Source organism: Hibiscus syriacus, unplaced genomic scaffold, assembly GCF_006381635.1.
Source record: "Hibiscus syriacus cultivar Baekdansim isolate YM2019G1 unplaced genomic scaffold, ASM638163v2 tig00110678_pilon, whole genome shotgun sequence".
NCBI lineage: Eukaryota > Viridiplantae > Streptophyta > Magnoliopsida > Malvales > Malvaceae > Hibiscus > Hibiscus syriacus.
In genome coordinates, this window is record NW_024062822.1 from 1,084,272 (window position 1) to 1,156,152 (window position 71,881).

General features: G+C 33.4%; 3 protein-coding genes, 2 non-coding genes and 1 pseudogene across 5 annotated transcripts; 2 read left to right on the forward strand and 4 right to left on the reverse strand.

Moving 5' to 3' along the window:
• Positions 1 to 5,005: 5,005 nt before the first annotated feature.
• LOC120138118 (UPF0496 protein At4g34320-like) lies at positions 5,006 to 6,961 on the forward strand. Its single transcript, XM_039153708.1, has 2 exons — positions 5,006 to 5,591; positions 5,630 to 6,961. The coding sequence occupies exon 2, from the start codon at positions 5,652 to 5,654 to the stop codon at positions 6,816 to 6,818; it is 1,167 nt and encodes a 388-aa protein (XP_039009639.1). The 5' UTR covers positions 5,006 to 5,591; positions 5,630 to 5,651; the 3' UTR covers positions 6,819 to 6,961.
• A 12,168-nt stretch (positions 6,962 to 19,129) lies between these two features.
• LOC120138117 (BEL1-like homeodomain protein 4) lies at positions 19,130 to 42,802 on the forward strand. The gene is made up of 6 exons (XM_039153707.1): positions 19,130 to 19,253; positions 19,506 to 20,850; positions 21,401 to 21,786; positions 22,536 to 22,596; positions 23,269 to 23,887; positions 42,781 to 42,802. Exons 2-5 carry the CDS (start codon positions 19,600 to 19,602, stop codon positions 23,851 to 23,853), a joined length of 2,283 nt encoding a protein of 760 aa, XP_039009638.1. The 5' UTR covers positions 19,130 to 19,253; positions 19,506 to 19,599; the 3' UTR covers positions 23,854 to 23,887; positions 42,781 to 42,802.
• On the reverse strand, positions 35,170 to 35,568 carry LOC120138192. Its single transcript, XM_039153758.1, has one exon. The coding sequence runs from the start codon at positions 35,566 to 35,568 to the stop codon at positions 35,170 to 35,172; it is 399 nt and encodes a 132-aa protein (XP_039009689.1).
• Positions 42,803 to 63,209: 20,407 nt separating the features above from the next.
• On the reverse strand, positions 63,210 to 63,281 carry LOC120138252. Its single transcript, XR_005517506.1, has one exon. It is a non-coding gene; the product is annotated as a small nucleolar RNA Z105 (small nucleolar RNA).
• Positions 63,282 to 63,369: 88 nt separating this feature from the next.
• LOC120138254 lies at positions 63,370 to 63,457 on the reverse strand. The gene has a single exon (XR_005517508.1). It is a non-coding gene; the product is annotated as a small nucleolar RNA SNOR75 (small nucleolar RNA).
• Positions 63,458 to 66,576: 3,119 nt separating this feature from the next.
• LOC120138193 lies at positions 66,577 to 69,541 on the reverse strand (annotated as a pseudogene).
• Positions 69,542 to 71,881: the final 2,340 nt, after the last annotated feature.

The window sequence follows — 71,881 nt, forward strand, 5'->3', positions numbered from 1 at the left end:
TATGTGTCTCAAAAGACCTCACACATGTTCCAAAGAATACATATATGTCCCAAAGGACCGTGTAAACCCTCAACTCTTGGCATGCCAACTATACCTCTAGCCCTCATTACACATAACATGGGCAGTAATATTTATATTTCTTATCAGCTTTTAATGCCACTGCAATTGTATTTGTGCCTAAATCTCCTAATGCTTGTAGGGCTAAAGATTTTATATCTATTTCTTATTGTTTAGTATTTTAGAAGAAAAATACTAGGATTTTTTGAATAGATTGCCTAGGTATTTCCTAAGGATGATTTCTTTAAGCCAGTTTGCCTTCTTTAAGGGAAAGAATATTGTGGATAACACTTTGTTAGCTCAAGAGTTAGTGAAAGAGTATTCTAGGAGGAATATGTCTCCTAGATGTTCCATAAATGTGGATTTGCAAAAGGTATTTGACCCAGTTAGCTGAGAATTTTTAAGATTATTTTAACTACTTTGGGGTTCCCTGGGGTTTTTTAGAAAGATGATAGAGGCTTGTGTTACTACATCTAAATTTTCAATGGTTTTTAATAGCAGTTTGGTGGGGGTATTTTAGTGGAAAGAGAGGTGTGAGGAAGGGTGACACTTTTTCACCTTACTTGTTTGTAATGGTGATGAATATTTTGTCTTGCTTGTTAGATATTGCAACTAAGGAGGGATATTTCAGTTTTATCCTAAGTGTAAGAGGGTTTATTTGACTCACTTATTATTTACTAATGATATTCCTCATATTTTGTAAAGGCTCTGTGGATTCTGTTGTAGGAGTGAAGAGTATTCTGGAGGTGTTTTATAAAATTTCTAGATTAAAGTTGAATGTTGATAAAACTGAGATTTTTGTGTGTGGTGTGGATGAAAATGTTCTGGGTAGCATTAAAGGTGCAATAGGTTTTATTTAGGGTAGACTTCTTGTTAAGTTCCTTGGGGTGCCTTTAGTGACTAGGAAGCTTACTGAAAAAGATTATATATCATTGTTAGAGAAAATTCAGGGTAAACTTACAATTTGGTCACATAGAAAGTTGAGTTATGAAGGTAGGTTGTAGCTTATCAATGTTGTATTGTTCAGTATTTCTAATTTTTGGTGTAGGCAGCTAGTTCTTCCTTAAGTGGTGATTAGAAGGATTGAGCAATTATGCATGAGATTCTTTTGGAAAGGGAGTTATGATTTGATTAAGGGAGCGAGAGTGCGTTGGTAAAAAAATTACAGATTAAAATTTGAGGGGGTATAGGTTTAAAGGATTTGTCATGTTGCAATAGGTCTTATAGCCTGTTGCTTATTAAAAACATTATTGTTGATGAGGACTCTTTGTGTGTGGTTTGGATCACGACTTATGCTCTGAATGGTCAGGATTACTGGTCGATAGAGTATAAACTATTTAATATATGGGTTTTGAATAAGTTGATTAAGTTGAGATGAGAGTCTGAGGTCCTATTTGCTAGAGGAATGGACTGGAGAAAGGTAAATTGTAGGTGGATTTGGGAGAATATTATAGATAAAAGGGTGAAAGTAAATTGGCAGAAACTAATTTGGTTTCCTTGGCATGTCCCTAAATTTTCTATTTTGGCATGGATGATCATTCTTGATAGGCTCCCAACTAAAGATAGGCTTGCTCGTATGGGCATTGAGATGGATAGAGGATGTGTATTGTGTGGCTTGGATGAGGAGTCTATGAATTATATTTTTTATGGTTGTCAGTATGCTTGCAGCGTGTGGGATGTTGTGTTGCAGGCTTGCATGCATCTTTGTAGGATGCGGAGGTGGGAGTAGAACCTTGGTTGGTTGGTTTGTAACTTGAAAGATAGTTATCTAATTGTTTGTATCTTGAAGATTACTTGGACTAGCTCCTTGTATTGTATTTGGGAATGAACACAATTTCAAGATCTTTAGGGGCGTTAAGAGATATTCAGAGGTGGTATTTGGAAGGATTAAGGATATTATTTTCTCAAGACTGTTTGGTTGCTGTTTTAAGCATGATGAGATGAATTTGCTGCTTTGTGGAAATTGGAGTTAGTGTAGGGATCTTGGGAGGTGCTCTCTATTTATTTGTTGTTGTTAGTTGGTTAGTTGTTGATTGGTTGGTTGTTTTTCATTTGTTTTTTGTTGTTGTCCTTGGTTATATTGTTTTATCATTTGCTATTGTATATGTTGTTGTTGACTGGTTTGATGTTGCAGCTGTTGTTGCATTTTTTTAGATTTAGAATGAAATTTAATTATCAAAAAAAAAACAGACGATAACCATACTTGCCATTCAAGAAACAAAAAACAAATGATTAGAGAGAGAGATTATACAAAACAAGCAAAGATACTAATCTAACAAAAAAAATTAAAATAACTAGTAAAAAATTGCACATAGAGACAAAATTTTGGTGTATAATGAACTATAGGACAAATTTTGTATTTGGCCATTCAATTACTTTTTTTAAGATTATATCACATTACATTTTAATTATGTTTTAGTCATATGTCATCATAAAATAAAAGAAATTACTGACGTGATATTTCTTTATTTTTTTAATGATGATATAGTATAACCTTATGATGTAATGTTAATATTATCATTAATTTTTTAATGATAAGTGATTACAATAAAATTAGAACATAATTTTAAATATAGTTTTTTAAAATAGTAATTATATAATAAAATAAAATAAAAATAAAAATTGAATGATTAAATACATAATTTACTCTCAACTATATACTTTGAAACTCCTTTATTTTGGGTTAAAAATTTCATAAATGATATTAAAAAGTTATCATGTAACTTATTATGAAAGATATCTTAAAATTTGAAAAGTATTATATCAAATAATAATAATTGCTCGTGTATTTATTAAACAATAGCGGCATCAATGGAGAGATGGACAGGCACGTGTGGTTCCAGCTAAGCCTACAAGGGAAGAGGGGTTAGCTGGCAAAGCCAATAAATAATCGGGACTTCGACCCACGTGCGGGAGAGAGGCGTGCCTTTTGGGGTCATCCAATCGCCGGGACCACCTACTTTTCTTTAATTATTATTTTCAGTTGCAACGAGGCCTTTCGTTGGTCTACATTGGCAAGTTGAAGGCAATATCTTTCAAATTACGCCCTCCAAATCCACACTGCCAATCACCATTTGATCAATGCTCTTCGTTGACGACAAGAAGGTTATTCTATCGGTTATTGAAATGACAACTTTTCTTTATTGATTTAGATGGAAGATTATAACCGGTGAGAGAATGATTATCTATTACTATTTGAATTAATAAGAGAATAAATCATCATAAAAAAGGAAAAGATTTAATAGGGTTGATCATAATAGTGGGCAATTTATCTCTTAATGTAACTTTGATTGAGGATATTTATATTGATTATTAGTGTATGCTATATGTAGGGTTATGATCACTATTTATAAGTTAATCAGACTATAAATATCTCATAGTTAGATCTTAGATTTCGTACTAGAGAGTTACGTAATATGTCAGGAGTCTTGTTTATGTATTGTAATTGACTTAATGATCTATGTTTAAAAGAAACAAATTTTTAGGGATTTCGATATATATAAAGGTTTATATGAAGATCAACTAACAATACAATACTGACATATTCGATGTGATAGAGAGTAAAAAATTCTAGGACAAGGGAAACTTTCAGATGTATAACACACTTCAACATTATCAATCAATTTATAGGATGATCGAACAATAAATTGAGGCTTTTCCTCCTAGATCCATACAGGGAAATCTTCAACGATCATTTGGAGAGGGAGTTTTAATTGCAACAATTCTCATTTTAACAGCATTCAGAACCAAATCTTTTAACTTAGGCCAGTCCCAGCCTTCAAAAGAGTTGGTCATAGAACTAACAAGAGTATAACCGTTAGGTATGGCCGACGGATTCACACAAACATCAACTAGCGGCCCCATTCCAAATTCTCGATCCAAAACTAGCATTCAAGGACCACAACAAATATAACCCAAAACTTATCAGTCGTAGCAACAAGGTTAAAGCCCAACTTCATCAAAGAAGTTGTATTATAGGGCTCAACTCCTTGGTGCCCAAGCCTCAATTCTAACTAACTTACATGCATGTTGAAGACTAGGATGGCAAACGGGCGGGTCGGGTGTGGATACCCCCTCCCCCATCCCCATACCCACATAATATTTTTCAATCCACCACCCGCCCACCACTTATGATGGGTACAAATTTTCAAATCCACACTCGCCCACGCGGGTACATTCTCAAATACATCCCCCCACCCACTACCCACTAGTAACGTACCCGTCTAGACCCGCCTGAAAGCAAACTTAAGTTATATATATAAGCAACAAACATAAAAAAACATGTCCACTAAGAAACATAATAAAATAATCCAAGGATTATCTGAGTTAAGTGTTAATATAGATCTTAAAGTACATAAAACATCATAATAAAAAACCTAATTAAAGTTTATAAACATAAATGACAAACACATAATGTTTTTGTTCCTTGGCATAACATTCTAAAATTTCAGGGAATACTTGTGACATTTGATACTCCAGTATTACAATCATCAATTTCTATTTCCTCCAATTAATAGCGCTCTAATTTAAATTCACTACTACCTACATATATAATAGAAAGTGGGCGAGCGGGCAGATATTTAACTGGGTGGGAGGATGTGGGGCGGGCGGATGCGGGGTGGGTAATATCTCAAACCCATTACCCGCCCACTACCTGTGACGGGTATCACTTTCTAAATCCACACCCGCCCACTACCCGCTAAAATTATACCCATCCCCGCCCCAATTAGAGCGGGTGCGATACGAAATCCACGAAACTGTATCCGAAGACACCCAATGCATAATGACACGAACCAATCACTGGCTTCAATATGTTAACAAGAACTTTTGTAACAATTTTTATACAGGACCATGCAAATACTTATTGGCCTAAACTAAGACATGACCATGTATATTTAATCTTTGAAATGAGAACCAATAAAGCACTATTAGCCAACCATATACCTGTTCACTACCCCGAGCAAACTCACAGACGTTTCTGCCCACAACAACAAATCAACGAGGCTTAATTTTTGTTGTGGCAATTACCACAAGCGAAGTACCGGGGAAGGTTCCGCCTCGGCTCTGGGCACTCGGCTTTGGTCCTAATGCTTACCAATTCAATTTCATTTCTTTGACTTTTCTCATCATCAGACAGGAGACGAATCAAATTCTAGCCCTTTCTTTCTCCTCTCCCATTGTGTCAAGATTCATCCTTGAGTTCACTAGATCGTAGCTTGTTTGTGTTCAGCTTCAGTTTTCGAGCTTTATTATCGGCAAAGGATTTCAGGTGAGGAGAAATCAGGAATCTGGAAACCCTCGTTTTTTTCGTTCTTTCAGCTGAATTTCAGGTACTTTAAGTTAATCCATTTATTGGATTATGTTTCAAGGATTTAATCTTTCATCACTTGGGGATAATCATTTTGCTATCACCTAGATCTAATCGGTGTGCACTCTTGAGAGTTAGCTCTGGGTTTTTAAGATCTTACCCAAACTTGAAAACTATCTTTGGGTTTTTAATTTGAGAAAGGCACAGGAGTTCACTTGATTACTGGGTTTTACTTAAACTTGAAAAACTATCATTTCCATCAAGATTTGAATCTGAATAAGCTAAGATGGGGAGCAAATCTAGTAAAACAGTGAGTGGTCCAGAAGTTTCTCCCCAAAGCAGGGCCGATTCTCAGTTCGAATCAGACTTGATCTCCTACGAGGCTGCTTGTAGAAATGATTCAACTTTGCAGCAATTTGATGCGACTCTCCATCAACGCACCAACGATGTTATCGGCACACTTGCTTCTGGTTTGGGTGTTCAATCTTTATCTTTCGACTCGCTCAAACAGGTCACCGGATGTCTTCTTGAAACAAATCAGGAAGTGGTGAAAATCATTTTAGAATGTCATAGAGATATATGGAAAAATCCGGAGCTGTTTTCTTTGGTTGAGGAATACTTTGAGAACAGTAAGAAGACTTTAGAATTTTGCACTGCTCTTGAGAATTGCCTCAAACGAGCTCGAAACAACCAGTTAATTATTCAGTTGGCCGTAACGTACTTCGACGAGGAGGTGGGTTTACAAGATGGGGATGGTGAGAGGAAATTTGTGAAGACTTTGGGAGAACTAAGGAAATTTAAAGCAGCCGAGGAGCCATTCACTAAAGAGTTCTTTATATTGTTTGATTCGGTCCGTAGGCAGCAGGAATTGATGCTGCGGAAATTGCAAGCTCAGAAGAGAAAGCTCGATAAGAAGTTGAAATCCTTGAAAACATGGAGGAGGGTGTTGAATGTGTTGTTTGTAACCACTTTTGTTTCGGTGTTGATCTTTTCTGTGGTGGCAGCGGCCATAGCTGCACCGCCTGTCGTAACAGCTTTGGCAGCTGCATTGGCGGTTCCTATTGGTTCGGTCGGTAAATGGTGCAACTGGCTCTGGAAACGCTATGAGATAGAGCTGAAAGGGCAGAAGGAGTTAATAATCGGAATGGAAATCGGTTCTTGGATTGCGATCAATGACTTGGAAAACATAAGAGCACTTATCAGTCGGTTCGAAATCGAGATAGAATCAATATTGCATAATGCTGATTTCGCACTTAGAGAAGCAGACGCACTGAAGCTTGCAATCGACGAGATAAAGAGAAAGTTGGAAGCATTTATGATAATCATCGAGGAATTGGGTCGACAGGCCGATACTTGTAGCCGTAATATTAGGATGGCAAGGACAGTGGTTTTGCAGAAGATGATGAAACGTTCTGGTAGTTCATCAACCGGTGACAGCCCTTGGGAACTCTAGCAATGGCATATATTTCAGTGTTTATGTTGTATTAATCTCATGCTCTATTCGAGGTAATGAAGTTCCACCTCTACAAGTGAGTATAGCACATGTGGACTTGATCATATATTTATATATATATAGCAATTACATTGTTCAGTCAATCTAATTTTGGTTGGATTTTTCGTCTTCGCTGATTGTGTCAAGTGTTTGGACCTGGTTCTAAGAATGGAGGACACGACTTACCTAATGCTGGAACAAATATACAGAATTTACATCTTATCTAATACTGAAACAAGAATATAAATTCTACATTAGAACACAAGATTTGAATTCTAAGAATGCTGCTGCCACTTGAAACCTACGCTATCCAAGTAGTTTGTTAACGGCGAACTCTAGGCATGTAAACATGTTCGTTCGTTTAACTTTAATCGAACAAACATGAATAACTAAATGAACATAAACAAACAGGCGAACATAAACGAACACAAACGGGTGAATATAGACCAACGTAAACGAACGAACATAAAATTAATTGAGCTTATATTTGAGAAGAATTTTTATCTTTCCAAATAATTTTAAGATTTATATTTTCTTTAATTAATTTGAGTATCTTTTATTTGGGTTTAAAATTAATTGAGTTTTAAAATATTAATAAGTTTAAGGTTAAAATTTATTAGGTCTTAATATTTTAAACGAGTATAGAGATTAAATGAATATAAACAAACATAAATGAATGGGTTAACGAACAAAAAATCTTGTTTATGTTCGTTCGTTTAATAAAAAAAGAACATAAACGAACTTTCCGCCTAACGATTCACAAACGATTCACTGAACTTCGTTTCGTTTACCGGCCTAATTAACTCTCTTTTACCTTATTATTTATATGTATAATTTCCTACTTCTGCAAGTTGATAAAGGATAGGGGTGTTCAAACTTCGGTAAAAACCGATTTAATCGATTGAATAAATTTTTTTTTGGGTTAATCGATCGGTTGATTTTAAGTTCGATCGGTTAACGATTAATATTTATTTAAACTTTGATTATCGGTTAATTCAGTTCAAAATCGATTAATCGAGATTTTATAAATTTCGGTTAATTCAATTAATATATAATATATATTATTTATAAATTTTGGTTAATTCAGTTAATCGATAGATTAATCGAACTTTGTTCGATTCGGTTAATTGTCTTCGAAAAATTTCGATTCGAATAACGATTAAAGTGAAAAAAACACTGATTAATGAATTTTTGGAAATTCGATTCGGTCGGTTAACCGAACCGACCGATTGAACACACCTGATAAAGGACGTAAAAAATAATACTATCAAAGTTGTTGAAAAAATTCGAATTACAAATTTATATTAAATATTGCCTTTCAAAAGACTGGGTGCACGCCTTTGCCAAAAGAATACCATTTTAATAAAAAAAAATTGCTTGATGTCATTGTGATTAATTTTTTGGGTATTATTCCTATAATATTACCATATTAAATTGAATATACATGATTTTTTTTATTAACAATATACAGATTTTAAGATCTTTTTATTTTTATAAAACGAATATTCAATTCCTTCTCTAGATTGGCTTAGGCTTGGATTAAACAACACGGAAAATTTCGAGTACCCTGGAACATTCCCGAAATTACCTATCACCCATTTAAGAAATTTGTACCTTCACTCTATCAATCAATTGTTTTGATCTCTTTTACCCAATTATTAGATCTGTTACCTTTTCTTTTTCAATCTATAGTCTTTTAGATTATACTTTGTGATGGATGCGAATGCGGTCGTGTGTCTAGATTCTTTTGGATTTTGAAATTTGATTAATATTCTGATTTTAGATGAGGGATTCCATTTTTTTTGCCAAATGACTTGTCTATTTGAGCTTGGTTAATGATCAAAATCGTTTATGGGGGTAATTTGATGATGATCTCGAATGATTTGATCTTTAGAGCTTTTTGTGGGTTTGTGGTTTTTGGCATCTCAAATCTTTCTTCTTTTAAAAAATGGGAAACTGGGCTTTGAAGTGATTGATTGGAAGTGGTGGTTTTTTTTCTTCTTTTTATTCCATAACTTGAATTTCTGGAAATTTAAATGCTTGCCTCTTCAATTCGTGCATTTTCCTTGTGATATTTTGATTTATTGGTTTAGCTATATAAGCAATTGCAAGTGGTTTTGGGGAATCAACAAGCATTCCTCCCTCAAGTCAATCTTGCTCGAGTAGTGATAATGCTAATGATGCTGGTGATTTCGAATGCAATGTTTGCTTCGAATTGGATCAAGATTCAATTGTCACACTTTGCGGTCATCTCTTCCGCTGGCCATGTCTATACAGAGGGTTGCACCATCACTCGCATTGTCAAGAATGCCCGGTTTGCAAGGCCCTCATACGAGAGGAAAAGCTTGTTCCCCTTTATGGCAGGGGCAAAAACCAGACCGATCCGCGTACAAAATCGTATCAGGACATGGAAATTCCTAATCGCCCAGCCGAGCAAAGACCACCAACCGTTCCTCCCCACCACCAGAAACAAACCAGTTTGCCAATTACGGGTTTGGACTGTAACCGCCGTTAAATTAAACCGTTAAGTGAAATGTGTCAAGCATATAAAATTTTAAAAAAAATTATTAAAAAAACACTTAAATCATTATTTTCTTTTTAAAAACCCAATTTTTTGAAATTATAAAAAATCCCAAAACCCCAAAAAATCCTAATTTCAATTCTCTCAGCACCATTGACTGTCACAACCGACGCCAATCGACCAAAAAATTTGAAGGTGCGCAACCACTCGAACACCAAAAGACCAAACCCCCATGCTTCAAGCGATGATTGCATCAACTTATTGATTTCGACTAATGACGATGATTCCATCGATTCAAGTAATTTAAATCCCCTCAGCACCACCGATTGTCACAACCGTCGCCAATTAGCCAAAAATTAGAAGGTGCGCAACAACTCCAACACATAAAGATCGAACCCCCATACTTAAAACGACGATTGGAACAATTTATTGATTCTGACTAACGACGATGATTCCATCGATTCAAGCAACGACTCCTCTCGTTGTGCGTTGAAATTTGATTAGACGAAGTGACCGACGACAAAGGGTGACAACCAAGGCAACATCGATGGCGGTCGGAGTGCATCATGAAGTTTGGAATTAGGGTTTTTAGAGTTTTTTTGTTTTTAGATTTAAGAAAATTTTGGGTGTTTTTAAATAAATTATAATTTTTATTTTAAAATAATATTTTTAATTTTTTATAAGATTGAGACATGCCACTTAAATATTAAATTTAACGACAGACACCTAAAAATATAACCTCATAAATATTAAACACCTACTTTTAATAAAAATTTCTAACTTATATTTAGACACTTAGTCTTACATTAAACTTATATCAAATAAAAAATCCCACCTTTGCATATTTTCAGTGTTTGGCCTTGAAATTTATAAGAGTACTAATAATCAACAAAAATGTGTCACCACTCTTTATCTGACACGTTTTATTTTCAAACACTTTGATGTGCGCATGGACCAACGCTCCCACTTGGCCTCGGCCATGCCAACTTATGAGGGGAATCGGACCACGTCAGAGACATGATACAGTTTTCTAGCAAGTTATTTATAAGAAGTGTTATGCTTTCAATAATTTGGGGTCGTTTTCATTTACGGGGGCATCCCCAATAAGCCAATGCCATCCCATATTCCAATTTCCAAACATTCATCACCTCTGTTTTTAAGATGCTTTTCCTTTTTTCCTCATTTTATCACAATTTTATCTATCCATATTTCTTTTTATTTCTTTTTATATTTATTTTATCAGTTATATTTAAAGTTTAAGACTTTTTCTTAAAAAAATAATTATATCGATTATTTACTTTTTTTTTAAATTCAACAAAAGATAAGATTTTTATGTTAATAGTAGTGTCCAATGATTTGATAGCGGGCGGTTAGGAAGGTAGATTATTTTCTTAATAGTATATGATGATTATAAGATATTAATATTTATTTAAGATTTTTTTTAGTCATTAAAAACATCTAAACCTTACAAATGCATCTGTTCGAACCAAAATCTTTATAGGGAAGATAATATTCTCTTAAACCACTAATATTTAACACAAATATGTATGACTTATAAATACAATGAAGATGTATCAACTATTATAGTTAGAGGTGGCAAATGGGTCAATCAGATCGAATTTGGGTCGGGTAATTTTGGGTCTAGTTTAAATTCGATTTAATTTTGTTCGAATCGGATCGGATCTAGTTCGGGCGTACGATGATCGGATCGGGTCAATTTTCAGGTCGGGTTATTATTGGATTTGTTGTTTTCCGATTCAGATCAATATCATATATGTTGATTTTTGGATGGGTCAATACCAGATCAGTTGATTTTTGGGTTAGATTAATACCGAATTAGTTAGATTTCGGGTCAGGTAAATATCAGATAGGTTGATTTTCAATTTAGGTCAACCTTTAGATCAAGTCAATTCGGGTTGAATTGATTATGAGTCTAATCAAAATCAAGTATATATAGAATAATTGATATATTCTTGTAAAAATATGTCTTCTTATTTGTTAATTTTATAATTTAGGTTTAATTTCAAATCTCAATTGTTTAATATTTTGAATTAAACCATCTTTTAGAGATGATAAATCGATAATTTTTCACAAATACGATCCTAAAATACGTGTTAAAATTTGTTATCAAAATTTTAGATGGATCTCGTATGAAAAGTTTATAATGAGAACTATTTGATAAATAAATACATTTTTATTAAAAAAAATTATTTCCAATTATAAATTTAATATTTTTATTAAATTTTAAAAAATAATACATAACTTTATTTGTTAAGTTTAGTCCTAACATAAGTAAACTTTATATTATTTTTATTATAAATCTAATATTTTTTTGTTTAGTTGTTTCTATTATTTTATTATAAATAATATTTTTATAACAAGTAAGATAAGTAAACTTTATTTATATTTTCAATCTACAATTAGATTCTTCTTTTATATTCTCTTAAACTTTCTATTATTTTATTATAAATTTAATATTTTTAATAAATTATCAATTTTATTTAAATTAATTTATTATTGATAATAAATTATATCAATTTCAATATGTTAGAGATGTTTTCGGGTTGGGTTAAACTCGGTTCGGGTTGTTTTTGGATCGGATAAAAATTCGGTTTGAGTTACTTTCGGTTTCGGTTTGGGTTAATTTCGATTTCGGTTCTGGTTGATTTTGGTTTTGCTAAATTTTGGATCAAATATGGTTTGGGTCGAGTATCAAATCAAATTTGGTTATCATGTTTGGGTTAATATTGGGTATTGGGTTGGATAAATCGATTTGGATAATCGGGTTAGGGTCAAATTTTGCTAGATCTAATTCCAGTGAAATGCTTTTTGCATACCCCACAAGGGAGTCATTTGAATTAGTTGTCCAAGTTGAGATAATAAAAAGAAAAAGAATTTATAAATATTAAATTTTATTACATCTACTATGTAATGTGTGATTTGAATCGGGTTTGGGTTGGGTCATTTCGGATCACATAGCTCAAGTAACCTTTCATGCATATTCATTTAAAACATGTCACATAATGCATATGGTATGAATTCATATCATATAACGTAATATGGAATGAATCATGTATTAAGGTATTGAATTTAGACTTATCACAAGTAAAGTGTAATATTTATCACAAGTCTAAAGTTGTAATATACTATTCTAGTCATGCTATGCATATGCACTCACCTAGATCTCTTTGCCTTTCTCTCGATCGTTTTTACTTCCCAAATGTTCCGGAACTATTTTAGGCTCAATATATACATAAATATAAATTTTAAGGCAATTATCAGATACCTACACCTTGTATTTTGATACTAATAACTTAAACGAATTTAATGAACTAATATTCACTTTTTCCTTTAGGGGGCATCGATACACTATGAGTGTATCGGTATCCAAAATAGCTTCGAAATTTCCATGTATCGATGCCTGTCTGTGTGTATCGATACACAGGTATCGATACACCCCTGAATGTATCGATACACTATGAAGCCGTTCTTCAAAATTTGGTCTTAGTGTATCGGTACCTACTCATAGTGTACCGATACACCCTACCCAGAACAGACAGTTTTCACCCGAAAATTACCAACACTTCACTTAATTCCATCTTATATAACTCCTTTCATACCCTTAAACTTAACAGCAACCATTTAAACTAACTTCTATCATTCTAACAACTTATAATCTCTCATATCTCATCTAAATTATTAAAGCTAAAAATCTTACCAAATTTTTCATGTTATCCAAACTTAATTCTAACTCTTATAACTTCTTATTCTCATAGATGAAAAGTCAAATTCAACCTCCAAATTCATTTAAACCCTCTTATTCAAATTTACACTTAGACACTCCATATCTAAAATCACCCATAACTCAAAACTCTTTGAGTTTCTAAGTCCCTTTCTATTTCTATCATCTTTCCTAAAGCTTCATTAACCAAAACCATGCTTGACTCTTAAGAATTAACCGAAAGAAAACCAACTCACCTTTGCTTAAGGCTTCACGGTGGAAACGAAGAGAATGAAGAAGAGAAGTCTGGAAACTTTGTTTCCCACACATATGCTCTACGTGGTATTAAAATATCCTCACATAATATTTAATTATCTTCCTTATTAAAAGACTCATTTTCCCTCTTAACTTCTCATTCTTTGCTAATCCATCCTACATGAAATATTTCCACTAAGTCATTCAACTTTTCATTTTATCTACTTTGGTCACTAAATTTTAAAATCTCATAATTTAGTCACTAACCCGATATAGAGATGTTACATAATGCTTAATTATAAATTTAATATTTTTATTAAATTTTAAAAAAATAATACATAATTTTATTTGCTACGTTTTAGTTGTAAGTTGTAATATAGTAAACTTTCTATTATTTTCATTATAAATCTAATTAATATATATTATTTTTTTGTTCGAATGGGATCGGATCGGATTAAATTCGGTTCGGATTGCTTTTAGTTCGGATTAAATCAGGTTCGGATTGCTTTCGATTAGAGTTGTTTTTGGTTCGGGTTATTTTCGGTTCGGATCAAATTGGATATGGGTCCATATTGGGTCAGCTAAATTTTGGATTGAGTATGGTTTGGGTCGGGTATGTTTCCGTTTCAGATCAAATTTGATCATCATGTTGGGGTTAATATCGGGTATTAGGTCGAGTAAATCAGTTCAGGTAATCGAGTTCGGGTCAAGTTTGCTAGGTCCAGTGACAAGTATAGATTTTATTGTTGATTAATGTATTAGATGCATGTATTACTAGTAGCAGGTATAATCGTAGAGGCCTTGTGACAAGTAGCAGAAACATTAAACTTGATTAATTAACCGAAAAGAACATACAACATGTGTGCCTTATAATGTACTGGATCTTCAATTTAACCATCAACTTCTCAAGACACTTGACACAAGTGTTTTCTCTCAGAAATTTATCATCAACAAGAATGTAAACATGTGAGTGCAGAAATCATCATGTGTTTTCCTTTGACTGTGTTGCATCTGTCTGTTTCTTGCAGGGGCATCGTGGTCGATGACCATGATGCGTCTATCGGCACGTTGTGGAATTTCAACATCGAAAACGAATGACCTAATCATGAATATTCAAGTTAGCTAGTTTTAATATAGGCAGCTGTTTCTGGATTTGTGAGATTTATTTACAAATTTACTCCTCTTATTTTCTCGCTGGAAAAATGTTAAACTAGGGTCTTTTCAGCATGGAAAATAGTGATTTTTTGTATCACGTATTGGCTAATCAAGATAGCATGTGTTTTTGGTCCATTTTTCGCAGCAGTTTGCATGAAAATGAATGCAGTCTCCCTGAATTCATGTCCAGCTTAAAGACAGAAACTCTACCTGGCTAGCACTATTGCATGTACCTAACTCTAGTTAATGAATTCAACCAAGTAAAAGCACATTCATAAGTTCGATATTGGTTTGAATATGTGATCATGGACGGAAATATAGTTTTATGTTAAGAGATATTAATTTATAAAATTATATTAAAACTTTAAGGGTACTGAATTATTAAATTATAGAGAGTGAAATTAGATATTTAATATAAAATATAAATAATATTCCTATAATATAAGAGAATTTAATTTCAATTTAAAAGATATGACCATATTTCTATCCTTATAAATGATTGTCTTGATAGAGTATGAAACCCTCTCATGTTATATTTTCCGTGACATAAAAAGGTAAAGGATAATATGCCATAAATTAGCTTCATCATGGAACATGCAAAAGGTTAGGAATCTGGAAACATATTTATTTTTAGGGGTAAGAAAAAACTCGATTCGAAAAAATTTCAAGTTCAAATCGAGTTGTGAAATGCAACTCGAATAAATTTTTAGTAATTAGTGGATTTATTTTCAAGTTTGAGTCGAGTCCTTCGACTTTGTATGATATATGTATATCAAAGATTAAAAAAAATGAAGAAACATATTTGTATTGTATATATGGTTATAGAAATTCACTTAAATTGGAATCAAATCATATTATAATATTATAAATATTCACAATTAAATTTAAATAGAAACTCAAAAAATCGACTCGACTCGAAAAAAGTTCAATTCAACTTCGAGTTGTAAAATAAGACTCGTCAACTCAAAATTTTTTGACTCTACTCGATCGAACATTCATTCCTATCTATTTCAATGGATGGCTACTCTAACATGTATAAAATAAATGATCCAAATTTCAAAAGTTTCCTTTTATTTTAGTATTAAAATTTCACTGTTTATTTCGATTTTGTTTGTTTACAGGTTTTTTTTTCAGATCGTATAAATTACATTCTGAATCCCAATATTTAAACATCCAATTTATTTAACCATAATGCGATCTATTGATAAAATATTTTTAATTTTCATCTTAATCGTTAACCAACATTTGATCAATTGTATTCAATTGACAACTCAATACTAATTTATCCTTTCGATGAACTTGATGGGAGCTAATAAGGTGACCCACATTTTTCTACTGTATTCTAATTTCTCTCGTTTGTGATGTCTCATTCGTACTTTTTCTTTTCATTTTATGTTGATTGGTGATGACTCTAATCTTGATGTTGGTTGCCGATAATAGGTGTGTTTTATTGTTCTTTTATTTTTTTATATTACATCTTTATTTTTCTCTTGTTTTTAATTTTCAATAATTCTGTTTTATGACACGTTTTCATCTATCTTTATGATAAAATATTTAATTTTTAATAAAATTAGTAACTTTTACAAGAAGGAATTGTTTAAACTAAAAAAATAAGAGAATATCTATTTAATTTTAAATTGATAAGAAATTGAAAAGTAAATTTATGAGAAAAGTTAATTTGCATAGTTTTAAATTATGTGATATTATGGGAACAAGATTGCAGATAAGATGGCAAAGCTTGCCTCATGGAACCACTTCTGTTTGATTCGTTTTGACTCCCCCCAGACGAACTTATTGACCTTCTTGGGTTAGAAACAGCCGTTGCACAGCAAGATGATGCCACTAGCCATGCTTAGACTACTGTCATAGGCTTTCTTTTAATTCAAAAAAAAAATTATGTGATATTATGATTAAACATTTCGTCGCTCCTATTTTTGAAGCATGGAGGAAGATATTTTCTACTGCTTAGTTTTATATGATGAGATCGACATGGACCTGTGTCTACGATTACTCCATCTCGTGTATTTCACTGTGGATGTGTTCAACGTAAAATCGAAGAGTTAAATAATTATTTTAATATTGTTATCACATCACTAATATCCTTTTTCTAAAATACATATGTAATAGGATGTACAATATTATTGTTTTTAAACTCTAAAATTTCTCATTTCATTCTTGATAGGAGACTAATACACATATGTTAATAATGTCCTTATATGTTTTTAATTTAATCAAGGTATTCAATTACCTTCAATTTGAGTATTTAAGATTTGTTTATTACATTTGTAAAAGAAAAAAATTGCATATTACATAAAATTTTCAACACATAAATACGTATAATAATTAGACTAAGTTTGTTGTGTAATTTAAACTTAGCATTGAGAATATTATATATTGATCTCATTTATTTTAAAAGAAGTTATTTGATACATTGTATAACTTTTAGTTTATGCAATTCTATTTATTTTAATGTTATATGTTTTATTTAAGGCATGTCATGTAAATGAACCGAACGAATACGAATAAGAGTATGTTTATGTTCATTTGTTTAACTTTAACCGAACAAAAGAACGAACACGAACAACTAAATGAACGAAATTTCTTGTTCGTGTTCGTTCATTAAGAAATTTAGCTTATTTGTGTCCGTTCATATTCGTTCGTTAAAACAATAAACGAACACAAATGAACGAACATAAACGAATACAAACGAACGAACATAAATGAACGTAAACAAGCATAAACGAACGAACATAAAATTTATTGGGTTTATATTTGAGAAGAGTTTTTTTTTCTTTCCAAAGAATTTTGAGATTTAGATTTTCTTTAATTGATTTGAGTATTTTTATTTGGGTTTAAAATTAATTGAGTTTTAAAATATTAATGGGTTTAAGGTTAAAATTTATTAGGCCTTAATATTTCAAACGGGTCTAGAGATTGAACTGAATATAAATGAACATAAATGAACATAAATGAACAAACATAAACGAATGTTCACGAACATATAAATGAATGAACTAGCCCTTTGTTCATGTTCATTCATTAAATTAAACGAACATAAAATCTTGTTCATGTTCATTCGTTTAATAAATAAATGAACATAAACGAACTTCCCGTTGAACGGTTCACTGAACGCTACCTAAGTTTAAGAGTTTATTTTTAAATTTTATAGTTTAAAGTTTAAGATTTTAGGATAAAATTTAAATTTTATGATTTAAAAATTAAAATAAATGAATTATATATTTTTTATACAATCCGTATCAAATAATAATCTTTTATTTATTTATGTAAAAGATAAAGGAAATAAAAATATTTATTGAAAAATAATAAAAAAATAATTTTATAATTACTTATAACTTAAAAAGGCCTAAATTAGTAGCATAAATCATTTGTATTTATATTTATTTAAAAAGACGAAAAGGAATAAAAGAGTAATGAAAAGAAAAAGAATAAAGTGTAAAAGAAAAACAGAAGCAAAAAGGCATAATTGTATTATATCTAAGATATATAATAGAAAAGAATTTGATTAAAATGATATTGATAATTTAAAATTTTAATAACATATCTTAAAATTTAAAGGCTAATTTAAAACTTACCTATAATTTGAAGACTTCTAGTTAAAGCAAATTTTTTCTTTCATCTCATCATAAACAGATTCTGTACGAAATTTTATGCGCCAACAGCATAAATTAAACGCTGTCACCTCATCAAGACCTCTTTAAAATAAAGGCTTAGGCTTAATATCAAAATAATCATCCATACTATATCTAAATTGTCGAATAGGTACCAAAACTATTTTTTTACCAATCTAGGTGTCTAACGTTACAAACGTTACCTATTTAGGTGTTTGGGCCGTCAACAACGTTAATTTCTCCCTCTAAGTGACACATGTCACAATCTGATATAATTTTTTAAAAAATATTATTATATTTATCAAAAACTTAATTTCTCTTAAATTATAAAAGCCTCAAAATACCTAAAATCTCCAAATCCTATCCTTAACCCGCTACCGCCCCCTTTTTCGGCCACGACCACCGCCGCCAACGTAGTCCTTGCAATTCTTCTAGTCATATGTCATCGTAGTTGCCATCGAAATCGCATGAGATCGTGATTTTCGGCTAGGGTCCGTGGGGTATAAAACGTCGATTCTCACAATTTCATGGGATTTTGGTCTTCAGGGGGAGACGAGGTCGGGTGGAGCTTCGTCGACGGCAAAGGATGATGACTGGCGTGAGTTTAGGGGTTGAAATGAATATTTTTAAAGTTTTTGGATTATTTCAAAACATTTGTATTTTTCTTTAAAAATATATATTATTTTGATTTTTTTAATTTTAAATAAAAATTTTAAAATATTATATTATGACATGTGTCACGTAACAAAAAAAATTAACATCGTTGATGGTCCGACCACCTAAATGGATAATAATTGTAACAAAGGCTATTTCCATTTTCCACCCTTTATTCTCTCTCCATCTCCAAGGAAAAAGCTAAGGTTTACATGTTTTATTGAGAAAGAAATATCTGTTTCCCTTGACCTCATTTCATCTCCTCTTTTCAACAAAGGAAGACAGAATAAAAAGGAGAAAAGAAAAAATAAAAACAGTCACCACTGCAAAGAGCAACAAAGAGGAAAGAAGAAAGAAAGAGAAAGAAGAAAGGAGGAGGGAATTGAAGAAGCTTTCATCAGTACCACAGCAAGAGAAAACGATGTCCAAGAGCTTTACATATACTCTGCAACTCTAACAAGGTCTGCTTACATATTTTAATTATATACACTTCATTTATTTATAAACATCAAAGCTGAAATGGAAAAGATATCTATAATCTACAGAAAAACCCCAGTCCATATCTTTCACTTAATAGCTACAATTTTATCCTTCTTGACCCTTTCTTACCTTTCTTTTTGTTTGATGATTTGGTATTCTTAATGATGAATAACACTAATTTCAAGATGGGTATTTATTGGTTTTTGTTTATGGGTTACGATCCATAATTGAAGAGAAAAGAGGTGAAGGGAAGAAGAGTTTGAGGGTTAATAGAAGGAGAGCAAAAAAGCTAAGGGTTTATAGGATCATGAAGAAGAAGATATCGATATGGGGATAGCTACATCACCAGTCGTCCCATCAATCATTTCTCAGAACTCCAAGAGTAACCATTCTACAAATTCTATGTCCCAAGATTACCACCAAGCAGCTGGAATCTTCAGCTTCTCGAATGGCATGGAGAGATCAGCCATGAGCCACCACCAACACCAACAGCAGCAGCAGATCCGGAGAGATAAACTAAGAATTCAAGGCTTTGAGCCACCAGCTCTACCATTTGTAGGGATCGAAGAGGAAGCGTCAAATGCTCTTCCTGTTTATGAAGCCGATGGTATGCTATCAGAAATGTTCAACTTTCCTTCAGGTGTGACCGCCTCGGCCGACCTATTAGACCAACATATACAGCCTAATTATCGAGCAAACAGGTCACCGGTTAATACCAACGAGTGGTTTAACAATAGGCAAGGTGTTTTGGGGGGTTTGGGACTGGTTGGTGAATCAAAGAGTCATGATAACCGTGACACTTTAGCAGCTCAACAGCAACATCAGCCGTTGCTAAGCATTAATGCCGACTCAGCAGCCGCCATGAATCTTTTCTTGATGAATCCACAGCCAAGATCGCCATCTCCTCCTTCAACTTCTTCTAATACTCTCCATATGTTACTCCCAAATCCATCTACTCCTCTTCAAGGGTTCAGTGTTTCGGGTCCCGGAGGGGTGGCTTTCGGTTCAAGCACTGTTTGGGTTCCTAATGGTGCTCATCAAGGAGATAACGCTGGTTCCCAACTCAACAACCCAAGTCAAATCGGAGGTGGCCTTTCACTTTCTTTATCATCTTCTTTGCAACACTTGGAGGTTGCCAAAGCTGAAGAACTGGGGATGAGAAATGGTGGGTTACTGTTCTATAATCAAGAAGGGGGCTCTTCCGCTGCTGCTCAACTTCAGTACAAGAATTTGGTCAGCCATCATCATCAGCCACTGCATTTGCAAGTTGGAGCGGGGGAAAACCATCAAGTTCATGTCGGGTTCGGATCCCCGTTAATGGTCAATGCGTTGAGGAATTCAAAGTACGTTAAAGCTGCTCAAGAGTTGCTAGAAGAATTCTGTAGTGTTGGAAGAGGCCAGTTCAAGAAGAACAAATTTGTTAGGAACAACACAAACCCTAATTCCCATCCAGGTGGTAATGGCGGCGGAGGTGGTGGTGGTTCTTCTTCATCAACAAAAGATCCCCTCCCTATATCAGCAGCTGATAGAAATGAACATCAAAGAAGGAAGGTCAAACTTTTATCCATGCTTGACGAGGCATGTAATCTATTTTCTCTCATCTTCTCTTTCTCTTTCAAAGAGTCAAAGACCCAATCTTTTCATTAGGCTTTCAAGCACAAATAAAAAAACTCCTGGCCGCCATTTTTAAATAGAAGAAAACCCAGATACACAACAAAGCCGGCTGGTGCAATAGGACTATGAGGTCTATTTGGTAGAGTTTGATCTTATTGGTGGGTGTTAAGGTACTTAGTCGACTAAGGTTTGGTGGTAAGAATTTAAAAATCAGTTAACTTGTTTGCAATCCCTAATAAATGTGTCATAATAATAATATTGCAGGAAGAATGCATCAATTTTATAACTTGGTTGACTATTGGGAAAGCAGTTGTTCTTTCCTTTTCCTTTCATTTTCTTATACTGCTTGTCTCTTGTTTACTCACACAAGCCCATCAGTTGGCTGAAGGATATTCTTTTTTCTCCCCCCCCCCTTTCCATTTAACAATCATTTCACTGTATTGACTTCATGCATTGATTTCTTTTTTGGGGGTTCCTTAACCTAGTCATGTCAAATCACGTCATTGAATTGCAGGTGGACCGGAGATACAACCATTACTGTGAACTAATGCAAACGGTAGTGAACTCATTTGATCTGGTGATGGGTTTCGGGGCAGCAATGCCTTATACGGCACTTGCTAAGAAGGCGATGTCGAGGCATTTCAAGGGTTTGAAAGATGCAATATTGGCACAGTTGCAGCATAGCTGCGAGGTACTTGGTGAGAAAAATGCATCTGGAAACTCCGGCATAACAAAAGGAGAGACACCGAGGTTAAAGGCGTTAGATCAAAGCTTAAGACAACAGAGATTGTCACAGCAAATGGGGATTATGGAACAAGAAGTTTGGAGACCCCAAAGGGGCTTGCCTGAACGTTCTGTCAACATTTTGAGAGCTTGGCTTTTCGAGCATTTTCTTCACCCGTACGTGTTTGCCTTTGCTTTTACCTATATTATTATTATTTTATTCTACTATAACACTAGCAATCTGCATGACTGCACCTCAATTTTTGAAAAGCTTAACACTAGCAATCTGCATCTTCTTAACTTCTGAAAAGCTAAAAAAGCTGGAACTTTAAATAAAATCTATCATAGATTAGTATACATGTGACATAAATGACACTTTATTAGTTCACAAAATCCAAGTTCTTTTTCTCCTTTGTCAGAATTTCTGATTAGTGTATACAGAAAAACAATAATGCAGACTCTCTCTGGATTTTGCCAAAAAGCGGACTAAAGACCTTACTAATTTCCCTCAGCTTTTTTCCTTCTGATAACATTATATGTATATATAGCTTTACCTTGGCACTAGCAGACCCATAAATTAGTTATTATTAAAAAGCACCTTTATCCAAGCATAATTTCACAAGATGACAGTCCTTATTGACATAACAGATCCCTTTTTTCTCCTTGATCTTCTGTTTCACTGCATCATATTGTCATAGTTAATGAACATAATCAAACAAACAAACAAAAAAACTTTTCTTTTTTCTTTTGTTGTTATTCTGAAAGTAGCTGAAGGAAAAACGAAGAAGTGCTGTTGCTGATGATGTTTCCTTCTCTTAGATTCTCACGCCCATGCAAGGAAGGAAAGAAAGCGGGAAGGGCTTCAATCACATATTATAAGTTTTTTGGGCAATGACTCTGATGTCATTTTCTGGTCTCTTTCTCAGGTACCCAAGCGATGCTGATAAGCTTCTGTTGGCTCGACAGACTGGTTTATCGAAAAATCAGGTTGGTTCACGTAAATTCATTAATAGCATATTACATATATGTGTTACATTGACATAAACATGATAGCTTGCATTAATACAAAAAGAAAAACCCAACACACACTAGTAAGAACTACTCAGACAAGAGAAGGAAAACCATAGGAAGGGAACCATCGGTAGGTTCAGTAGAACTTGCATGGATTTTGGTTTGATTTCTCCGATTTTATTACTTAACTGTTTTGATGTAATTATATATATAAAACGACATAGATTCTGATTTCTGAAATATATGGAACCTAACAAGTTAATATATTTAAAGGGCGTGCAGAGACAAAGTACAGAAACAGATTAGACATGAAAAAGTTTGCAGCTTTAATTACTGGGGTAAACTGTTATATATACTTTGCATGAAAGCCAAAATGGAAATATATAGGGCTGACATCGCCTGCAAAGTATAGATATGGTAGGGAAGACAAACACCTAATTCCGGTCCTATGTTTTCTGTAATTTATTACTCTGTAATAAATGGAGTGTTCCCCTACCTCAATAACCGTGTCTGGTCTTAGACAGTACGCAAGATTTCTTGGAACTTCCTGCAAGAAGCAGACATTATCAAGGCAAAACATAGATAACAACGAAGCTAACCCTGGGGTTTTAATGAAATGATAAAATCAATGTTTTGCGTAATTTGCAGGTTTCAAATTGGTTCATAAATGCCAGGGTTCGGTTGTGGAAACCCATGGTGGAAGATATGTACCAGCAAGAGATTAAAGAAGAGGATGAAGATAATAACGAGAGCCACAACAGCAACAATGCACAGAAATCGACGCCTTCGGCTTCAACAACTGCAGCAGGCGCAGCAGCATCAACGCCGTCAGCTCCACCACTAGCAGCAGGAGGCAAAAGATCTGAAATCAATGCCATGGAAAACGACCCTTCACTCGTCGCAATCAATAGGCATCGCTTCTCGGAAAACCAAGTAACACAGTGCACCCACCACAACACCACTACTATTACTCCTTCTGGTGGTCCTCCTCCTCCCACCACCTTCAAGGCCACAGCCACTGAGGTGGCGCCACTCATTCCCCACGCTGGCAGCATCGTTTCAGCCGGTTACGGGACCACCACCACCACTGGTAATAACACTGACATTGGTTCGACACTCATAAGGTTGGGGACCACGACAGGTGATGTCTCACTCACATTAGGGCTAAGACATGCTGGAAACATGCCCGAGAAGAGTTCTTCTTTCTCAGCTAGAGACTTTGAGAGCTGTTAATTTCAAATACATATTCCATAGTAATAGTAATATTCTCCTAAAAGTCAACAATCCAATCTTTTTGTTCAATTTCATTAAGAAGCAAAGAATGCATAACGATAAACGTAGCATTATGAATATATAGCGAGATTGTCTCACTTCTATATATACTTTAGGGTTTTTTGTATACCTTCATATTTTCTAGAAGAACATGAAATATGAGCTCCATGCAATCTTTTATAAGAAATAGCATTTCTAATAATATATTATTAATAAGCTAAAGCTGCAAAAATACAAAAAAAAACCCCTTATTAGTCGCAAAACTTTTCACTGTCAGCAACAGATAAGCATAGCAATCAATGTCACTTTCAGCCGCGTTTTCCATTTTCTTTTGTTTAGAGAGTGAAAGAGAGAGAGATTTTCTAAGAAATCAAAGACTTGTTTGATTTCTTTTAACCCTTTTTGAAGCAAAACCCGTGAACATTTGATTGTTCAATATTTTTTGTTGTTATTTTTGAACCTTTACATCCAATGTCGAATATACGTTACTGTGCAGGTGGATGGAGAGGGAGGGTGGTCCTGAAACCTGTGAGTCCGTAGGACCATTTTTCTGAGGACTATTTCAGAATGACTTCACCTGGGTTTTTGATAGGCTCAAGCCTTCTATCAGACAATGCAATGAGTTGCCATTTTTGGCATTGTACGGGTTCTTTATCTAGTTTAGGGGGCGTATAAATTGCAAATTCAATGCGAAAGGAACAGACGAAAAGTTTATACGAGTGCTTTCAACTTTCACATTGATTGATGATCTCGAAATCTCTGTTTGGTCCCCATTTCAAGGCTTGGGCCGAATGATGCATTCAGGGGTAGATAGGGTAAGTCGTGGTTAATCTTTCGGCCCATATGATTGTAGCATGTTATTATTGTTTTTTAACCTAAATATCACCATTAAAAATAATTCAATTATTTTTTTAAAATGATATATTTTTTTGTTGATCGAGTGTGTCACGTAAAATATATATACATATTCTTTTAGTCACAACTTTCAAGAGCACATCTAATAAGATATATTTTTATTCTATAAAAAAAGATATATTTTTATTCTATATATTCAATCAACCAAAGATAAAAAATTTATTAATTAAAGTGAAAGGTGTAATTGACAAAATGCATTATTCATGGGTTTGAATAAACAAATAAAACATAGTGAACAAAACACGTCTTTGCTTGATCAGATATGACTACATACCAACCTACTAAGTTATCAGAGTTTTTTTCTAGGAATCACAAAAATTATTTGACCGAATGTAAGCTATGAAGTTGTATTATCTTTGAAATAATTGTTATTGGCAGTAATTTTTAATAGGTTCGTGTTCTTTTTAAGATATCACTCTAGTTGTAGTGACAATCGCTTGTACTCATATCATGTCTGAGAGTATGAAATCACGTTTTAAATTGATTTATTTGATAGTCATAATAAGTAGCAATAGAGAGAAAAAAATGATATAATAATACACAAACACAAAGGTACCTCAACATCAAGTTGATAAGATTGATCAAGCAAAGATTTTGTAACATAAGTAAAGCTTTCCCACGGCATGGAGGATACATCATTTTGGTACTTAGAGCCATCGCCACAGATGTTAAGGGAATTAGAAACACCTTCATCCACTTCACAAGCTACTAGAACTGATTCCTTCCCAAAACTTATATCATCACACAAGATACTGGCTTTCTATATGGGCCATTGTCTAAAATATTGTAAATCAATGATACAGTGACAATCATCCAATTCACGCTCATCTACACGATCCAAAGAATCTGCTGATGGGTGGCCTTCAAAACCATTGGGTAGGGGCATTAACGGGGACATAAAATTTGGGTTCTTGACATTTAGTGCTACTCGACTTGAATGTTATTCTCACTATAGAGTCTGGATGCCTTAAGATATATATGTTCCGGTAACATTTCATACTTTTCCTCCAATGAGGTTTTGAGGCTCACTTTGTAGCAAGAAGAGCGAGCAATAAACAAAATGTCCAAGCTATTAGGCCGCTCTTTTGTTTTATGAACGTCAGAAACTAATATTTTTATAAGGGAAGAGCACTGGAATTCTGCTAATCTACCAAGATTACTAGTATCTGTTATATCAGGCTCTACACTAAAGGTATAAGTGTCAATCAACTTTGGTGCTTACAAGCATTTCTTCATAGTGGTAGTTGCTCTGTTCCTGATTCAGTATGACATTGCCTTCAGATCTTTCTTAAATCTAGGACGGCTAAGTCTCCCAGATTTTAGTTTATAAGCATAATAACGCACCCCTTTCTTTTTGGGGGGCGGGGGAGGCGGCGGGAGCTAGCTAAACATGTTCCCATGTGAGCAACCTGGTGATGGCGATCAAGATCAGGCAACAAATTAAACTTTAAGACATAAAACCTGCAAATAAACTTTTGAAAACTGATTACATTCTCTGAATTATTATCCAAAAAACTGAGTTGCCAAGCTCAAGCTTATACGAAGATTATTCACCCGCAGATCGATCACGCTGTTGAACAATCTTTGACTGTCTAAAGTCAACAGGATGAACTAATTACGCATGCAACCATAAATCATCAGTATTGCCAAAATGGCTGCCATAGGGAATGCATCGGAGAAGCATGCAATGTTCAACAAATTGCACATGGTGTCTCTCCTGAACATGGGATTCTAAAACCTTTTTGTCAATAAATGAATCCAGGATTCTAAAACTAAAAAAGAAGCTGAAATCAGTATGGTGGAGCCTATTCAACTGATCGTAGGGTTGAGCCTTATAAGATGATTTGAGAAAAGAGTCAATTTGATCTAATTCCAATTACCTATGAGAAATTACTTCCAACATTGGTTGAGAATAATCTTGTAACTCCAGTTCAATCCAAGTCAAAAGAGGTCCAATATCCTGAGGCCTACGATGTTGACACCATATGTAGCTCACATAGGAAGTTCAAGGCTTTATACTGAGAACTGTAGGGCATTGAAGTGCAAGGTCCAAAATCTGATTGATTCAAGGGTATGGACAATCAAAGAATGATGGGGTATTTTGATGTAAATAAAAAAGAGGTCGTTTCATCATCTATGAAGCTTTCTTGCACTTGCATTAAGAGAATTGTTTTGTTTGAAGTCGTTTTTGTTATTCTTTTAATATTTACTTAAATATTTTGTAAGTCATTTGATTTTTGCACTTATGCTACCTTCTAAGGTTATGAACAATGGAACAAGTTTTAACCTTGTAGTTCTTTGAATATCGATTGAATTACAGATTCTTTTAATTCTTCAATAATTATAGATTTTTGACATATGACAAGATTAGACCTTTCTTATCCCATCCAAAGCCAAAAATAAGATCACTCGATTCTTTACCCAGAGTAATTCATGGTCACTAACCAAATTTTGACATTAACTCTCTTAGTAACTTTGAAATACTACCTTTATCTATTTTTAGACATAAAAAGTCATACCCTCACCTTTCGTTGAGACAATAAAGTCATACCCTCGTCTTCTAAGACACAAAACCGATATTTTCTACCAATAAAACCTAAAAGCAATAAGTACTAGATGTTTACTTGCATGAGAATGGTTCTGCATGGGAAACAAGATGGAGTATCTCGAATCAATTTTCTGAAGATGAGTCTGAACAATTGGGATATACTAGAAACAAGAAGAAAAAATAAATGAAATGGTTTGAAATAATTCTACCATGCATTAATTACATTATTTTCATGTGAATAAAAGTTAATCCTGAATATCTATCCCCCTGTGGATACATTTCTGCAAGGACTTCCATGTATGAAATAATGAATGGTTTTCTTTCAATATCCATTAAAAAAAGGAAAAATATATCCCTTGTTGTTCTCATTTGAGCCTGAATTATTTTTCTTCTGATTAAACCCTAACCAAGGATCACCCTCCATATTGGAGGGCAAATGTAAAGGAAATCTGCTCGCAAGAGTGAAAACAATTAATTCATGTCGTTGTGAAATAAAGTGAGAAATAATAAGGTACCCTGATATGGATCAAATACAATGCATTCGAAGACCAAATCCAGTCAAGAATAACGAAGGAAGTTCCAAATACAAGAAATAAAGAGGACAATAAGGCACTCAAATCAATTAAAGTCTTAAACTCATCAAATAAAGAAGATAAGAAGCACATGCAAAAAGTCCATCAAGTCAAATGACACATCGAGCTTCAAACCATAAGATTGATCAAGTATAACTTGTTCAAAGATCTCGAATCAATTTACTAGAAGATCAAAGAGGAAATGAACTCTAGGGTGAAAACCCAAAAATGGGCAATCTAGTGGGATCAAGAAAAAGAAAGAATAAAAGACACATTGCAATCAGATTCAAATCGAGCAAGACAAGATTGAAAACATCAAAATGAATTGAGCATTGGTTTGATCACCCTTAAACAATTGTTTGGGCCTATTTATCCCTTTCTTTCATAGTCATGAACCGTGAACTACATTATGTGCCTAAAAAGTCATTTCTAATCATACATGGATTTTTAAGCAGAAGAGATTATCTTCAGATTTCATTATGTCTCTCAGGATTAATCTTTTATTTGTAAAAGATTTTCTAAAAATCTTTAATGCATGATAGGGAAAAATGAAAAATGGGGTTTCAAGACGTAAAATTTTAAATAACGTCTTGAAACCAAAGGAGAATTCGATTTGAAAACCTGAAAGATAGGTCGAATATGAAAACCAGAAGATGAGCATAGAAGCTACTTTATCAAATCAACGTATACAAGAGAATCGAAGATAACAGATCTTGACCAAAAAAGCCAATTTAAGACATCTTATCTTTCCATACTTAACCCTACCTCAAAGTTAGCATTAATCTTGACATTTGTCAAATAGCTATAATTTTTGAAGGATTATGTAACATCCCAAACTACGGGTTAATGGCTAAATTGTAAAAATTTCAAAATATGGTGATTAAAGTAGAATAGTTGAATAGTTTAATGATTTATGTGGAGAATGATTGAAGAGATAAGCTTCAAAGCAATTCTCTTCTTCATCTTCTTCTCTTCTCCAGTGAAAACTCAAAGCAAAGGTGAGTTCTCTAATTTCTTGATTGTTGTGATTTTAAGCATGAGTTTTGATCCTTAGAGGATAACTAAGCTTAAGGAAAGCTTAAGTTATCTTAAAATCAAAAGATGAAGAAGTTATAAGAGATTTAAAGAAAATGAGTTTTATATGAAATCATGGAATAGAGTTGATAAGTGAATTTTAAGTTGAATTTGACTTGTCATCTATGAGAATAAGAAGATAGAAGTGTTAGAATTGATATATGATTTTCATGGATATAAGTTGGTTTAAGTAATGGTAGTTGAGTTTAATGACATGATAGGAGTTTAAAATAGAAGAATTGAGTGAAGAATTGATGATTTTTGGGCTCAACATACAATTTCTGGGCATAGGGAACCGATACCCTATGAAGGGAATCGATTCCCCCTCTTGGACGAAAATTCCAGTATGTGCTGGGGGAATATATTCCCCCTAAATGAAAAAAATAAATTTGATTCATTAAACTGGTTTAAGTTATTAACATCAAGTTTAAAGTTTAGGCTTCTGATAGTTGTTTTGAAATGATATATTTATGTAGATATTGAGCCTAAACAAGTTCCGGAATAATCAAAGGATTATAATCGAATCAAAGCAAGGCTAAGGTGAGTGCAATTTTAATTGTACTTATGTTATTGAACGAACATTGGCTTGCGATGAGCCAGTATTGGAGTTATTATGGTAAGAAGTGACTTCTAAATGTTATTTGATTTATGATTCTGATATGTGCATGGATACATGAAAAATATAGGTTATTATATATGTTACATGATTATATGCATGTGTGATATATACTATGAGACATGCCCAATGTGAAATGAAATAAGCTAAGTGACTATATGAAATATGTGATTATAAGATCAATGATTACACGTACATGTGTTACGTGAAAGAAAGGAAATGATATGAATAAGTGATGTGAACTGTTATAAATTACAATGCCCATGCTATGTGATATGAGAGCTAGGGTATAGTTGGCATGCCAAGGGTCGAGGGTTTACCTATGTTCTTCGGGACATATGGACTGCTTACCTATGTTCTTCGGGACATATGGACTGTTTACCTATGTTCTTCGGGACATATGGACTGTTTACCTATGTTCTTCGGGACATATGGATTGTTTACCTAGGTTTTTCGGAATCTATGGACTGGTCCTTCGGGACATTTATACGAGCTGTTGTGACAGCATAGTGGTGCACAACCTCAATGTACTCACATACCTTAAGTTCTCAAAAGTATACATGGGCTAATACATGGTCTTTACAGAGAGTAAATAAATAAATTGATTTGCTACTATGTATGTTTTGTTGTGAAGTAGTATATGTGTTCCATGGTATGTAGAGAAATGTTCGTTATATATACTTATACAATAAAAAGGTATTAAAAGTACTTGCATTATCATTATCATGTATACTGAATTATATGCGACACGATTGAATTCATAGATTGAATGTTTAATTATGAGAAATGCATTATTATTATGTTTTTGCTTCACTAAGTCTATGACTTAGCGTGTAAGTGATTTACACGTAGGTACTAAGAAGCAGAAGGATCAAAGCTAAGTTCAAAGTAACAACATATCTCTGCTCAAAGATCAGATCAGAAGTAAATTACACAGTATGTATTATTATGTGATAAATAGGTTGGATTGTAAATAAAGTAGGTAAATTAAGTATTTATGCTCTGATCGAGTTTTGTAATATTTTAAACGTATTTATATAAGTATAAATGCAAAGAAATGAACGGTTAAATTTTTACGAGTGTTATGTACAATTTACGAAATCACTGTAGCAGTTACTAGTACTGTTCATACCGTATTTCACTGTTCATAAACACGTTTATCTCAAAATTTTATACCAAAACACATTGAATAATATATGATGTATTTTCTTAATATAAATTCAAATGTTCAGTTATTTTACAAGAATAAAGGTTTTGAAAATGTTAATGTGACATCGCGGACTCGTATCCGGGTCGGGTACGGGTTGGGGTGTTACAGATTAAAAGTGTAATTAATTCTTTGATATCAAATGAAATATTTTTTTTATAATTTGTCTCAGTTGTGAACCCCAAGTAAAGGGCATCATTTTTTAAAACTTCTTCATCAAACCTTTTGAAAAACAGAAACATGAATAAAAACATTTTCAAGCAAGACAATTTATCTGGAGTAGATCTTGATAATTGCCACATGTCTCCCAAACACAGAAGCTCTTGCTAAGAATCAGAACTAGAGCAAAAAATTATAAATTTGTGGCATTATTGAAGACCCATATCATCCAGGAGAACAAATCATTGAATTGAGAAGACATTTATTTTCAATGACACATAATGGCATAAAGGTTGAAAATGGTGAAGCGGAGACAATGAGGCTTACTATATATGATTGTTTTGTCAACCATCATAAAGTACAATTGTGGTACTCTAATAATTTATCATACATTAATTTTGGCAGAAGCCACGAGAAATGGTGAATGTTTCACGTACCAGTAATTATAATATTGAATCAATGACTCGATCTTGTGAGGCTTCAATATTTCAATTTTAGTCAAGTGGACGGTTGTGTTATGCATGTGCCAAGGTTAAAAGTGATGAAGTTTTCTTTCCACAGAATGGGCAATGAAATTTTAACAGCAAGAAATTAGTGGAGCCAATTAAACAATGAGTTGTCGCTAACTTCTCAATATGATGTGATACAAATAGCCTCATTCAGGATTCAACTTAGATAGACCCTTTATTCAAGTTGAGTCGAGAACTCAATCAAAACAAACGCTACTATCATGTTGTAAGAATTTGAAGAAATGATCAAGGAAATCCAAGCTGAACTTCTTGGAGCTCCATAATTCCTTCTTTGACTTTTACCTGACAAAATTATGATTTTTTGGTCAATGAAAGAGTTAAGAACCTTGCAGAGTTTGGTATGGTTGCATGGTGTATTGAATTCGATGTAATGAATTTAGAAACACTTCAATTTCGTTTCGTTGTCTCTATGGCTCTACTACCATCATTGGCATGGATGTAAATTATGATTTTTTGGTCAATGAAAGAGTTAAGAACCTTGCAGAGTTTGGTATGGTTGCATGGTGTATTGAATTCGATGTAATGAATTTAGAAAACACCTTCAATTTCGATTTCGATTGTCTCTATGGCTCTAACTACCATCATTGGCATGGATGTATCGTAGGGCTTGTCAGAGACGTGGATGTCCCATCGATTACTCTGGTGGATAGCTCTAGATAGTGGCTATTAATTTACTATCATAAGCAATGATGAAAGCTCTATTGGATTTCTACACAATTTCAGATAGGGGAAGCCAAATTTATCATGGGCAAAAATTTGTTGGGGCAAGAAGAAATTGACACGAGTCAAGAATTGTAAGGATACACGCTGGTGTAAACAAAGAGTAAAGTTACATGAATTTGTATCTCTGCATTATACATTCATCATTTCATATAAACATGATAAATTTTGATTTCCCTCATCTAATGATATTTCTAAATTTAATTGAAATTTTGATTTTCATGAGACCATTTTCTTATCTCATAAGAAAATTTTGAAAAACTGATTTCCAAAGAAATCCAAATAAACAAGTTTCACCTTGACAACCATGAGAACACTTAAGATAGTTGCATTCAAACATGCATATCTTTGTACAAGTCTTTCAGGACGACTAGATCTCTTCAATATGGATGAGCATTGTCGCTCTGGATTGACCCAATTTCCTCAGAGAAAAAGAACAGTGTCAACACCAAATTATCTTTAGATTGACCCGATTTCTTCATAGAGAAGGAACAGTGTCAACACTAAATTATCTTCAGATTGACCCGACGTCCTAAGAGAGAAGGAACAATGTCATCACCCTAAAATGACCAGATCTCTTCAATGTAGATGAGGAGTGTAGTCTCCAGATTGACCCGATTTCCTTAAAGAAAATGAACAATGTCAATACGAAATTATCTCCAGATTGACTTGATTTTCTCAGAGAGAAGGAACAGTGTCAACATCAAATTATCTTCATATTGACCCGATTTCCTCAAAGAGAATGAACAATGTCAACACCTAATTATCTCCAGATTGACCCAACATCCTTAGAGAGAAGGAACAGTGGCATCCCCCAAAAAGCAGGAAGATCTCTTCAATGCAGATGAGGAGTGTCATTTCCAAGATAGACCCGACGTCCTCAGAGAGAATGAGCAATGTCATCTTCAATTTAACCGAAAATGGCCATATCTCTTGAATGCATACGAGCAGTGTCGTTTCCAAGATTGACTCGACATCCTCATAGAGAATGAACAATGTCATCTTCAATTTAACTAAAAGCGGACAGGTCGCTTTAATGCTGATGAGCAATGTCGTTTCCAAGATTAACTCGACATCAGAGAGAAGGAACATTGTCATCTTTAATTTACACGAAAGTGACCAGATCTCTTCAAAGTAGATGAGCAGTGTAGTTTCCAAGATTGACCTGACATCTTCAGAGAGAATGAACAATATCACATTCAATTTACCCGAAAGCGACAAGATCTATTCAAAGCGAAAGAGATAATTGGACAAAAACTCATTGTCTTATTGTCTTTGCTTTATTATTGTTAACACAAGAATAGATAAAGAGTGCCAGCTATAGACCCACGTTTTTGTCTGTGTTTTAATTATTTATTATTATTATTATTATTATTATTATTATTATTATTATTATTATTATTTATTTTCTTTTGGAAGGCTCGAATGGAAGCCCAAATGACAATAAACCAATGAGTCCAAAAATACAAACCCAAAGCCCAACAGTAGACCCGGGCCCAAATTATATCAAACCTACATGTGTTAACCCAAGGAAATTAGGGTTTCTAAACCCTAACTCTAGCAAGTTGCATTGACGCTACTGCCTAGCCCGTCATATCCACTATCGTTGTCGCTGCCTATGTCGAGCCTCTCCCATCACTTTGATGTCGTCGTTTCAACCGGCCGTCACATATCAATAAAAAAACGGGACAAAATCAGTCAAAAATAATAATAAAAAATAAAATACGAAATCCACTTGTAAAAAGAGAAATCCCAAGGAAAATCGAGAGATTGACAGATTAAAATAGGGTAGTTATTCCCTATGACTCGAGGCCTCCGAAGTCATCATCAAATCAACCCATCAACATGCCTTGGTGTTATCTTTTCCATATGGACATTGTCAGCCTTCTAATCATGTTTATTCTTTTCATTAGGTCCGTGCCTACACGCCCAAGAAAGTATTTGACCTGAAAATTGTGCTACCAAAGATAATAGAATCATTTGCAAAAGACTCGAGTCTATGTCCCGCTGGTATCGTCGAATTGGTCCAACAATCTTTGCCCGAATCCCTTCGTAGGAGCATTAGAAAGTGTCCGGTAAGCAAATCCCGCAAGAGCATCGAATGGATCACTCACAATTTCACCTTCAGGTATCTAATATCTAAAGAATTAGTAAGATGATTGCCCTGTAGGCATCAACGGCATGATGCAGTTTGCAAGCATTTACCATTTTGTAAGATCTCGCATTTTTCCTTGTACAAAATAGAAATGGTAGGTGTATATTTTGTGATGAAATTGTTATTGTGCTGTGTTACGCAATGTGCATGAAGGTTTGTATACAGTTTTGGTGTGAGCTCTTAAATATCATTTCAAGCATCCATTTATTCACAAAATCTTAGTTACATTGCCTATGACTATGTGATACAAACTGATTAGTGATTCCATGTTGCATAAGTATCAATAGGGTTTATGAAGTTCAAGTTTAGTCCACTTGATTCATACAATCATGATATTCAATAAGTCAATGATTCGAATTCAAGTTATCTTCCTCGATTTCGTTACAAAAAAATCGGAAAAAAAAACCTTTGATATGTTACGTTAAACATTAAAATTCTCGACACCCTAATGAATTCCTTTTGAATTGAAATCAACAGTTGCATAATAAAGTTTAATTGACCTGGCTCTGAAAACTATGTTGAGGGTGTGTAGTCTCAGCCATTCATTTGACATGATTGTATTTACAATTCCATTCAAGTTTATAACACCAAGCTACAGAGGGAACAAAAATGGCGATGAATCCAATAATCTGTCACCAAACGAAGTTAGATGCGCTACTTTTCGCAAGTGAAAACACCAATCCCAAACCGTTTGACTTTTACAATCTACATCGTATAATATTAATCGCAATTATGGTAAAAAAAGATTCAAAAGCAGTAGCCAAAAAAATTAACACCTTGATCACCTAAGGATGAGTTTGGAATTACTTGAGGAGAGATCCACACTGTGCCTGCCAAGGCCAGAGTTAGCTTTAATGGCGAGGGAACACAAGTCGGGCAAGGAGAGCGGTTTATCAGATTGAGAGAGTGGCAACAAGAAGTAAATTTGTCCCGGATGAAGCTTCTCGTCACCGGGCACATGGGGCACGCAAGTGCCGATAGACATGGACTCGGAGCTGCAAAGGAAGTGACCCGGATTCTGAGAAACGATGTTGCTGGCTTGCAGTGATTGCCTGAACTCTTGAACACGACCGTCCGTGTGAACCACCTTGGCTGATGTCGATGAGCGTTTGACTGCACTCGATCCTCCGACAGTTTTGGCTGTTCTCGAGGTTGAAGTTGAGGATACACAGGCACCCATTTAGCTCTCTCTTCTAAAAACCTTTTGGTTTATTGGGTGTTTCAGGAAAGTCTAGAAAAGGGCTTTGATTGGGGTATTCATTACATATATAATATATGGTGGGATTTTATATCATTAATTTCTTCCTGATATGCCCGCCTGGATGCAATCTTTTATATACCTTTCCACACCGTTGATATATATGAGAGGGGGAGAATTATTATTTAATACTCTCGTGGTGGTATTTTTTTCAAAAAATAGTTTTAATCTTTTAATTAATAAAACTGTTACTTTTATTAACTAAAAAATTTTAATTTAAAAAATATATATATAAATTATGGTGGACTAAATATATTAATTATAATAAAAATAAGATCATATAAAAAAGTTGATTAAACAACTTGAAAAAATAGAATATACAAATAAATATTAGTGTAGAGGGTGAAAGATAAACAACAACATTAATATAAAAATCAATATAATAATAGGCAATATGTTGACAACTGATTTTATCACAACTTAGACGTGATTTATCTATAAGTATCTATTAATATGATAGAAATGACTCGGTAGTCTAAATCAGAAGTAGATCAGTGAAATAATTAAATAAATGTCAATTAGAGAAGTGACATTAAATTTAATCTTGAAAAGAGAATAAAAATGTTAAACGAACAAATAAAAAATATCCACTATTTTATTTAAAGACACATATAACAAATAACATAACTCAAATATATAAAATTAAAAATTAAAAGATAAAAGAAGAAAATATGAACAATATCATACCTTAAAAGAGGTGGGACTTTAATCTCATATTAAAAATAAAATGAGACATCATTGAGTATATAAAACAATAATGTTGTACATATTATTACATGTATTTTTTTTAGAAGAGGATAATGATCTTATAATAAATGATTGAGAACGAGTTTTAAATCATTTGATTTTACATTAAATATCAAAATGAATGAAATTAAGAGAGTGAAAATTATAATAATTATTTATGATAAAAAATATCATGAAATTAAATTCAATATGTAACCCCCAGACCGATGCGGGTAACCCGATCCGATCCGGGAAGTCACATTAGGGCCACCAGAGCGACCCACTGTAATTATAGCGGAAAATTTAAAACTTTTTTATCAGAACATGTAAACTTATAAAATCAGTTTTCACTATTTAAAAATAAAACAGATTTCCAAACTCATATATAAATCAAAATACAATTACATGCCCCCTAATCACATGTACCATATTCTGCATCAACGCCGGAAGAACTCCTTTACTGAAGTCGATAGATGCACTGGTACAATTCTTTTAACCTGAAAAGGTGAGTAATAGAGTGAGCTTCGAAAAGCTCAGTAATACAGAACTACCAGATGATGCTGAAGAACGTGCAGATACAAATAAACATACATATCCTTATTATTTCCGAACATTTATAGATTTTTATGCTGAGCAGAGATCCTACTGATATTTCAGATGGTAACGGATAATGAGCTTTTAGTTCAGACAAATATTTCGGATGACTGAGTTCAGGAGATCAGAATAGGTTATCTAGTGTGTTCTCAAAAACCATGTAACTTTTCAGATCTTTTTAAAACATATATATATATACCCCCATCCCAACACATCATAATGTGTAGGTTCTCCAGAACCATACACCCAACCCAACACATCATATAAGGCCCTGAGCACAAAGCCGAGGAACCTGGAAAACTTCTTCCTTCAATAATACCCCCCCCAATTAAAACGTTTTCCGTCCGTAAACGGATATATCAAAAATCAAAACATAAATCAGGTCAAGTATCATATCAGAAATCAAGTCAAATAACAGATCAGAATCCAAGTCAAGTATCAGATCAGAATCTATGTCAGATATCATATCAGAATCCATGTCAAGTATCAGATCAGAATTCAAATTGAAAATCAGATAAAATATTCATGTGAGTAGGGAACACACCAGAGTTTATGGACATTATTTAGAGGGACTAGATAATCTTATAAGGAAGAGAAACACAGATCTTCAGTTTACCGATAGAATATCGGTATTTAGGATCACTATAGGAATATTTCAATAACTATCGAAATCATTAGTTATTCAGAATGTGAATTATCAGGATCATATCTTATTCGGACAGTTTTCAGAAGTTGTACGTAATCAGAAGGGTATTCAGGATCTTTTACATCCATATCAATTGAGTGGATAATCGAACAACTTAACAACGAAGATTCAGAACCTTAACAATCTATGTCGATTGATCGCATTATCGAACAACTCTTAGATGAATAGTTCCCAGAACTAATACTTATCGACTAGTCATTTCGTGTCCTTCTAGGGTATTTACACTTTAATACCAAAAATTCTTATCCATAGATCATCTTCGGAATCATCAATAAATAGATCTTCCAATGTCTTTATTTCATTTTTACGCTTCCACTATATCATGAAATACTGACGTGATTGATTTGTAGTTCATGATCCAGAAGAACAATACATCGTGTATGTTCATTAACGTTTCCAGACTATTCCAAATCACTTATTAAAATCTTAGTCATTGAGGTTACTTATTTCACTTAGTAGTCAAATCCATTCCAATTACTTCAGAGTTTTCCAGATTAATTTGGACGTCTCTAAATTTCAGATACATATTGTACTTCTGTTCAGTTCGGTCTTCGTGGTTGATTTGTCAGACAAATATCCAATTCTTAGTGCTTAACGCGATCTAGAGTTGAGCTGAGCTGAATACTTCCAAAATTATCATCGAGCCAAACTTGAAAAGACGAACACACATTCCAGTAATATCTATGTCGTTCAGGTATTGATAGAGCTTTAGGGTTGATCTACTCACTTAAGTTTTGTTCCATAACTTTTAAAGGTAGTCTAACACCTATGCTTATTTGGATTCCTTAATTAATCCAAGACATTTACTTAATATAGGCCATAAGGGTATTTTGGTAATTTTGGTGTTCAGTTTTATTCCATTCATTTTAGACCTCGAGGATATCCAATCATTCTTCAGCTTGGTGGTATTCTTGGGTCATTTCTATTACAGGGGTATTTTGGTCATTGTACATATTCAGTGTACTTTAATCATTTCCTTCCGTCTGATCTTACTATTAAATTCAATCTTATCATTTATTTCAGTCCTTTCGAACAATTCTGACAACAGAACACCCCCGACAAATTGTTCTTCAGGTATTTACTCATAACTCGGATATTTCCGGGTCAAGTGCCTTCTCAGATTTTACAAACGGAATATCAGGAATTTTCCTGCACTAAGTCAGGATCTTAAAAATTAAATCTGTACTTAATCGAGTTAAGTACGAATCCCCTAAGTATTTTCTCATTCAGAGTTAACTCAGACTATTCTATCTCTTAAGGGCATTTCTGTAATTTCTTAACCAGATAATTTCGATATTAGCTCTTAACGAAAATAATATAATTCAGAGATCCTATAATTAATTGCTTTCTTGAACACTCTCTGATCTTGAAACGGTTCTCTTAACAGACTTCTAGTATCCTTCACAAACTCTCCTAGGATTAAAACCGGTTATCCATAATTTCCAAATAAAACTAACATTTCTTATGCACATCAGTAGTTATATCGGATTCAGAGTTATTAACCAACTTCTAGGAACAATTCTTGTCATCCTACAACATAAGGGTATTTTTGTAATTTTACCCTACTAGAGTATTCTCATAATTTTTCATCCAAGTACCTTTAACATTTAACCTTTGATGAAATAAATTATAAGTTGCAGATACAGGGCTGGTTTCTTTATCAATAACCACAAACTTATAATTTAATCTAACAATTCCTCAATCTCTTATATTAGTCATTCGATCCGTAATAAGTATCGAATTTCTACCACATTCATATCGAGTGTATAATTATTCAACTCCATAAAAGTGACCAACATTATCTTATTCATGCATTTACCAATATCAACATGTTCCATAAAGCATAAAGAGGTAGTAAAGTATTACCTCGATTTTCGTGCAATACTGATCGACCATAAAATTTCCATTCGAACGCTTTTGATCTTCAATTCAACTTCCAATAATTCCTCAGATACATATCAACATAAATTATATCAGAAACGGAGCTTATTTGCGATAAACGGAACGAATCGGGTGATAAATCAGTGAAAGACAGCTTACCGGGTTCGAATTTGGCGAAACGGACTTCGGATTCGGATTCAGGACGTCGAAAGCATAAAATATGACTTTTCAGAAATTTGGAATTTTCGGTCAAAATCAAAGTCAACGGGTTTGACTGGCAATTTCGAGGCCTTCGGGTTTGAATTTCGAAAAACATACAGCGGAATCGGATTTGGAACATCGAAATATGTCAAGATAGGTATACTCGGTTGAAGTCAAAGGTCGTTTAATGCCCGGTCAAAGCCGGTCAAAGTTTTGGTCAACAGTGGTCAACGCCGGTCAACGGTCAACGGGTCGGGTCAACAGGTCGGGTAAACGGGTCGGGTTCGGGTCGGGTTATGACCGGTAAAACCGGTCAACTATGCACCAAAACCAGTCAAACCGATCATTTGGACCATCCCCACGCGCAGTGGCGACGCGTGGGGGCGCGTGGGGCCCCTTCTGGCTTCCTAAAAATCACATAAAAATTATTAAAAATTATTTTGAGCGATTTCGAGATACTTACAAAGCTCGGTTCAAATTTTTGAACGGCGGAGTTATTACCGAGATACTTCCGACTGAAATTAACGACGAACGACGATGATTCACGACAAAAGGTTTGAGGGGTTTTGTTCCTCGCTCGACAACGAACACGAAGGTGGTTTCGGCTTGATCGGAGGTCGGACGACGAGTAGATCAGAGTTGAAAGTTGGTTGAGCGGGAGAGGAAAACTGGGAAAATAAACTGGAAACTGGGCACGGCAATTGAGATTTATAATTCATCCCATAATAAAAATGGGTAAACCATGAGTTTAGTCACTGAACTTCCTGCACTTCTTAAAATGGTCTGTCAACTTTGAAATTTTATAATTTAATCCCCAATTTCTTTCAAAAATACCAATTAAATCCATCAATTTATATTTTCTTAAATTTAGCCCCTAAATCGGGGTGTTACACAATAAATATCACACTTTAGATACAAAATAATAATTTGATGATAAGTGATACACATTCATATTTTTATATCAAATAATAACCCAAAATGAAAATTGATGGAAGGGTCCTACAAGGTCAATTTCTAGTTGTTTATTGGACGGTAGTACTTAAATTTCAATGTTTATTCCTTTGCTGATTGTAAACTATTATTATGCACTTTAAAGTCACATTTGACATAAAAGGCACCGACGGATTTCTTCTTCTAGGTTTGTGCGCCACACCTAATTAGGGTTCACACCTCACAAACAGCCAAAATCTTGAACCTAATTTAAGGAAAGTCATAAAATTTAATAATTTTAACATTTAAGAGGATTTAGGCTCTTGTTAATCCCTAAATTCAACCATAATTTTATCTACTTATAATCTATAAAAGAAAATAGATATTTATAATATCTTTCATTATTTCTCAAATATAATCTCGTGTTGTTTTTATACTCAAATTTCAATAATAAATAAGTAAAAGAGTTATTGTTGCCTTGTAATAAATTTAATTTATCATTTTTGTTCATATTGTCTTTTTGTATCAATTTAGTCTTTAAATTTGTTTATGGTGTTCATCTCAACCCTCGAAGTCCGTTTTTGACTAACATAATTATTAGTCTTCTGTATTTTTCAACCCAACAATTTTCAGATCATCCAAATATTATTGACGTGACTTGATGATGACATGATATTTATTAAAAAATAAATTAGAAAATATTTAAAATATTTACTAAATAAAAAGGTTAGAAAAAATCCCCAAAAATTTGACTTAATCCCTTAATATCATTGAAATAAATAATAAAATTTTGAGAATTTGTTCTAACCAGTGTGTTTAATAAATATTTGGGTTAGCTACACGGTGATCACTTATGTTTGTGTTTTGTTCACTTTTGTCCACTGATTTCAAAATACATAAGATATGATCACCTTCGTTTTTATTTAATTAAGATATAATCACTTTTGTTTTTATTTATTTAAGATGTGGTCACCACGGGTTAATTATCGTTAACAGTTAACAGATTAAGTGATATGATATTTTGGTATAATTACACATTTGATCCATATTATTTACATATTCTCTCAATTTAGTCATATTTTTAATAAATTTAATCATTCGATTGAATGATGTCACCTGACACTGGTGTCATGTGTCACCATTCAATTGAAGGAATAACTTTATTTTAATTTATTTTAATTTAATATATTTATTTTCCACCAATTTGTTTTGCTTTGTTAAATTAAAATAAAGTTAGTCTTTCAACCGAATGGTGACACATGACATGACACGTGATACCAATAATAGTAACATCATTCGATTGGATGATTAAATTTACTCTAATTTATTAAAAGTATGATTGCATTGAGAGAATATGTAAATAACATGGACCAAATGTGTGACTATACCAAAATATTTAACGACAATTAACTCGTGATGACCACATCTTAATTAAATAAGAATGAAGGTGACAATATCTTATGTATTTTGAAATCAATGACCAAAAGTAAACAAAAAAAAAAACATAAGTGATCATCTATGTAGTTAACCCTAAATATTTTAACATAATCCCTTAATTCACATACAAGTAAGACTCACAATTTTGTTTGTAAAAAATAGTCAACAAACTTCTAGGGGCTAGGATGAACACCATAGACAACTTCGACAGTTAAATTGATGAAAAAAAATGATAGAGACAAAAATAATAAATTAGATTTACTACAGGGTAGGAATGGCAACGGGGAGGGTTCGGGTCGGGTTTTGCTCCTCACGTCCCTGTCCCCGAAATGAATCCCCGTCCCCGCCTCGTTCCCCGTTGGGTTTTTTATCGGGGCGCCCCGTCGGAGATTTTTTTTGCCCCGTCCCTGAACCCGACCCGAAATATTGTACCCGAACCCGAGAAAAACCGAGCAGCCGTAGTTTTCATAAAAAATAGAAAAACGATCACAAAAAACTGGAAAATTAGTCTACATTATTTTACAATTCAAACTACAGTCACAAATTCAAACCCAATTCTAAATAATTGTCTAAACTCCAAAATAAAACACATACATAATTAAATACAAACTTGTTCCGATATTCAAATCATACAACGAAAAAAAAAATATTGGAACTAAAATATTTCCTTAAAATATAAAATACATAATAATAATAATACAGAGATGAAAATAAAACGATGAAAAGCATTGGGACTAAAATGTATAAAATAACAAGCATAAATGGTAGTGAAGTTGAATATAAAACAAAACCCAAAGGACTTAAAACATAAATAAAAAAATTTCCATTATAAACATGAGGACTAAAATAGAAAAATCTATAAACTATTGGCCCATATAAAAAATTAAACCAAAATAAGTTAGAAAGGATTCAGTGATCAGAATGTAAATCAGACAAAATTTAAAGCCAAAAGCATAAAGTGTAAACTTTCATTTAAGTGACCAAAACATAACTTTACAAAACTCGGATGGCCAATAAAGGGGTTGTCCCATGTGCAAGGGTTCAAAACCCTAATCCCAAAATGACGTAGTTCGTGAACGTTTGGTAATATGTTCGTTTATGTATGTTCATTTATGTTCATTTATGTTCGTTCGTTTATGTGCGTTCGTTTATGTGCGTTCATTTATGTTTAGCCCAATCTCTCTAGACCCATTTAAACTATTAAAGCCCGATAAATTTTAATCCAATATCCATAAATATTTTAAAATTCAATTAATTTTAAATACAAATAAAAAAGCTCAAAACAATTAAATATAATATAATCATAAAATTGTTAGGAAAGAAAAATATATATATTTTCATTTATGTTCGTTTACGTTCATTTATGTTCATTTATTGTGTTCATTTACGTTTGTTTATTTGTGTTTGTTTATTTGTGTTTGTTCACGTTCGTTTATTGTGTTTGTTTATGTTCGTTTACATCTGTTCGTTCATTTGTGTCTGTTTATCATTTAAATGAACGAACATGAACGAACACGAACAAGCTACATTCCTTAACGAATGAACACGAACAATAAATTTTTTTTCCGTTTATGTTCGTGTTCGTTCATTTGATCGGCTAAAGTTAAACGAACGAACATGAACATACCCTCGTTCGTATTTTTTCGCCATTCATGGCCATCGTTCCCCAACACTGACAACCACCTCCGTCGGTGGCCAAAAAATCTAAAACGAACACAAAAAACCTCTTTTCTCTCCTAAACCCAAATCATATGTCACTTTTACTTAAAAACAACCCTAAAAGCTTATATCTAATAAATAAATTCGAAGAGTCTACCTTCTTTCGCCACGAAAACCACCATCCTATGGAGCTCTCACTGAGATATGTTGCATCCCACTCACCAATGAAGACTTTGATCGAAGGGATTCTAGATCTAAGGCTATGAATTAAGGTTTGATTTTTTTTTTAGTTTCAATTTTTTCTCTTCATTTTTTTTGGGTTCAAATGGTCCCTCCTTTATTTTTTCTCCTTTTTTTCTTTTCTTCTTCCCGTTTTCCTTTTATTCGAATCTGGTGTTGCATGTAGAACCAGGCCTTCAACATAGGGAATGATTCTCCTAATATTAGCACTTAATGCGTTGACATCAACATAGGCCTTCAACATAGAATCTGTTGACATCAACATTTTTTGGCGACGGCGACACGATGGGAGATGGCCTCGAGGTGGATACGCGACAAGGAATCCCAAAAGTTGGCGCGTGTATCTTACGCGCGGATCATCGGACGATCCAACTTCTTGGACGGTGCAACAGTGTTTGGTTAGTTAGGGTAAAACCCTAACCTGGAATTCATCTAAATCGTTGATCTTCAAAATAATCTAAAGGTTGATAATGGCTGGCTACACTAAAACATGATAGAGACCCTAATCTATTTGGACTTCTTTTGTACGGGCTTTTGAGTTTGTCTTTGAGCCATTGATATGTAACATAATTTGGGTTTGATGTATTTTGGTTTGTGCCTGCAAATAAGGGTCTGTTTGTTTCCGTAATTCGAATTACGAAATTGGTTTTCCCCAAATTTCAGTGTTTGTTTCACGTAATTCGTTTTCCGGAAAATGTTTTCCCGTGTTTGTTTCACGTAATTCGTTTTCCGGAAAACGTTTTCCCGTGTTTGTTTCACGTAATTCGTTTTCCGGAATGTAATTCATTTTCCTAGTAACAGAATTTCCTTTGTGTTTTCTGTAAAATGACTTACGGATTCATTTTCCGTAAGTCATTTTCCGAACTTTTCACTTCAAAGCAAAAATACTCAAAATAATTTTATTTTATGAATTTAATATTAATAAAATATTTTAATATCATTTTCATCAAAATATTAATTATTAAAATATTTAAAATATATTTATATTTTATAATAATATATATTAATATTATATAAAATAATCAATTATTATAATATAAGATATTATATTTTTATTTTAATAATATATAATAAATTTTTTTATATATTTAATAATGAATAATATTATTATATTTCAATAATATTTTAGTAAAGATATTAAAATATACTAATTAATATTTTTAAAATATAATATAGTACTATTACTTTAATAAATAATTAAATATAATTTATAAAATTTTATTTCACTAAAATATACCGAAAAAATGTTTAAATAACATCTTCCAAACATCATAAAACGTTTTCCAGATGTTTTCCAGAAATGTAATTCATTTTCCAGAAATGTAATTCATTTTACATAAATGTAATTCATTTTCCAGAATTCAAATTCCAGTAATTCATTTTCCAGTAATTCAAATTCCAGTAATTCAAATTCCAGTAATTCATTTTCTGAAAAACCAATTACAGCTAAACAAACAGACCCTAAAACAAAAGAAAATAATAATAATAATAATAATAATAATAATAATGATAATTTTGTTCCAATCTCATATTTTTTTCGTTAAAAAATTAATAGTTGTCTGAGCTAGACGTTAATAAGATGATTGAGATACACTAGTTGTTTGAGATTTTGGGATCAAATTTTATCATATCATAATCAACATGTTAACATTCAACTCAGAATATCGTAATGAATAATCAAGTGACAATTTTATAACTTTTAATAGTCAATGAACTCAACAAAGCAACACTCTACAATCATAGGATCATCCTATAACTTTTTATAGTCAAGTAACTAACTAAAGCAATATCCTATAGTAAGGGGACAAATTGTGTACTTTACTCTTTTTTAAATGATAAAATAAAATTTTGATTTAACTGGACTTAAATTTGGTGAGATAAAAAAAATTCCAAACCGAATATTAAATCGTCTGGTCCAGGAAGGTCTCGAACCATTTGATGGTTAACACCCAAAATATATTCCAAATCCTACTTGAGATAAAGGCCGAAGAAAAATTAAATCCTTTGGTCCAGGTAGATCTCGAACATACAACATTAGCAGAACACTAGAACCAACACAAAATACATCTACGATGTATTCCTAGCTATTAGATTAATAACTTTTGTATTTGATTACTTCTTTTAAAACATTCTGTCCAAATTATTAGTTTTAATACTTCGTTAGGAGTATGGGTATTTTTGCTGTGCGGCGCCTAAAAAAAACTAAAAAACGGCGTGATCGGTTAAAGAAGTGACCGGTTAAAATTTAGACTGGTTATGTTATATCATTTAACCAAAAATATTATCAAACACAATAACATATTAGGTAGCGCTTATATAATGTAATAGGTAGCGCTTATATAATGTAATAGGTAGCGCTTATATAATAAAATAGGCATTTAACCGGAAATATTATCAAGTACAATAATATATTAGGTAGCCCTTATATAATGTAATAGGTAGCACTTATATAATGTAATAGATAGCACTTATATTGACCTATTTTCTCATAAAACTGATAAATTTCAACCTGTTACATTGTAAATTGACCTATTACATTATAATTATCAGTTTCGATGTTTTTGGGATCGATACAATTTTAAATTTATCGACACTTTATGCATGCACCTGTTTGTGCTTTCATTTTGGAAAAAAAGTATCGACACATATTTAAAGAGTATCGATACATAATTAAAGAGTATCGATACATAATGTAGACATTTTTGCTAATTAACCGGTATATTTTTACCGGTTACATTGTAATATGTTAATAATTATCGGTTTCATTGTATTTGGATCGATACTTTTTATAAATGTATCGACAGTTTATGCGTACACCTCGTCTGGACAAGTGTATCGACACAAATTTAACAAGTGTCGATACTTTATGTTGACCTATTTTCTCATATTTTTAATTGTTATATTGTTATCGATCGATACATTTTCATAAAGTGTCGACACTTTTTAACGCTATAACTTCTTCTCTTTTAAATTCAGAAAGTGTCGATACTTATATTAAATTATCGACACTTTCAACATATTCGGTATCCTTTTACCGGTTTTGTCATTTTGAGACCGGTTTTGTCATATTTTTACTTGTTATATTGTTATGGATCGATACATTTTTGAAAAGTATCGACACTTTTTAGGCGCTATAACTTCTTCTCTTTTAAATTCAGAAAGTGTCGATACTTATATTAAATTATCGACACTTGCAACATATCCGGTAGCGTTTTACCGGTTTTGTTATTTTGAGATCGGTTTTGTCATATTTTTACATGTTATATTGTTATAGATCGATACATTTTCATAAAGTGTCGACACTTTTTAGGCGCTATAACTTCTTCTCTTTTAAATTCAGAAAGTGTCGATACTTATATTAAATTATCGACACTTGCAACAAATCCGATATCGTTTTACCATTTTTTCATTTTGAGACTGGTTTTGTCATATTTTTACCTGTAATATTGTTATGGATCGATACATTTTTTAAAGTATCGACACTTTTTAGGCGCTATAACTTCTTCTCTTATTATTTCCAAAAGTGTCGATACTTATATTAAAGTATCGACACTGTTAATTTACCTATTACATTATAATTATTTGTTTCGATGTTTTTGGGGTTGATACTTTTGGAAAATGTATCGATACATATGTTTACATATGTATCGAAACAAATCTTTGTGTTTACTAATTTTGTCATTAAAAAAGTATATTTTAACCACCTACATTGTAATTTTACCTATTACTTTAAAGTTATTGAATGTTGTAGTTATTGTACATACCTGAATATGTCCTGCAAATTTAATGTTGTACCCACCCTTCAACTACCACTACCAATACCACATCTTATTGAAAGCACTACTGGAAACATGTTGTTCAATGAACCTTTACTTACATCTCCATCAACTCCTGTTGGGACCACTGAAATTGCACAACAAATTTTTTTCCATGGATCATACTGATGCAGACAATGTTAAGCCAACCAATGAATGCCATGAAGTACATAATGTTGATGAATCTGACATATTGGTTGGTAAGCTCTTCTCTTCACGTGATCAAGCTTGGTACTTTTACAAGGGATTCGCACGAGAACATAGGTTTAGTGCATTTAAGGGAACAACACAACTTGACGTGGAAGGGAATGTGAAGACACAAGAATTTTGTTGTTCCAAAGAAGGGTTTCGAGAATCAAAAGTCAATATTATTGACCGTCAACGTGCTCATACGCCAGTCACAAGAACAGGATGCAAGGCTAGAGTCATAGTTACAACAACAAATACAAACGATCAGTGGGTAATAAGTAAATCTTATCATAAACATAATCATGCATTGTGCACACCTGCTATGACACCATTTATGCGTTCTAATAGAGCTGTAAGTAAGGCTGCTATCGATGAGACAACAACATTGAAAGAGGTCGATGTTGGCACGTCACAAGTAATGAACTATTTAACGCAGCAGGCAGGGGGCTATCATAATGTTGGATTTACACATAAAGACCTCTACAATGCACTTCAAAGAGGTAAAGCAAAGGAAATCGTCGATGGGGATGTGAATGCGCTTATTGCTTACTTTGATTATAAGAAACATGATGATCCCGGGTTTTTTGTGACATACTCGGTAGATGAATCAGAGGCGTTGTATAATCTTATTTGGTCGGATTCTACATCGAGATCAAATTACATATGCTTCAGTGATGTAATTGCGTTTGACACAACGTACAAAGATAATTTGTATGGTCGATCAATTATGCCTATTGTCGGTGTCAATCATCACCATAACACAATTGTGTTTGCTACTGCCATAATCGCTGACGAGTCGTCTCAATCTTTCGAGTGGGTGCTACATAATTTTTTAGAAGCCATGATGAACAAATCACCTATTTCAGTTGTCACCAATGGGGATAGGGCAATGCAGAGGGCTATCAAATCTGTTATCCCTAATGCTAAGCATAGATTATGTTATTGGCATCTTTCTCGCAATGCACAAGCTAATATTGGTGACCCAAAATTTACAACAACATTCTCAAAATGCATGGCTTCCTGGTGGACAACCGATGAATTTGATATTCAATGGCACTCAGTTGTTTCAGAATTCAACGTCGAAAATCATCCATGGGTGATTGAGAAGGGAAATACTCGACACTTATGGGCACAAGCATATCTAACCGGTTATTTCTTTGCTAATATTCGCTCAACACAAAGGTGTGAGTCTATGAATGCTTCACTCACAATTGCACTGAAACACAAGAAGACTTATTTAGATGTTGTTCGTGTAATTGAAGATGGAATTAGTAGAATACGTCTGAACGAGTTTAAAGCGGATTACTTAAGTTCCCAGACAAAGCCCTTCCAGATCACAAAACTGGTTGAATTTGAAAGTAATGCTTCTGAGATTTTTACGCGCGAATCTTTTCATGTGTTCCAAGAAGAACTTCAACGAGAGACATTGTACCGAATTCAAGAAGAGATTCAGTCCTTATCAGATGAATGTCAATATTTTTATTTAAAAAAGTACAAAGAAAAAAATAGGACATTTGAAATTAGTTTTTATTCTCGTATGAAAACCCTAAATTGCTCACACAGAAAATTCGAGACCGTTGGACTTTCATGTCACCATCAACTTCACGTTTTGAAGCACTTGTATTACACATATTTTCCTGGGTATTTGATTCAAAGTAGGTGGACTAAGGATGCGAAGGCTTCTGCACCCAGTTTTGTTGATTTGAATGTGCCTCCAGAAATAATGCAAATGGTAAGGTTTGCTTCTTTACGTGCAACAGCAAGTATATTATGCTACGCTGCATCAAAGAAAGACGCATCTTTTAAAACCGCAAGAGATGAGATGAAAAGACTAATAGAAGAATTTGAGAACTCGTTTGGTTTGAATGATTCAGTCAATCGGAGCAGTGTATTAAACAACGTTTGTGACCCTCAACGGAAACAACGCAAACGAAAAGAAATAACAAAGAACAAGGTCGAGAAGAAAATTCGGTGATGTGGGTTCTATATCGGTGAGGGACATAACAAACTAACATGTCCTCAAGTCAAGCTGGGTTTGAATACAAGCACGCAGTCTACTTCAACTGATTTTTTTGAAGACGGAATGGAATGGATATTCAGTCCAGCACATGATGTTAGAGATATTTGGAATAATGCAGAGAACAATCTCCATATATCATAAGTATCAATATGACTCCTACTGTGTATAAGAAACATGTACAACAACCTATTGTTATTACTAACTTTTCTCATCTCATACATAATTACATTCACATTCAAATTGTTAGTACGTTAAGTATTGTAAACCACAACATTCAATCTACTACTTTTAACAATTTAACCACAAACTTATTTTTAATTCCACTTACAAAATCACCAGTTGCCCCTCTAGAATCGATCATTTCCATCCGCCATCAACTTTAGATTATCCATGTTAATCATGTTGACTGCATAGCCAATAAACCCTGGGGGTCCAAATGGTCAGCTAGGAATTGGTAAGGCAAGCTTTCTTTGGGGGTTTAGGGATTGAATCCCTCCAACGTAAGGAGTTCATGTTTGAAGATTACAACTATATTCGTATAAAATTAAAAACAATTCTTTAACAACTGAATACAACTATTTAATGTAATGTTCAATCATGTACTCCTTACTTTGTAGGGATTCAGTCCCTAAACCCTCAAAGAAAGCTTGTCTTACCAATTCCTATCTTACCATTTAGACCCTGAAAGAGTGTTTTATTAGCTATACAGTCAACATGATTATGAGCTTCCTTCACCATTTTGCATTTAGTCAGAATGTAGAGATTTGAAATTTGTAATCAATTAAAAGTTCTTAAAAACTTGAATCCAATTACCATTTCAAGAACAATTACATGAATACATTGATACTTACTGGTCGCTTTCGATTTTCTTCAATGTTGATACACTAGGGCTCCTTCCATTTGAAGGTCATCACCGTCGGAGTGGAAGAGTTCTCTACCTTTAGGGTTTTTCGATTTGAGTTTTGTATAAAAATAATGAAGGGAAAAAAACACGCATAATTTTAAAAGGTGTCGACACATTATGTTGACCTATTTTCTATTTACACCTGTAAATTTAAACCGGTTACATTGTAAATTGACCTATTACATTATACTTTCTGGTCTCGATGTATTTAGGGTTGATACTTTTTATAAATATATCGAAACTTTATGCGTGGACATCGGTTGACATTAATTATGGACATACGTATCGACACAAATGTAAAAAGTATCGATACATTATGTATACCTATTTGCTCATAAAATCGGTATATTTAGACTGGTTACATTGTTAATTTACCTATTACTTCATAATTATGGGTTTCGATGTTTTTGGGATCGACACGTATTATAAATGTATCGACACATTTAGTGCATTTGGTTTTGAAATACATTCTAGACCAAAAGTATCGACACTTGTTTTATTTGTGTCGATACTTTTTGTACACCTGTTTTCTTAAAAACCGGTATACTTAGACCGGTTACATTGTTAGTTTACCTAGTACATTATAATCATGGGTTTCGATGTTTTTGGGATCGACATTTATTATAAATGTATCGACACTTTTTAGTGCACTTGGTTTTGAAATATATTCTGGACCAAAAGTATCGACACATGTTTTATTTGTGTCGATACTTTTTGTACACCTGTTTTCTCAAAAGCCGGTATACTTAGACCAGTTACATTGTTAATTTACCTAGTATATTATAATTATGGGTTTCGATGTTTTTGGGATCGACACTTCTTATAAATGTATCGACACTTTTTAGTGCACTTGGTTTTGAAATACATTCTGGACCAAAAGTATCGACACTTGTTTTATTTGTGTCGATACTTTTTGTACACTTGTTTTCTCAAAAATTGGTATACTTAGACCGGTTAAATTGTTAATTTACCTATTACATTATAATTATGGGTTTCGATGTTTTTGGGATCAACACTTATTATAAATATATCGACACTTTTTTCGTGCACTTGGTTTGGAAATACATTATGGACAACATGTATCGACACGAATGAATAAAACAAATTCATTATGCACATTATCACTAGTGTTGTTATTTGAAAAAGGTAAGTTGTTACCTTAGAAATGGAATTTGATGTTTTCTCTCGATGCATCTATTGAGTAAGTTGTTTTTTGGATGGATGAAATTTCAGTTTAGGGCTAATATTTATAGTGGAGCCAAAATTTACATTTAAATTCAAACTCAAACTCAAATTGAAATTTAAATTCAAACTCTAATTATAAATGAAATGAAAATGAAATGACATGTTAAATTGAACATGTTATAATGTAATATTTATTGTATAAGTCACATGTTATAATGTAATATTCATATTAAAAGACACAGTTATTGTGTTATATGATTTAGTTTTTTTGAATGGAATGAAAATATACACACAATATAATCAAACTAAAACACGCATTCACAATAAATTTATAGATAACAATGTTCAAATAATGTACCTACAACGAAATTAATCCGATGAAAAATGGTTATCGCTAACGAAGTCCGGAACATTAGGCGCCTTCAACAAATTTTCCAAATACTCGCGTATTTTATCACCTTTTGCTGAGGACATAAATAAATAATTTCAATTATCAAACTAATCATGTGCAATTTTACTAACAATAAACTAAATTTTTTTTGATAAGGAACAAGAAACTAAATGAGCATAATCGGGAATAAATTTGTGTCATACTTAGAGTATTGTCGTCCGAATGGGAAGCAGCGTCGAAAGGATGCAGACATATGTAACTGTTTATCTAATAAAAAACATAAATTGTTAATCAATCAATCTATGAACAACTGTTTAACTATGAAAATATGGCATGAATGTAACTTACCAGATTATGAATCATTTTTCGCGGTGAATCATTTTTCGCGGTGAATAATCGACCAACAGTGTATTTAGGGCGTTAAAATCAGTAAACTCGTTCCAAACATCATTGAGATCTTTACAGTAGGTAAACTTATCTTCTATTTTTCACTTACTTTGATCCTGTTTACAAATAGTCGAACATAAATATGTAGGAATCTTAGACAAATTAAAGTTAGCAAATTGTAATGACAATCATCTTACCCAAACGAATAGAAAGTGGTCAGAGAACAAATGTAGTTTATCAAGTACACGGTCCATGTTATGCCTGAGATTGTAATCAAGTTTGAATGTTAACATTTAATTGTATATTAACGATTTTGGCTATAGTAATTTGAATTGCTCAATAGTTCTAACCTCATCTTGGATGACCAAATGGCAACAACAAAATTCTATAAACAAAATTGCATAAATTCATATAATCCATTTCTGAGGATAACATCTGCAACATGAAGAAAATGAGATTAAAGTTGTACGCTTATATGTTAAAATAATGGATATAAATTAACAGAATTGAAACCTTCTGGATGTCTTGGGATGTAGACAAGGACACCATTGACATAAAAAATTACTAGTTTTCTTGCAAGCGGCGTCGCAGACATGATATACTTATTTGGATCATCATCGTCATCATCATCTTCATCTTCATCGTCATCTTCATTGACCGCTTGGTTGTCCACATCTGTTAAAAGAAAATAAAATATATTTTAGAACGTGTAAATGTTTATAAAATTAAATAATTAATTACCTAACTCGTTTGATGTCGTTACCGTAATTCGTCACGCAACATGGAGACTTCATTGTGCAATGATGAAATATCGGCTCGCATTCCGCTCACAAGGGAATCAATATGCTCCCGAAAATTGACCATGTATTCCATCACTGTCGTAATTATAACATCCTGTCCAACTTGAGCTTCTAGAGCTGCTGCAGCTTCTTCCATCATTTCGTCTCCCATTGGTTGGTCGTCTTCATTGTCCTCCCTCTCTAGATCTAATCCGACATCCTTGACACGCTTCCAACCGACTTTTTCAACAAAATCATATCCCGTTTTTTTAACAAATAACATGTCAATCTTGCGGGTTAATCAAATAGGGGAGTCAAATGAAAAATCAACTTCTTTCTTATTCAACAGATGGGTGATGACACATTCATATGGTAGTGAAGTTGAAATTGATGTTCTCTTTGTGACTATATATATAATTGTATTAAAAATCAGTTTAGCAATGTTTGGAGCCGTTTTTGGATTGGATTTATACTTTGTTATCCACCAATAATCGCTGTCTCGAATCATTGAATGTTTTCCCCCACTAGGCCGAATAAACCAAGTCAGCATTTTGTGAAACACTCTCGACTCTAGATTTAGGTGAATTGGGCTATTTCTAGCAACCCGTTTAATTATACACAAATCTACATCATTTTCATCTGAATCCCCTTTATTTGCTACACCTAAACCCTTCGCAATAGTTTCCGGAGATATATATATATATCATTCCCCATGACATGGGTATTAATTCCTATTATATTACTCTTATTAGGCTCATACTCGAAGTAAACATTGTTGTACAAGACTCTAACTAGGTTGGGGTAATATTTTGGTTCTACACCAAGGAATTCAAGCCAACCTCAAGATGTAAACGTGGATTTAAAACTAAAAGTATATTTATCATCGAACAAGAAACCCAAGTCAATGAGACGTTCGGGACGAATCTTCCTTACTTTAAAACTCCTTTGTTATCTTTCTTTCTCCGCGTCGGATCTAAAGTTGTCAGTTTCGAATGACCTGATTTCCTCAGAAGGGGTGATTGTTTGAGAAGAAGGTTGTGGTTGAGAAGAAATGGGTTGGGAAGAGGTGGGTTGGGAAGAGGTGGGTTGAGAAAAGCTTTGAGAAAGACCCCGCTTCTGACGATAACATTTTGGAGCCATTTTGGGTGTGGATGTTGTTACATTGGAACAAAAACACATTAAGGAAAAAAAAGACCAATCTGCAAATCAAACAAACCCTAATTTATGGCAAAATATCAACAAATCTACCTGAATATCTAATCGTAACAGTTATGAACGCTGGTATTCGTCAGAGTCGATGAGTTCTCTTCTACCTTTAGGTTTAGGGTTTTTCGATTTGGAGTTTGTATAATATTTATAATGAATGAAAAAAAACAAGTAATTTAAAAAGGTATCGACACAAGTTAATAAAGTGTCAATACATTATGGTGATCTATTTTCAAATTAAACTGGTATTTTTATACCAGTTACATTGTTAATTTACCTATTACATTATAATTATGGGTTTCGATGTTTTTGGGATCGACACTTATTATAAATGTATCGACACTTTTTAGTTCACTTGGTTTTGAAATACATTCTGGACCAACAGTATCGACACTTGTTTTATTTGTGTCGATACTTTTTGTACACCTGTTTTCTCAAAAACTGGTATACTTAGACCGGTTACATTGTTAATTTACCTAGTACATTATAATTATGGGTTTCGATGTTTTTGGGATCGACACTTATTATAAATGTATCGACACTTTTTAGTGAACTTGGTTTTGAAATACATTCTGGACCAAAAGTATCGACAATTGTTTTATTTGTGTCGATACTTTTTGTACACCTGTTTTCTATAAAATCGGTATACTTAGACTGGTTAAATTGTTAATTTTCCTATTACATTATAATTATGAGTTTCGATATTTTTAGGATCGACACTTATTATAAATGTATAAACACTTTTTAGTGCACTTGGTTTTGAAATTCATTCTGGACCAAAAGTATCGACACTTGTTTTATTTGTGTCGATACTTTTTGTACACCTGTTTTCTCAAAAACCGGTATACTTAGACAGGTTAAATTGTTAATTTACCTATTACATCATAATTATGGGTTTCGATGTTTTTGGGATCGACACTTCTTATAAATGTATCGACACTTTTTAGTGCACTTGGTTTTGAAATACATTCTGGACCAAAAGTATAAACACTTGTTTTATTTGTGTTGATACTTTTTGTACACTTGTTTTCTCAAAAACTGGTATACTTAAATTGGTTACATTGTTAATTTACCTAGTACATTATAATTATGGGTTTCAATGTTTTTGAGATCGACACTTATTATAAATGTATCGACACTTTTTAGTGTACTTGGTATTTGAAATACATTCTGGACCAAAGGTATCGACACTTGTTTTATTTGTGTCGATACTTTTTGTACTCCTATTTTCTCAAAAATCAGTATACTTAGATCGGTTACATTGTTAATTTACCTAGTACATTATAATTATGAGTTTCGATGTTTTTGTGATCGACACTTCTTATAAATGTATCGACACTTTTTAGTGCACTTGGTTTTGAAATACATTCTGGACCAAAAGTATCAACACTTGTTTTATTTGTGTCGATACTTTTTGTACACCTGTTTTCTCAAAAACCGGTACACATAGATCGGTTAAATTGTTAATTTACCGATTATATCATAATTATGGGTTTCGATATTTTTGGGATCAACACTTCTTATAAATGTATCGACACTTTTTAGTGCACTTGGTTTTGAAATACATTCTAGACCAAAAGTATCGACACTTGTTTTATTTGTGTCGATACTTTTTGTACACCTGTTTTCTTAAAAACCGGTATACTTAGACCGGTTGCATTGTTAATTTACCTAGTACATTATAATTATTGGTTTCGATATTTTTGGGATCGACACTTATTATAAATGTATCGACACTTTTTAGTGCACTTGGTTTTGAAATACATTATGGACCAAAAGTATCGACACTTGTTTTATTTGTGTCGACACTTTTTGTACACATGTTTTCTCAAAAACCGGTATACTTAGACCGGTTAAATTGTTAATTTACCTATTACATCATAATTATGGGTTTCGATGTTTTTGGGATCGACACTTATTATAAATGTATCGTTACATAAGTTTACATATTCTCTCATTAAAACGGTATATTTTACCTATTAAGTTTGGGAACCATACTTGGACAAAATGTTGGAATCGAATCTTTGTGTTTATTAATTTTGTCATTATTATATTCTATTTTTGTCACCTATAATGTAAATTTACCTATTACTTTAAAGTTATTGCATTTTGTAGTTATTGAACATACGTAATATGGAATGGCCATTAAGTCCCGCACATGATGACAATTATGTTAGTGACATTTGGAATAATGCATATAACGATCTCCATATATCATAACTATCAACATGACTCCTACTGTGTATAAGAAACATGTACAAAAAACATTTGGATAACTTTTTCCATCTCATACATAATTACATTCACATATAAAATTATAAATCGTATACAAAATTAAAAATCTTATACAAAATTAACCATACATTTACATCATCCCTTCCTTTTGTTATTCTTGTGTAGCATGACAGCTTTTGTCATCTTCGCTCTTAGTTGATTTTGATTGTGGCTTACGAGATCGTTTAATATTGTATTGTAGACCACAACATTCAATCTACGACTTTTAACAATTTAACCGCAAACTAATTTTTAATTCTACTTACAAAATCACCAGTAGCCCCTCTAGAACCGATCGATTCCATCCACATCATCACATAAATGCCTCAATCATGTCCATTTGCTTGCTCGTTCATCTTATGCTCCGCGAATTTGAATATTTGCAAAGGGAAATTTCCTAGAGATCCACATGCTTCTACTCAAATTTTTTTCTTATTATAACTATCTAATATTTTCATCTGCATTAAAAAATATGAAGTTATGATCCAAACAAATTATGCATTATAATTTACATAATTTCCTTTCATACATACCAATCTCTTAGCATCATTCACTCTCTGTTTAGCTGCTTCAGATGTAAACAGACTATCATATACAGTTGCAACACGGTCTACCATATCCAACACCAACATATACCAATGTGAATTATAATGGTTTATTGTGATCATGATCTGCAACAAATTTCACACCCAATTTGGCAAAATTCAACATTATATATCCAAAAACATCATTTATGCCTATTCGTATGGTGTCTTACCTTCTCACAGTTGGTGAATTTCACATAGTTATGCAACATGGCACTCCAAAAACTCGCAATACCCTCAATATTACAGATGTTGTCCAACGCCTGTTTCTGCAATTACGTGACAATAATTATTAAATTATCGTCTATAACATTATTTTTCAACATTTATTAATTTAACTCACCGCTAAGTGGTATGGAATGTAGCCAATCATCCGGCCTGATTTTTTTAGAATTGTAGCATACTGTCCAGGCGAGCAAATCAATAACCTAACAAAATTAATTACACAATCAGAATATATTCAATAGGTTTTAACTATTAATCGATTTCTACTTACCACACCGCCAACCCATTCACTAGGATTCAACGTTGCAACGTCGGATACACTAGCGTATTGATTTCCCATTGAGATTACAGAATATCTGTATGAATCATTAGGATTAATATATTGTCATAAAATATTTAAATATCTCTCAAAAAGCAATATATTTAACTTACCCCGATTCTAACCCACTATTCCATAAATAATCACAAATTACAGCTTCGACTGGTTCAATTCCGCTTGGAATAACCACTTTTTCAACCTACAGTTTTACATACAATTTTTTGTCACAACAACATGATAAAAATCAAATTAAGTTTTCTTTTATTCAACTTACATTATGCTTCTTCTGGGGTGCAGGACATTCCGAATCCAAATCTGCATCTCTAACACTCTCCGGTGTATAGATGTTAGTGACATCCTTTCTCCCCATTTCCTCCATCTTTTCTTCTTCCTCCATCTTCTCTTCTTCAAATTTTTTCAGTTTATCATATTTTTGCTCTACATAGCTCTTCATCTCTTTCATTTCACCCTTTATTTTCCCCCTTCATCCAAGTTTTTCTCAACCACCTTCTTCACCCCTGTAAGTTCACTCCTCAATTCCACAACCTCCTTGACAACTACATCAATTTTTTCACTCGTCAACAGATTAAGTTCCCTCAACACCTCAACTTCATTCACCACTACATATACCTTTCCTTCCACTTCCCCCTTATGTCTCTCAAATGTCTCTTCGAGTCTTGATTGTGTTTGATGAATATCAAAAAGGATTTTTTAATATCAGCCAATTCAGACATCAAAATGTCGAATTTACTCTTTTTTAATATCTATTCTTCCTTCTCCAATGCCTCCTCTGCTTCCTCTACCTCATCTACCTCATTGATAATAACCTTCAAAATTAAATTTGTATTAAGACATTGATTATATTCTTAATATTATTTAATTACATTTATTACCATTTCTAACTTCCTCGGTCTATCCAACTTCAACTTCGCCATCACTCTAACCACCTTTTCCTTCCCCCATGCACGGATGCGTGCCACTCCGTTTCTTTCATAAGCCGGCAAACTATCACAGCTCGACCAAAAATCAAACATTGCAACCTGTATTTATAATAAAAGTTATCATTTTATATAATAATTATACTATCATTTTATATAAAAAAACAAAAACATTCTTCAACTTAGTTGCCTCTAAGATTGCTATGCACCCTTTGAGGTATCTCTGGTTGCCCTTTTGAAAGGTGATTATTGATTCAATCAATCTCGAATGGACATATTCAGCCCAATTGAATTCACCCTTTAAGCCTTCATCGTAAATGAGGTTCATATTGTCCTTGTTCATTGACGTATCACCCGTTGGACAAAGAAATATCACGACAATGTACAATAGAACTCAGGCCTTCAGCTTATCCCCCCGTAAGATCCACTTTTGATATCCTTTTCAACTTCAGCATATGTCACCTTCTGATTCAAACCATATTTGGAGGCAAGTGTTTTCCAGTTCTTACTCCTACAGACTTCTACAACACTTTTGTCTTTGTTTTGTACCCCCAAGACGACTGCAGCGGTCGATACCCCCAGAGGGAATGAATAATCACCATATTTAGCAATACATTGTTTGACATCAAATTGCTCCATCAAGGATCGACACAATTCCCTCCGAATTGGTCGATCCCCTACTCATATCAACGATCCAAACCCCATTTCCCTCAGCACATTCAACTGATCCTTCTCTTTAAGGTGTTCAATTAATGAATTCACCCTTTTTATGTTGCACATTGTCGACACTTCCTACATTTTTTAACAATATATAATGTTATTGTTCTTATATATCTTGTATCAACGTATTTACAAGTTTAATGAATACCTTCTTTTCATGTGCTTTCATTCGTTCTTTGTATTCTTTACTATCATTCCTTGATTGTGTGATGTAAGGTTCCTTTTCAGCATCACTCATCAAATTCCATTTCGACCTCACATCTTCTGTCACCTAATATTAAGCATAAACGTTTCTTAATCAATACATTAAAGCTAAATAATACTCAATGTAAATTTCATTTTACATATCGACCCGTTGTGTGTGCCATCTTCCTTCATCCTTTTGCATTCGGCCATACTGTCAACATTTAAAATTTGTAATCAATTTAAAGTTCTTAAATACTTTAATCCAATTATCATTTCAACGATAATAACAAAAATACATTGATACTTACTAGAAGTACATATATCCACCATTTGGTTGCTTTCCACCCATTGACTTCATTTTTCCTTCATATATCAGTTTGCGCAAATCAAATCAAATACTGCTTACATACACTTTATTCAATATATAAAAATCAATAACCACTCTTTGTGGTAAAACGATTGGTCTTCAAAAGAATTTGAATGGCCACTACAACAAGTGTTGACACATTTATACAACCTAAAATATCATTTTCTACCTATAATATCATTTTTTACCTATAATATCATTTTTTACATATAATATCATTTTTTTACATATAATATTAAATAAAAGTATCGATATCGGTCTCAAATGCTTCTTTACTTTGAAAACCCCAAATAACAACACATAAAAATCATATTTCCGATTACTATAATAATAAAAAACTAGGGTTTCAACAATATACCTTTCGATTCGACTGTAGCAACAAACAAACAAAACTTTGCCAGAGAAACGCCTTCTGAAATGCAACAACAATTACGCTTCGATTTCAAAAACTCTATATATTTTCACAGGAAATTTAGCTGTGTCTTTATTTTTACACCGGATATGTTATTTACATTTAATCGATACACCTACCTAAGTGTCGATACTTTTATGTCAAGTGTCGATACTTTCGATAGGATATTTACTTATTTCTTTGAAAGTATCGATAATTTATTACACGTACTTATTAAATTATCGACACTTTCAATATATTTGGTATCATTTTACCGGTTTTATCATTTTTTAGACCTGTTTTGTCCTATTTTTACCTGTTATATTATTATGGATCGATATATTTTTTTAAAGTATCGACACTTTATAGGCGCTATAACTTCTTCTCTTTTAAACTTCAAAAGTCTCTATACTTATAATAAAGTATCGACACTTTCAACATATCATGTAGTTATTTACCTGTTTTGTCATTTTGAGACCGGTTTTGTCATATTTTAGGCTGTTATATTGTTATGGATCGATACATTTTCATAAAGTGTCGACACGTTTTAGGCGCTATAACTTCTTCTCTTTTAAATTCAGAAAGTGTCGATATTTATATTAAATTATTGATACTTTCAACATATCAGTAGCGTTTTACCGGTTTTGTCATTTTTAGACCGATTTTGTCCTATTTTTACATGTTATATTGTTATGGATCGATACATTTTTTTAAAGTATCGACACTTTGTAGGTGCTATAACTTCTTCTATTTTAAATTCCAAAAGTGTCGATACTTATATTAAAGTATCGACACTTTCAACATATCCAGTAGTTATTTACCTGTTTTGTCATTTTGAGACCGGTTTTGTCATATTTTAGGCTGTTATACTGTTATAGATCGATACATTTTTTAAAGTGTCGACACGTTTTAGGCGCTATAACTTCTTCTCTTTTAAATTCAGAAAGTGTCAATACTTATATTAAATTATCGACACTTTCAATATATCCGGTATCGTTTTACAGGTTTTGTCATTTTTAGACTTGTTTTTAAAGTATCGACACTTTGTAGGCGCTATAACTTCTTCTCTTTTAAATTCCAAAAGTGTCGATACTTATATTAAAGTATCGACACTTTCAACATATCCGATAGTTATTTACCTCTTTTGTCATTTTGAGACCGGTTTTGTCATATTTTAGGTTGTTGTATTGTTATGGATCGATACATTTTTTTAAAGTGTCGACACGTTTTAGGCGCTATAACTTCTTCTCTTTTAAATTCAGAAAGTGTCAATACTTATATTAAATTATCGACACTTTCAATATATCCGGTATCGTTTTACCGGTTTTGTCATTTTTTAGACCTGTTTTATCCTATTTTTACATGTTATATTGTTATGGATCGATACATTTTTTTAAAAGTATCGATACTTTATAGGCGCTATAAATTCTTCTCTTTTAAATTCCAAAAGTGTCGATACTTATATCAAAGTATCGACACTTTCAACATATCCGGTAGTTATTTACATGTTTTGTCATTTTGAGACCGATTTTGTCATATTTTAGGCTGTTATATTGTTATGGATCGATACATTTGCATAAAGTGTCGACACGTTTTAGGCGCTATAACTTCTTCTCTTTTAAATTCAGAAAGTGTCGATACTTATATTAAATTATCGACACTTTCAACATATTTGGTAGCAATTGACCTGTTTTGTCATTTTTTAGACCTGTTTTGTCCTATTTTTACCTGTTATATTGTTATGGATCGATACATTTTTCATTTGTATCGACACAAACCGACAAGCTAAGTTTGCCGGTTGTCAAATTTTTTAATATTTCTTCATGATTTAGACCTACTGCATTATTATTACTCAACATTTTCGGTAGCGCTGAACTCATTTTGTTAAATATATTATAATGTATCCGGTAACGTCATATATTAGCCCGCATTTCCTGAGATAATCCCTAGGAGTATATTATATAACTAATTCCAGTTTTGTAAACAAATGGTAGAAACTAAGGCTTATACAGTTATAATATGTTTTAAAGAAGAGAGAGCAGCTCAGAAGTGCTTGAAATTTATTATAATTAATCAGAGGTAAAGCCCTCATTAAATCTAAACATGATTTAATCATTGCTGCTCTCCCTCAGCTTTCAGTTTCCATCCAAAAAAATAACCCAGAAATGAAGTTCAAATTCATATCTAAATTGCTTAAGAGTCATAACAATTATTCCTCGGTAAACACCAAATCAAAATAATTGTTTTGATAACAAACTTTTTCTTCAAATCAAAAGAACAACAGAAAAATCTGGGAGTTTTTCAGGCATTCAGAATGAGTAGGAGGTTATAGATCATCATGATAATCAGATAGTGTTTGAATAAATTCATCCTCACTATGCCCGTATGCGAATTCCATTTACAAAAGATCGAAAAATACCCTGGTTTTCTAAAAAATTAAGAACTCGTAAATTAAAGAGAAAGTGGATTTTCTTTCGGACAAATGCCTCGAATTGTCGTCACGATTTGAAAGAATGGAAAAGATGGGACTCGTCATCGTTTCCGATCATCACTGAGAAACCCATAACCGATGAAGCAAATAAAACAATTTAAAATCTATAAACAGCTAAAACAAAGATGAAAGAATAGAGTGAAATAAACGGTTTCTATTCATCTCTCTGAGAAATTGCAAAGATCACAATGGGAATACAGAGCGGCTATAGGCCAAAAGTGCTTTAGGGTTTTACTTTGTTGGTTCGATTTTACCCTCCAAATTTGACATATATATTAGAATAGCCATTGGGTTTAGCTCTCATGTCTCTCCTCCTGGTTCATTCTAAGGCCCAAGCCCAGCATTGGGATTTTCATTTTTCTTTTACCCACAAATCCAAAATTTTAGCTATGGATGAAGGAATCCGATTTTAAGTCCAACACTTAAAGCATGAAATATGATATTAGGCCATTTTCCCAAACCTTCTCCAACATTACATAAAATTTATAATTTTAATATATAATTAATATTGAAACAAATCAAATAGATATATCTTCTAAAAAGGAATATTACATGATTTAAAGGTAAATAGAGTTCAAACTCACAGAAAATAAGATAATATAAGTCTTTGATCACTCGCTCAATTAATGAAGATGCAATTCCTATGATTTTAATTGGTTTTGATTTTTTTACCATATTTGTTTCAACAATATAGATATATTAATCATATCAAATTGAATATAATTATAAGGATGGTAAAAATGTTTTCGTTATAATATTTATGGTTGTTATATGTTTCTGAATCTCTCTCAAAAATAAAACTCTTGTTCTTCTTTATCCGTCTTTTGAGCATTGTAACTTTTAAAGTTTTCCGAAGACTTTGGAATTTTACATCATACTAGAAATTAACAGACTCTTGATATGATCTCTAACAAGCCTAACATAATCTATGAATGGTCATCATCCTTCTAGATCTGACTCTAACATTAAATGCTAGTATATAAGCGGTCATAAAAGACTGATGAAGGAACCTTTTGTCCCTCTCGTACTCTTTTTCTCTCTCCCTGAAGCGTTTCTTACACTTTTTCGATATTCTAAATAAGAAGACATTGATCATATGTAATTTCACAACGAAATCGTCAGTTATAATTCTCTGCTCAAATCAGAAAAAATGAACAGTCTATAATTACCACAAAGAGATATTATTGTATACCACCTCTAAATTTCTATTAGAATCAACACCCTAATTGTCATTAATTCGCTAGTTGAGTTTCGAGCATTCAAAGTTTCCAAGAACCTCCGAAATTCAACGTTTTCAAGGTGATTTTTAGACTTTTGATATGACATCTAGCAAGCTCACGTTATTTGTTCCATTTAAATTTGTTATCTTACATCCATATTTTTTTATGAGTGTCAACTTATGGAAAATCATCATCTCCTTAAAACCTGATATAAATACTAAAAGTCAATATATAAGCGGTCATATAGGGATAATGAAGAAACATTTTCTCCCTATTGGGCTCTCTCTCCCCCTCAAGCCTTTTATCACATTCTTTAGCTTTTTTTTTTAATTAGAAGACATCAATAATATGTAATTCTATTATTAAGACTCAGTTGTGGGTAGTCCTGTAAACGAACCGAACGCACACGAACGGAGGTATGTTCATGTTCGTTTATTTAATAAATAAACGAACATAAACGAACACGTACAGAAACGAACACGAACATAAACAAACGAATTTTTGTGTGTTCATGTTCGCTCATTAAGGAATATAGCTTGTTCATGTTCGTTCATTTAAATGATAAACGAACATAAACGAACGTAAAGGAACGAACATAAACGAACAACACGAACACAAAAACAAACTTATTCGAACACAACAAATGAATGTAAAAAAAAGTAAACAACAAGAATAACAACTTAAAATTCATTAATATAACCTGCAACTTTAGAGTTAATTTGTTCGAATACAACAAAAACATACATAAATTATAAATAAGCTATATGAACATAATAAAGTCTTAAAGTTAATTTGTTCAACAAAACAATCTTTTTGAAATCTAAACAACTTCAATAATCTTCGTAACATATTCAACTTGCCATCTGTTCGAACATAAATGAACATAAATGAACGAATATAAACGAACGTATAATCGAACGTTCACGAACATAAATGAACAATCGAGCCCTTTGTTCGTGTTCGTTCATTTAATTAAACGAACGCAAAATCTTGTTCATATTCATTCACTTAATAAATAAATGAACGTAAACGAACTTCTCACCGTACGGTTCATAAACGATTTGTTGAACGTGTAGTTCATTTACATGCCTAGTTGTGGACTCTTTATCCAAATCAAAAGGAATAAAGCGCCTGTGACCACTACAATCCAACACATTCTAGGAACTCGAATATTATACTTTAATTAAACCAAAATAATTATACGTCAATTAATTCAACCATTTGGTTTGAAATTTATTAAGAAATAATTATGGAAACGCAATAATCGTTAAAGACATGCATGTGATCTAAGGCATGGCTAACAAGTGTAAATGAGTTCTAACAAGAAATGCATACTCTTCGTATAAGATGGATGCAGTTAGACATCCCCTTGTAGTCGTAGCATCCAATGCCTAAAGAGTTAAACATTAGATCTAGGCACTTGGTTGGACCATAGGTTTCATCATGGACTCACGCTCAAAAGGGTTATTGTATTGTCCCACCGTTAAAGGATCAGATCCAATACTTTTTTGGATTGAAAATGGTCCCAAAATGAATACCAATGAGGAGGTCCTATAAACTGTAAGGTCAGAGACGAAAATATGAACAACAGATGAACATTTTTCTAGTAATCATAGTTTTGAGTCTTTAATTCACCTCTTTTCATCCCAAGAAAAGTAATAATCATTCGCTCCTGATGATTCCAATTTCTACAACTCCAAAGGCAAATGCAGAAATGCCCCACGCAAAATGTAACCCCAAAATTAAAACTTTTGCCCCACAAAAAGGAAAAAGGTGAACACGGGCTGGCATTCCATCTCATTAATGCCTAAAAAGACGAGCCCATAAACCAACCAAAAAATTGTTATAAACATATGGAATTTTATAAAAAATAAATTTAAATACTTATATTTGTAAAGTGGAACATTAAAGGTAATTAATTTGAAAGCTCTATTGTTGATGATGGTGTTGAAGACGGTTGATAGATCACGCCTTCCCCTTCGCGTCTCTGTGCCCGTTTGATTCATGTGAATCACAAACTTGTGTCTTGAATTTGCACCCAAACCTCTCGGCTAAACTCACGATATAATGCACTCAAAATAAATAATTCACGAAATAACGTTCTCCTAACATTATTTGTTGAAATAGGGCGAAATCAACAGTGTGGTCGTAGGTCGCCATGCCTTCCGGGCGACCTACGACGTGGCTTGCTTCTGTGCATGGGACATGCACAACCCAACCATAGGTCGCCATGCACGCCCGGCGACCAAGGATTCATGCATGGGGAGATCGTGCCATGCACTCGGGGCTCGGTTCATGCATGGGGCACTCGAGGCGACCAAGGATGACCAAGGAACGCTTCATGCATGGGGCACTCGGGGCGACCAAGGATCGGTTCATGCATGGGAAGAATGGGGAGATCGTGCATGTGTAGGTCGCCATGGAGTCCCGGCAAGGTCGCGAGCAGGCGAGCATGCAGCAGGGGATGTCGCCGCGAGTGCATGGCGACCTCCTTGGTCGCCGGGCGTGCATGGCGACCTAGGAGGTCGCTGGGAGTGCATGGCGACCTACGGCCACTGTTGATTTCGCCCTATTTCAACAAATAATATTAGGAGAACGTTATTTCGTGAATTATTTATTTTGAGTGCATTATTTCGTGAATTTACCCCAAACCTCTCACTCAACGACCCTTTCCAACCACCGCCACGTGGACCTCCCTTCTCTATCTTTTGAATCACCTTCTCCATCGTTGAGCATTCCCTTTCCAGCTGATGCACCCGCGTCCTCATACTATCCATGTCTAGTCGAAGCACCTGATTCTCTCTCACCTCCGCTCTCCACTTGTTACCCCTCGTCCTCCCTTGCTCCCCTCGTGACAACGACGCCGCTGTCCCCTCCTCCTCCGTCTCTTCTTCCTCTCTCCTCATCTCCACCGCTCTTCCTGCACTCAACGGCGCCATCAATGTCCCGGCAATCGCTTGACGCAACCGTAACTGCTCGAAAAACAACACTTGAACGACTGCTCGTAGTGTTAACCGTTCGTTTTGTGCCGCGTGTGTGCACGCTTCAAGGGTTAACTTTTGACAATCTAATAATACTCCGCATAGCCTTTCCCGCTCCGATTCTGGAATCCAAGGATGCGCCTGCCAAATAACAAAGAGCTGAATTAACTAACTTTATTCTTAAGATTTAATCGTTTTCTTATGCTATTAGCCTAATTGTACCTTGAGGTACATATCGACAGCTCTGTAAAGTCCATCATCGAAATTTCTAGCTTGGTCAGGAAGGGAAATGGCGAGATTATAAAACTTCTCAGTCTTCAAATTCGCGTCGGATGCGATCTCCGAAAGGTAACCGTTGATTAGTTTCCAGACAGCAATCAACGCCGACGGCCTTACACTATTATTATTGACAATAATATTATCGCCTTCAGTTTCTGTTCTTTCGGCGGTTCCGTCCTCCAATCCGTCCAAAAAATAACCTAAAATCCTCTCAATGCAGTCAACATCGTAGAGCGTTTCATTGAGATACGAGTAGCTCGGAATCAACAAATCGTCTAATGTAGCTTGCTCCAGCTGAATCCCGATCTTTTTCTCTAACGCGGCTTTGCTAGATTCCGATGCGTTTAAAATGTTGGCGATTCGTAGCAAACCGAAAAAGAACCGCGTCGGGGTTGATGAGCGGGAGTGGCTCTTTTCTAACGGCAGGTTCGAGATGATAGTTTCCAAAAGCTCTATCTGTTCACTCTGTGAAACAACAGAGGTCGACAAAGACGGCGATTTCCGATTCGACCGAGATGTTCCAGGAATGTGTTTCTTAGCATAAGATATAAGGCATCTTTCGATAATATCTGGACTCATATCTCGCATTTTGAACGTTAAAGTCAAGCGTTTAAACAACGATAAACTCAGCAATGCGAGATCTTCAAACCACAACTCTGCATTGTTGGTTCGAGCTAGAGCTCTTCTTCTCGACTGGTTTCGAGTCCGTTCCGTAAAACGTGGCTGGAGGAGCCTTTGGCTTCGATGATTCCTTCTTTCACTGGCCAGCCAAACAGAGTCGGATCGGCAGAAGAAGCTCTCACAGCGATAGAATCGATCAATCTCTGAACAATGCCTAAAGATTCCGCTAAAGACATCACTAATTGGCATGATTTAAACGCTTCGATCGATTCTTTAAGGCTCTTAAAAACGAATTGAGAAAGGAACCGTTCGGTTTTGGAAATAAGGTTATCTTCGGAATACTCATTAGCCATTTCCAGGAATTCGGCTGCGCAACGGAGAAGAGCGACGGTGGAGGAGGAGAGGTCGATCTTTACGCCGTAACAAAATTTGGCGGCAGTTTCAAAAGTTCCCGAACCACCAGGGAAATCAGGTAGAGATATTTGGCATTCGTCATTTTCTTCTTCAACTTCTTCCTGACAATCCTCTACTTCTTCAATTTCGGTCTTGGTTTCACGTTGCTTTTGCTTAGTAACGGTTGCAGTTGATGATTTATTCCAACCTTGCTCTGCTATTAACTGGTCAAGTTTTCTGCTTTTTGACATCAAAGGAAACTGGAAAACAAAATACAAAAAGGCATCATCAAACTGAGAAAAAAAATAGTGAAATTTTCGAAGCTTTACTAACCTTATGGAGATGAAAAGTAATGTCACCGACTTCAATTACAACGTCACTTGGTAATCCAGTAGCACAAAACCTGTAAACAGAAATGAGAAAGAATAATTCTTTTTTTTTTCTCGAGAGATTGAGATATATTAAGTATTAACTTGAGTTGAAAAACTAAACCCTAACCTTGCTTGGCCTTTAGAGGTAGGCTTTTCAGCTGCCATTTTCTTCTTCTTTGCTTGAAGTTAAAAAGTTTCTGCCTGTTATGGAGAAAATAGAAGCAGATGCATTTAGGGCTCTTTGTTCATTTCGCAGAGTTTTCAGTTTTGGAGAAGGGAGAATTCTCTGTGCTTTACTCGGCTGATGGGTTTTGTCTTTTGAAATCGAAGACCACTAGTGCTTAGGAAAAAAAATGGAAAAAAATAAATTAATAATTCTAAAGTTGTTTAAAAAATAAAAAAAGCTATTGTAATAATTTGTAACTTTTTAAAATTCAGTAACTCGATGTATAATTTTTCAAATAATTAAGTGATTTGTGATGTAATTTATCCAGAAAGGCTGATTATAAAGTTCTCGTTAAAGCTTCAAACATTTTGTGTATGAAAAACAACTGTACGGGGTTGGCTTCATTTATGGCAAACATTAATATGGTACCATCTCCCTTGCTTTGCGTGCATTTGTGATAACTACATAGGAATTCTAACTACTTTGTTAAAATCACTTAAACAAATCATCAATGGGAGTTGACATCTATGCCTAAGCAACAATACTGTATACTTCTTTTAACAAATTTTCATTTATCAGGTTCAAGCCTCAAAGGCATCCAAGTTCCAAAACTGGCGGTCGATAACCATGTTGCTCTTTTCATGGCGGTCAACTAGGAGATATCTGGTGAGCTCTTAGTCTTTTATTCCGAGGTGTAAATAAACCGGCTTTGAACGAATAAGGTTGTAATTATGTTTGGGTTTTTTTAATAATGGTAATTGGATTTTATTAATAATTGAATGAATTAAAATTAAATATGCGAAAAAAAATAAAATATTCTAATGAGAATGACGACCAACATCTAGGCCTGTAAATGAACTGAACGTTCAGCGAACCGTTCATGAACCGTGCAGCGTAAAGTTCGTTTATGTTCGTTTTATTTATTAAATGAACGAACATGAACAAGATTTTGTGTTCAATTAATTAAATGAATGAACATGAACAAAGGGCTCATTCGTTCATTTATGTTTGTGAACGTTCGATTATATGTTCATTTATGTTTGTTCATTTAAGTTCATTTATGTTCGAAAAGAAGGCAAGTTGAATGCGTTAGAAGATTACTGAAGTTGTTTGGATTTCAAGAAGGTTATTTTGTTGAACAAATTAACTTTAAGACTTTATTATGTTCATATAGCTTAATTATGATTTATGTATGTTTTTGTCGTATTCGAACAAATTAACTCTAAAGTTGCAGGTTATATTATTGAATTTTAAGTTATTCTTGTTGTTTACTTTTTTTACATTCATTTGTTGTGTTTGAATATGTTTTTTTTTGTGTTTGTGTTGTTCGTTTATGTTCATTTATTGTGTTCGTTTATGTTCATTTATTATGTTCGTTTATTTTCGTTTATTTTCGTTCGTTTGCGTTCGTTTATGTTCATTTATCATTTAAATGAACGAACATGAACAAGCTATATTCCTTAATGAACGAACATGAACAAAAAAAATTGTTCGTTTATGTTCGTTTATTTATTAAATTAACGAACATGAACATACCTTCGTTCGTGTGCGTTCGGTTTATTTACAGGCCTACTAACATCAAAACCCAATAACCTTCATAAAACTTCTATCTCTATCAAATGAGACGTTTGACGAAGTGATAAAGGAGTTGAGAGTGAACTAAATAATCTGGCAGGTTGTTTCGCTACACAATCTGGTTGTATTGACAAACAACTTTTTACCAAAAGAGGGATCTAACTATATATGACCACCGACTAACTAATCAGAAAATAAATATCGTGATTGTTTTTGTGCGAGAACCAAAATGATCGTAAATGCACGTGAAAAACGTACAAAAAACCATGAGGATTTTGCCACAAGAGCAGAAAAAATGTATGCCACAAAAGCAGAGAAAAATCATGTCATAATGACAGAGAATCTTATTCAAAATTAAAAAGACTCGAGTAAAAAAGATAAAAGACATAATATAAAAAAACAAGAAAACTTATAGTCACCGGCGGTCGGCAACCAACATTAAGATTGATGTTGTCGCCGGCTAAACAAAAGTTTATTCGGTTATTTATTTTTTAAAGTATTCATGTTCGATTGTATTCTTTAAATTTTAATTATGCTATTCATTAGTTTATTTTAAGGTGTTTGTGTTTGTTTGATTAGCGTTCTCAAACATGTTCATTTATATGTTTAGAAATGTTTCAAAAAATAGTGAAATATCAGTAGTCCTTAAGCTCCTTAGGATTTATAGTTTGAACTACAAATTTTACTATGTGTTCAATTTAATCCTTACCTTCACGAATAAAAGGAAAGGACTATTTGATCATAAACAAATCAAACACACACATATTCTTGATCGTTCATTTATTAAATGAACATAAAATTTTGCTCATATTCATTTATTTAATTTAATAAATGAACATAAAATCATCACATTCGAACGATTCACAAACAATTGATCGAACACT

Excerpts from the sequence above, each read along its gene's own strand:
- LOC120138118 (XM_039153708.1), top strand. The coding sequence starts at position 5,652 with ATGGGGAGCAAATCTAGTAAAACAGTGAGTGGTCCAGAAGTTTCTCCC.
- LOC120138117 (XM_039153707.1), top strand. The coding sequence starts at position 19,600 with ATGGGGATAGCTACATCACCAGTCGTCCCATCAATCATTTCTCAGAAC. Across the intron at positions 20,851-21,400 it reads TTTTATCCATGCTTGACGAG|GTGGACCGGAGATACAACCA; the intron begins GCATGTAATCTA and ends ATTGAATTGCAG. Across the intron at positions 22,597-23,268 it reads CTGGTTTATCGAAAAATCAG|GTTTCAAATTGGTTCATAAA; the intron begins GTTGGTTCACGT and ends CGTAATTTGCAG.
- LOC120138192 (XM_039153758.1), bottom strand. The coding sequence starts at position 35,568 with ATGGGTGCCTGTGTATCCTCAACTTCAACCTCGAGAACAGCCAAAACT.